The sequence below is a fragment of the Notothenia rossii genome (assembly GCF_949606895.1).
Source record: "Notothenia rossii genome assembly, chromosome: 10".
NCBI lineage: Eukaryota > Metazoa > Chordata > Actinopteri > Perciformes > Nototheniidae > Notothenia > Notothenia rossii.
The window spans coordinates 13,736,743-13,795,728 of record NC_136908.1 but is presented as its reverse complement, the minus strand read 5'-3'; the positions used below and the strand labels follow the sequence as shown (position 1 = coordinate 13,795,728).

Genomic DNA, 58,986 nt, shown 5'->3' with positions numbered 1-58,986 from the left:
TGTCACAAACTGGATGAATGTGAAGTATTTTGTTAAAGGAGGATGAAAGTGTAATTAAGGAGCACTATTGGAGTGACTTTGATGGTTATTGGACTCAGGATGAATTAATTTGGATTCCCGCTGTACGAAGAAATTAAAGGACGGCGCAAGTGGAAACAATTCACAAAGGGATTAAACTGTTTAAAACACATGCTTAAAGTAAGCCAGATTTTGCTGATGTTTATGTGGATTCAAAAATCGTAAATCTACAAAATGGAGGAGACTGATCTGATCGGAGCAACTGTGACAAATAATCCAACTGAAACTGGCATGGACAATGACTATGTTTTAAAAATGCGCTTATCCAGAAAAAGCCTGGTTTGGACACTTTACGGACAGAAGAAACATTTCTATTAAAGAAAGAATTATACATTTCTGTCTTTTATGCCTTTAATAGCTACTAACTTGAATTTTTATTCTAATTAATTAATCAATATTTTTTTTATATTTTATTGTAATGTAAGTAAGTAAGTAAGTGTAAGTGACAATCATGTATTGCGTTACAATTATATGTAAAAATGAAAGAATACAAAAAAAAAAAGTCTAAATACGAGATTTGGCCTCAAATCATCTGAGGACTGGTACCCCCCTACGACATTTGGCACCCCCCCCCCCCAGACAGATAAGAAGTTAATTATCTATTTGTCACCTTTCTTGAAAAATCCCCTTTGACTGGTCTTAACATCATACAAACAGGGCACATTAAACATTAAACACACACACACACACACACACACACACACACACACACACACACACACACACACACACACACACACACACACACACACACACACACACACACACACACACACACATACGTAAAATTGGTTGCTGTAAAAAACTATTGACAATAACTGTGTTAACAGGTTTACTTTTTATGGACACTACAAAACGTACTGACATTGGCTTAATTATGTAAAATTTAAGAAAGAATGATATTGACATTTAGATCAACAATACAAAGAATCCGTTTTTATTATAATAAGTGGCAATCTGAATATACAACCTGTACAGCAAACAACACTCTCCTTGATTCGTAATAGGCAACAGTGTAGATCAAAGTACTTTGCCTTTATCATTTACTTTTATTAAAATAAAAATGAATTGAAATGATTAAAATCGTATAGGATCCACCACTCAGGAATCTGAAGTTTATTATTGCAATAAGCATTCTGTAATAACTATTTAACTGGTTGAATATCCAATTGCAGCGTCACGTCTGAAAGATAAAGGTTATCATCACATCATAACATCATCAATGGCTCTATGCATGGGCGTAATTTCCACTGGGGACAGGGGGGACATGTCCCCCCGACTTTTCAAAATCCAGTTTGTGTCCCCCCCACTTTTCAAATGTGTTTATTTTTATTTTTTTAACGCAAGTAAAAGTGGTCATGGCATCTGTGTGTGTGTGTGGCAGGAGCGCATTTTGTGTGAGAGAGAGAGACAGAGAGAGACAGAGAGAGTTACGGGGGTTGTTGTTAGCATCTGGTGCTAGCTCGGAGCTAACGGAGATTAGAAGCTGTTTCAACAATAAGGAGAGGGAGAGTCCTCTCCTGTCGGACTGAGAGGCTGAGGTAACATCAGCTCAGGGAGGTAAAGGACTCGCTGAGTGATTATATTGTAAACTTTAGTCTAAGTTATCTCAGTGGGTCTCAAACGGTTTGGTCAAACAAATATGTCCATCTATTTAATATAGTTGTTCAAAATAAGTAAAAAAATTATTCCAATGTCAGTAAAGAATTAAAAACACAGTTTGAAAGGGGAGTGATTAGTCAAATATGCATAAATAAAAAGAAAGAATGCAGACTAGGTAAGATAAAGATAGGAGAGAGGAGTATATCAATGATGTGTTATTGGTTGTGAGAATATTTTAATGGTTTTTGGAGTATTGAAATATATACAGGTCTGTTTCATATGAGTGTTGAGAGCTGTATCCATATATCTCTTAATTTGTGCACCAGATTGATGTATTTAACTTCAATTTAAAGAAAAAAATGTTACCGGGGGTGCATGCCCCCAGCCCCCCCTATAGGATGTGAGGTCATCACAAATAAAACAGGTTCATGGATAGATAAGTTTGCACACTCATTATATACACTACACATTTTTCTTGGATTAGTTAACACCATAGTCCCTAATATATATGTGTAGAAAGACAGGAAATGGAATTAAATCGAGAACAATGTTTCATTGCGGAGGACACCCTGTTTTGTGTCCCCCCCACTTCTCAAACCAAAGTTACACCCTTGGCTCTATGGCAAGTATTTGTGTTGACTTGTGTCTGCATCTGTTGAGTGTGTCCTAAAAATGGAGTTGTTTCACATTTAAATGTCAGCCTTCTCGCTAGTTTTGATCAACCAATTAAATGTACCCATGGTAACCGATGTTAGTGGCTTTTATGTTATTTACATAGAGGACCCTGTAGTTTGTTTCTCTTTAGTAATGAGTACATCTTAAAGTCCCTGAAGGATCACCACTAGAGATCCAACCTGCAACTGGCCAGAGTCTTGGTGGAGCCTGAAGCTGGTTCTGTAAGACATACTGTAATAGCTATAGCTAGAACTAGGAAGTAATAAAGTTATTCAGGCTGTTCGTTGGAAGGATTTATCTGTTGCTCTTGGCTTGGGCCAGCAGCAGTTCATTATGGACAGTCTGGAATTGTATACTATTATATTCTTTCACTGACCACTTACTCTTCAGGTCTCCCTTGAAAGAGAGATATATGATCTCAATGGGACCAATCTGGTTAAATAAAGGTTTGAAATTAAATGAAATTACTTCTTTTTTAGCCATATCTCCGGTTTTCAGTGACCCATGTCACTAAAAACCTTTGGGCCACCCTTTTCTTCAGTACCTTCTCTTTCTTATACATTTTTTTCTCACACTGAATCATTCCCCCATGCATACACCCTCTCAGCCAGCTGTCTCCTGTTCTTCAACAACTGTTCAACCTGAGCCTGTACCTCGAGACCGGTGCTATGGAAGACGTCCTGTGTGGTTCCTGTCCCTAAAAAGACAAATCCTTCTGGGCTCAATGACTATCGGCCAGTAGCTCTCACATCTCATGTAATGAAGGTGCTGGAGATACTGGTCTTGGCCCATCGTAGACCGCAGGTGAGATAATTTCTAGACCCTCTGCAATTTGCCTACCAGCCTCAACTGGGGGTGGAAGATGCTATCATTTACCTGCTGCAGCATGCTCACTCATACCTGGATGGATCGGGTTGCACTGTGAGAATCACCTTTTTTTTATTTCTTTTGCGCATTCAACACGATCCAGCCATGGCTACTGAGTGACAAGCTGCAGGCTATGAGGGTAAACTTGTCCACCATCTCCTGAATTGCCAACTACCTCACGGACAGACCACAGTACGTCCGGCTGGGCAGTGTGCTGTCTGATGTGGTGGTTGCAGGAGCCCAACAGGGGACTGTACTGTCTCCTTTCCTGTTCACCTTATATACCTCAGACTTTCAATACAACTCTGAGTCTTGCCATCTGCAGACATTTTCGGATAACTCTCTTTATAAGGGATGGACGGGAGGAGGAGTTCAGAGCGCTGGTGGGTGATTTTGTGGAGTGGACTGGAAGAAATCATCTGCTTCTGAATGTGGCCAAGACCAGGGAGATGGTCATTGATTTCAGGAGGAAGAGGACGTCTCCACAGCCCCTGTACATTCTGGGAGAGGATGTGGCTGTTGTGTAGGACTACAAATACCTGGGAGTGAACTTAGACAACGGTCTGAACTGGAGGATCAACACTGACGCTGTTTACAAGAAGGGGATGAGCAGACTCTATTTCCTGAGGAAGCTGAGATCCTTCAACGTGTGCAGCAAGAAGCTGGAGATCTTCTAACAGTCTGTTGTGGCCAGTGCCCTCTTCTTTGCTGCGGTCTGCTGGGGGGGCAGAGCCGGTGACACCAGCAGAATCAATAAACTGATCAGGAAAGCTGGGTCTATCATCGTCATCAAGCTGGACACTTTTGAAGCTGTGTTGGAGAGGAGGACACTGAACAGGCTGTTGTCCATAATGGATAACCCCACCCATCCTCTCCACCTGCAGCTGGACGGACAGCGGAGCTCCTTGTCCAACAGACTGCTGCAGTTCCGCACAAGGACCGATACAGGAAAACATTCCTGCCGACTGCAATAACACTGTACAACAAATCACCTCTGGCTGGCAGAGAACTCTCTGCTCCATAGTTTTTCTCTTCACTGTACATTTATATATTCAGTCTAATATTTAATATTCCATCTGTCACATGTAAATATAATACCTTGCTTTATATCTTGTTATTGTTAATTTGTCAATTCATCATGTATATTTTCTACTTTCTGGTTTATTTCTTGTCTTTTAATTTATTGTACAATGCCATGTCTTTGTGTGCTGCTGCAACACAAAATGTTTCTCTTACACCCAAACAAAAGCAGACAAACAGAAATTCTGAGAATCTGTCATAATCCCTGACCTCAGTTGTTATAGAATTATACTTGTCAGGACCTCGACACAAACTGATGAACCCAAATGCACGACCCAGAGACAAAGCCTTGAATATATAAAAAAAAGTATATTTATTTTCTCAGTTCAGGTAATCCCTCTTAACAGAGTAGGTAGTGGAAATAACAAAAGGCACTCACAAGGAGGAAAAAAACTAACGTAACAAAAAGACGACTTAACCCTTCTCTTGCGTTAGGTCATAACCCCTTCCCATGCTATTTTCGGTCAAAATTGACCGGTGTGTTTTGCACAGTGATATCTCTGGAACCCCTTATCCAATTTTGATGGTTGACATCTCATTTGAACAGTCAAAGCAAGTAGAATCAAGGGATGACAGACAGAAAGACACCAGGGGTGAATGTCATTATTTTTGGCAGTAAGTTCAAAGATAGTGCTTATTTTACATTGTATATTATAAAAATGCTTGCCCTGTAGGCTGTGTTTACTGGAGATGGAAATGCTTTAGTTAGTGTTGTAGCTGAGATTCTTCCTGCTCCAATGATTTACAGTATGGGATGTATTGATTTGATACAAGCAAGCCAGTGTTTCATGTCATGGTCCGGACCCACCGGTGGGCCCATCAAGTTCAGCATTCGTGTGTGTGTGTGTGTGTGTGTGTGTGTGTGTGTGTGTGTGTGTGTGTGTGTGTGTGTGTGTGTGTGTGTGTGTGTGTGTGTGTTCACGTGTGTTCACGCATATAGTTGGCAATGCAAAATTGTGGAATGTCACCTCAGGCTCCTGTCCCTCAGGGGCTTCCATCTCAGGGCCCTCTCCCTCAGGTGCCTCTTCCTGGTCTGTTGTAGGCTCATAGTCTGGATCGCTGTTGTCTTCCATTTCTGAGACATCTTCCTCTATCTCCTCTTCATCTGGTTCAAAAAATGTGTCCAGAGCCCCTCGTACAGAAAATCGCCTATTCGGTCGCCTGCTCATTGTGTCAATGAGTCAAATGTGAGCAAGGCACAAATATAACAGCTTGAGAGACAGTGGGGAGGCGCATTGAGCACGAGAAAGTGAGAGGTTTGTGTTTCTCGAGGGCCACAGAGTTTGCACCTGTGAGAAGGTATGATACATTGTATCATACAGCGCGAGAAAGGGAGAGGTTCCCGTAATGTGTGTGTGTGTGTGTGTGTGTGTGTGTGTGTGTGTGTGTATATATATATATAGATGTTTTCCATCTGCAGGATGAACATAATACACTCATACCGATTCATTTTCTATGGCGGTCAATTCTGACCGAAAACATCAAGGGTGTTTCACTGTTGAATAAATCACTAAAAATGCAATGCAAGTGGTGATCATCAAGTGTATATGTTCAGAGGCCTAGTGTGGAGGATAAGGATTGTATTGAGGCAATTGGAGGAAAAACACAATATTTATGATTAAAACAAAAGTCATTTGGTCAGTTTTGAACCGAAACGCAAGAGAAGGGTTAATAAAAACTTAAAGGTGGGGTAGGTAATGTTGGAGAAACCAGATCGAGTGCGCTAGAACTTGAAAATACACAGCCGGAAAAAATCTGCCACTTCCTTACAGAGCCCCTCCTCCAACACACACGAACGCATAGATGCACGAACGTGCACATGACCAATGAGGGCACGAGATAAGTTTGTGCAATGTGCACAGATGGAAGGCTGAGAGGCAGGTAGGCCATCCAGTTATTTTAGCCGGGCCGGCTAAAATGATTGGTCGTGTCAAAAGCACTTAAGATATTCATTGCTATCGGGATGTTAAGAGCATTCCATGGAATATAACAAAAAGTGTATCTCGAGCCGGTTTCTCAAACTTACCTACCCCACCTTTAAGCCAACAAAATAAACGAAATAACAAAACCTGACAGGAGTGAAAAAGCAATCCTTTCTGAGCTGAGGCTTGGCACGACCATTCGGGGAAACGAACAAGGCAAACTGACACAGGACAGGGGAGAGACAGGACTATTTCAACATGAGGTGAGTGGGAACAGGTGGAAACAATCAGGGGCGGGGCAGACACTGATAATGGCGGGAAAAACACACAGGGTGAGGAAAAAAACAGGGCCTGAAATGAAAGACAAGAGGTAAATACAAAATAAAACAGGAAACACAGTTGATGAGACACAACAATACTTTGATTGAAAAATATTGAAATACGGTATTGTCTTGAATCTTTGGAGAATAATAAAGTGTGTGTGTAGAGAGAAATATACACTTAAAAAGCACATGTATTATTTGTGTTTCTGCGAGTCACATTTGTTGCTAAATATTAAGATGTATAGTCATTTATTCCGTCTACTCCACAGATCTCATAATTTAATACAAATAAATAGATCCGATATTACAGGTAGAAAAACACTGTCTGTATCGAGCGCTGCCTCGATATGTGTCCCGCCACACCGCCACAGTGACAGCACTGAAAGAGAAGTGTGTGTTTCAGCATGTTGCATTGACACAGACAGTAGTGCATACCTATGCATATCCCCCGTTCTAGAGCACACCATTTATAAACAAAAAAAAAAAGAAACATGGGTCACCACCCCTTTTCCGAGGCCCCACAAACCGAACACAGACACACACTCAAATGTACAAGTGCATCCCACACAGCTAGGGTGATTGCTGCAAAGGATTTTGCTTTAATCGACAGAAAAACCAGGGGACAACTTTTTGGTTGTAGTATTTTCTGTGACTCCCCCTCTTTCCCCAAAAGTGAGCAGCATCTCTCTCTCTCTTTTCCCCTCCACCCGCTTCTATCTTTACCTGGTGGGCAGTAGAGAGGGTGTATTTCCAGAAACAAGGTAAGGGATCAAATATCAGGGTGCTTTTTGTGTGTGCATCCCAGCAATACATTTTGATTGGACAGAGGCCGGCAGAATCAGATAAAACCTCATTACAGCCGAACAAACACTGAGGATTGGGAAGGGGAACAACAAACTGCAACATCAAAGCTATTCCTCTAATCAGTTCAACTAGTAGTGATGGTTCCACTAAAGCAGAGGTACATATGGTTGAGTAAAAGTTTGGTACAATAGTTATAAGGTATTTTCGGGCAACTATAAGTGTGCTTGTGGATTTCTCATTTATGAAGTAATATTTTCAATTTGGATGTTTGCTTCATATTTCTGTGGTTGTCCTAATGGGTATGGATATATGATTGGCTGGCATCAAGTGTGCTATCCAGGCAGAGCTTCAAAGGCATGATCAAGTTCAATCTGATTTCACATCCCTTTTTTTTTGTTGGATCATTTGTTTCGTTTTTGGATAATTTGTATGAAGATGCTGAGTGCCAATGCATTTTTTACCATGATGTCAGGAACATATTTTAATTCAAAGTGTGCTTTTTGAGCATTGTATAATCAGCCTTTGGGGTGGCAGGTCTTGTATGTTGACAAACAAATTATCCTTGTCTTCAGTGCAAAATCTCATAATTAGATTTGAAACATTGAAACGATGTGGGTGAACATTTGTGTGCAGTACATGATTTTTATACAATATCCTTAACTTCCATAATTTTCCTTCCTATGTTACAGTTGCTCTGCAGCGGGGCCGTTAGCTCAGCTCAAGATGTACAGCTTTATGGGAGGGGGCCTTTTCTGTGCCATAGTTGGTAATATCCTGTTGGTGGTCTCCACTGCAACGGACTACTGGATGCAGTACCGTCTCTCTGGAAACTATGCCCATCAGGGTCTGTGGAGGTACTGCATCTCCAACAAGTGCTACATGCAGACAGACAGCATAGGTAAGGACACGCAGGGTGTCAAACCCTGGTAAGATAACTATCAGGAATTTGTGTTGGGTTGCTCTGTTTCCACGCAGGTTTTGATATGGGTGTGTCTGGATAGTGATCTCTGAGCCTAAACCCCTTGCGAATCATTTTAATTTAAGTTCCTGTATGCACCAGATTAGGCTTGTTATATGCTTATACGTGTTTATTTTGTTGTGTAAGAAACACACTTCTGATTTCCATATACATGTTGAGTATGAAAAGAACAAGATTATTTCTCAGAATAATTAAAGCCAAACGGTTGAATAGCTTTATTAAGTTGCCCAATGATGAAGTGGTTAGAGCATGCCTGAGCTAAAAACCAAAATCATAATGGGAAGAATTTAAAGTTCCTTTCACAGAACAATACATGGAGGTAATTAAGCTAAGATTAAAGTGAAAAGAAAAGAAAAAAACAACTCAATAATTGTAGTTCTATTCAGAGGAAGTGAAAATGCGTGTCAGTAATTAAGGAAGAGACTGAGATTTTTCTGAAGGGGGTTTGAAAGAGACAGGTGCTAAATGTCATTGATGAAATGTAACAAATTAAATGTACTTAAGTATAGTAATGATTATTTTGACCTTGTTTTGCTTTACTAAAGTATTTCCATTTTATACTACATATAATTCTACTCCACTCGGCTAATTTGAACATGTAATGTATATAATTATATCCTTATAAGACGTAAAGCGGTACTGTACCGATATATTAAAAAGTATCTAAAATTAGCTCATTTTTGACAAACTTAAAAAATAATATGACTATGTAGTTGTTATTGATCAAAGCGGGATAAAATACTATTCTATGATACAAAAAATACTGTGAAAAGAGTCATTCTGCATATTGAGTACCTTAACTTTAGATACTTGAAGTAGAGTATGCTGATAATGCTTCTGTACTTATACTTAAGTAGCATAATCAATTCATGACTTTTACTTGTAATGGGGTATTTTAAGACCATCGTATTTTACTTTTACCTAAGTAAAGGGTCTGAGTACTTCTTCGAACTCTGCTTTAATGCAACGTTACAGACAGAGGGTAAATACAGTTCTTTCCAGACAGACAATATTTCGATAATAATCTTTGTTTTTTTTCACATTAAAGCATATAAACACTTTCTAGTAGATGACCAAATTGAATGTATGAACCTAAATAAAAGCATGTCTCCTTAAAAGGTATTTACATGTTTGTAAAGCTATTTATAATGATGCTCTGCTGATTTCTACCTGTTTCTTTCCAGCTTACTGGAATGCGACCCGGGCCTTCATGATCCTTTCAGGGATGTCGTGCTTTGCCGGCATCATAGCTGGCATCATGTCTTTTGCTCACTTTTCCTCTTTTGAAAGGTTCAACCGCTCCTTTGCTGCAGGAATCATGTTTTTCGTCTCCAGTGAGTCTGGTTTCTTCTAAATGAACACACAAACCATAAATGAAACATCAATCCTTACTGAAATGTACATCCCTCTCCCCACAGCTTTCTTTGTTCTGCTTGGTATGGCCATTTACACTGGAGTGACAATCAACTTCCTCGGGAGACGCTTTGGGGATTGGCGCTTCTCCTGGTCCTACATCCTGGGCTGGGTGGCCATGCTCATGAACTTCTTTGCAGGTGAGAAAGGACAAGGCTTTGTCCAGAGATAAAGGCCAGTATTGAAGAAAATGACCTTTTTGTAATGTATATTGACACTATATTTAGTCTGATTGACATAGTATGAGTCAAATCTCAAAATATATTTGTACATAGTTCTAATGAGATTTCAAGCAGAAAAATCATCAGTGTAATCACACAAAAACTGACCTACATTGACTCAAATGTATTCAGAACCAGATTCATTTATTAGACCTACTGAATGTGAGGTTTTGATCATAAATACTCTAAAATGTAAATCACTGTCACACTCCTAGGCTCATGTCACGTTGGTAGTTTTATATGTTTAGGTTATATCACGTTCTATGTCTAGGTTTGGGTGTTTTGCTGTTTTCCCTGTCATGTTTTCCTCCTGTTTATTGTCTGGTCCTTTTCCCTGGGTTTTTTCTCCTGTCGTTAGTTTCCCTGGTTTGTCTAATTGTCTGATTATGTTCACCTGTGGCCCCTGTGTTTCCTCCTCCCTCCTCACCTGTGTCTTGTTGTGTGATTAGTCTTTTGTGTATTTAAGTTCTGGGTTTTCTGTCCATCTTTGTCGGTTTGTCTTTTGCCTTGACTAGTTCTGCGGTGAGTGTTCTGTTTTGTCTTTGCTTATATCATAGCCTTGAAATAAAGGAGTTTTTTCAGTTTATATCTGCATTTGGGTCCTGCTTCCTTCACAATCCGTAACAGAACGAACCGACCAAAAAATGGACCCAGCGGATTTTCGTGAGTTTGAGATGGATCTGTTTGATCTAGACTTTTCTCTACAATGTTCTCATGCCAAGTGGAAAGGAACTTCTTCCAGAAAGGACAAAGAGGCTATTCTCGAGAGAGCACGAATGGAAGTGGCCGAAATGCCTTGGTTGTGGAGTTCGTTGCCGGAGTGGTTACAGGTTACAAGTTGTCCTGAGGACTGGTCCGATGCTTCTAACCCTTTTCTTGGATCCGACTACGGTCCTGTTGGAGGTCCACGGAGTTTCCAAAGAGCCTCTAGGAGACGCAGGGCCAGGATTCCAGCCCGTGCTCCAACAGCCATGATCCCGGTGTGGGATTCCCGGCCTGCTAGCCCCAGGCATGATAGCTCCCTGTCTCCCAATTCCCAACCTGGCACCATACACCTCGGTGGGATCCGTCTGAAGTCAACCCATGCTTCTGCCCCAGTTCCTGCTCCTGTTCAGGAGTCGTATGATGGAACTCGTCTGGCTTATGGAGGTCCACGGAGTATTCAGGCGGCTGCGAAGAGAAGGAGTCGCAAGGCCAGGCTAGCAGCCCGAGCCCCAGCAGCCATGGTCCCTGCTCCAGAACCGGCCCACAAGGCCATGTATCCGTGCACCAGTACCGGCCCACGCATCCATGCTTCCATACTCCATTACCTGGCTTACACAGCCAGGGTCCAGGCTTCCGCTCCGCGCCCAGCGGCCATGGTTCCGGGCCCAGTGCCGGCCCCAGCAGCCATGGCCCCTGCTCCAGAACCGGACCTTACAGCCATGTTTCCGGCTCCAGAACCGGACCTTACAGCCATGGTCCCGGCTCCAGTGCCGGCCCCAGCAGTCATGTTTCCGGCTCCAGAACCGGACCTTACAGCCATGGTTCTGGCTTCAGTACCGGCCCCAATACCCATGGTTCCGACTCCAGTTTTGGCTCCATGACTGGCTTACCGGCCAACGCCAGCTCCCCGAGTCCTGTTGGCGTACCGACCAACGCCAGCTCTCCGAGTCCTGTCAGCATACCGGCCGACTCCAGCTCATCGCCTCCAGATGGCTGTTCAGCCGACGCCAGCTCCCCAAGTCCTGTTGACATCCCGGCCGACTCCAGCACTTCGTCTCCTGTCGGCGTACCGGCCGACGCCAGCTCCCCGAGTCCTGTCGGCGTACCGGCCGACGCCAGCTCCCCGAGTCCTGTCGGCGTACCGGCCGACTCCAGCACCTCGTCTCCTGTTGGCTCTCCAGCCGACTCCAGCCCCTCGTGTTCTGTTGGCGAACCAACCGTCACAAGTCACCTCTCGAGTTCCCTCTCAAGTCACCTCTCGAGTTTCTTATCGAGTCACCTCTCGAGTCTCCTCTCGAGTTCCCTCTCAAGTCCCCTCTCGAGTCCCCTCTCAAATCTCTTCTCAAGTCCCCTCTCGAGTCACCTCTCGAGTTCCCATTCAAGACACTTCTCAAGTCACCTCTCAAGTTCCCTCTCGAGTCACATCTCGAGTTCTCTCTCGAGTCACCTCTCGAGTTCCCTCTTGAGTCTCATCTCGAGTACCCTCTCGAGTCCCCTCTCGATTCCCCTCTCGAGTCTCTTCTCGAGTTCCCTCTCGAGTCACTTCTCGATTCTCCTCTCGAGTTCCCTATCGAGTTTCCTCTCAAGTCTCCGGGTCCTGCCAACCCTATGTCCTGTGCCGTTGGAGGCCCCTCCGACTACTCTCCTGCCGGGGGTCCTGCCAGCCCTATGTCCTGTGCCACTGGAGGTCCCGCCGACTACTCTCCTGCCGGGGGTCCTGCCAGCCCTATTTCCTGTGCCACTGGATGGCCCGCCGACTGATCTTCTACCGGGGATCCTGCCAGCCCTATGTCCCATGCCGTTGGGGGACCCGCCGACTGCTCTTCTGCCGGGGGTCCTGCCAGCCCTATGTCCTGTGCCGTTGGGGGACCTGCCGACTGCTCTTCTGCCGGGGGTCCTGCCAGCCCTATGTCCTGTGCCGTTGGGGGACCCGCCGACTGCTCTTCTGCCGGGGGTCCTGCCAGCCCTATGTCCTGTGCCGTTGGGGGACCCGCCGACTGCTCTTCTGCCGGGGGTCCTGCCAGCCCTATGTCCTGTGCCGTTGGAGACCCCGCCGACTACTCTTCTGCCGGGGGTCCTGCCGGCCCTGTGTCCTGTCCCGTTGGGGGTCCCGCCGACTACTCTTCTACCAGGGGGCCTGCCAATCCCATGTCCTGTTTCGTTGGAGGCCTCGACATCACCTGTATCGCCGGGGGTCCTGCCAAATCCTTGTCCTCTTCCGTGGAGAATCTTGCCACGACCTGTTCCACCGGCTCCGGTTCCTGTACGGTCAACACCGGCTCCTTCCCGATCCGAGAGCTGTGGTCTTCGCCCTTCCTCGAACTCTGCCTTGCCCCCGGGCCGTCCGCCCGAGTTCCCCTTTTTGAACTCTGCCTTGCCCCCGGGCCGTCCGCCCGAGTTCCCCTTTTTGAACTCTGCCTTGCCCCCGGGCCGTCCGCCCGAGACCCCTTTTTGAACTCTGCCTTGCCCCCGGGCCGTCCGCCCGAGAACCCATCCATGGTCTCTGCCTTGCCCCCGGGCCGTCCGCCCGAGACCCGTCCTCCGGACCCCCTCCATCCACCCTGCTGGACTTTGTTGTTTGAGACGTCTGTGATCCGTCCCTTGAGGGGGGGGTTCTGTCACACTCCTAGGCTCATGTCACGTTGGTAGTTTTGTATGTTTAGGTTATGTCACGTTCTATGTCTAGGTTTGGGTGTTTTGCCGTTTTCCCTGTCATGTTTTCCTCCTGTTTATTGTCTGGTCCTTTTCCCTGTGTTTTTTTCTCCTGTCGTTAGTTTTCCTGGTGTGTCTGATTATGTTCACCTGTGGCCCCTGTGTTTCCTCCTCCCTCCTCACCTGTGTCTTGTTGTGTGATTAGTCTTTTGTGTATTTAAGTTCTGGGTTTTCTGTCTGTCTTTGTCGGTTCGTCTTTTGCCTTGACTAGTTCTGCGCTGAGTGTTCTGTTTTGTCTTTGCTTATATCATAGCCTTGAAATAAAGGAGTTTTTTCAGTTTATATCTGCATTTGGGTCCTGCTTCCTTCACAATCCGTAATAATCACTTAAGACATTGCTCTTGTCTGTTGCAGGTATTTTCTACATATGTGCCTACAGGATGTCTGAGTGCAGGAGAGGGAACGGCCCTCGATAGAGGGCGACAGACAGTTTGTTAAAATGAGGACAATGCCACTTTGAGTCGAGGACTGACACCGCGCAGTGTTGACTGATCTACTGAAGAGATGACGTCTGATGCTGGAGGCCTTTCATGGTCTGCTTGATATGTTTTCTAAAGTTATATTCTTGTAATATGGATTTGTTTAGAAGTAGTCTGGAGGAACATAACATAATGTGTCAAATCATGATTGTAAATGAACAATGGTATTATTTAACTTCTCCTTTTTCTTAAATCTTTCTGTCATTTGGCAAATTCAATAAAGCTGATCCTCAAATATTGGTGAGATTTTTGTTGATGAACTGAAAGGCCACCAGAAGATGGCAGCACTGAACCACTCCACTTAAAGTAGCAGAGCACTTTGATTCAATGAGGGAATTGGGCCTTGCATTGCAGGTTGAATCAGGATTAAATATCAGATAAAAGTGCAGACTGTTGAGAAACATTGATCCTTTTATCTACAGTCATAACCTTCTCTTTATACTGGAGAAAATTCAGACAACTGAAGGAATGTTTCCCCTTGGTGAGTGCTTAATATGTGGGGAAGTAGACTATGTGGAAATATTAGTCTACACACAGTGGCGGCCGGCCCATAGGGACGCTAGGGGCGCCGCCCCCCCCTCTTCCCACATTGAAACAAATAAAAATATATTTAAAAAATATTATTTTATTTTTTATTTTTAATAAACAAGGTAAATATTATATAATTGGTATCAGTAAAATGTATAATCTACAATAAAATTTCGTTACGATGTCTAAAGTTACTGATAAGTCACATGTTTCCTGCCTGTATGGAAGCAAACAAGAGACAGAAGTATTTGAATTTGATCAGACACCGAATTTATAGCATTGAAAATAATGACTTAGAAAATTTGCTCCGAATCTACCTGTGAAATAAAAATGTAACAATTCTACGTAAAAAATGTGAATAGTCAAATTCAGATCCCAAAACTTCAAGTGTTGACTTCAAATTTGAATGCACAATTTCGGTGTTAAAAAATTCTACGTAAAAAATGTCGGTGTTTAAAATTCGATGTCCAAAAACATAGATCAGGGATGGGCAAATGGCGGCCCGCATGCCCCCACCTCGTCTTTTTGCGGCCCTCAGATTATTCTTTAAACAACGTAATTTTTTTAAAATGTACTTGTAGTACTGATACCGTCCACTAGAATCCTAGTTACGTCGCGAGCTGCGTACATGATTTAAAATACCGTTAAATAATCTGTGACGCATTTGTGTGTATTGTGTTTGTTTCCTGGGGAAACCCTCACAAGAAACACCAGCTGTTGTTATGCCTGCTGTGACATTAAGTTGCCTCTTGTAATTATGCCTTTACAAGCTTAAAAGTTGTTTTTATCATCTGAATTTGGCGAAACAAGTTTAATATTCTTAAAACAGAGACTTTGTTTATTTGAAAGCAGATGAAAACAAACTGTCAGGGACCCTGCCGTGTTATCTATGATTACTACGCTTTTCATTCATAATTTCAGCGGGAGGGAGTGGGAGTGGTGCTGAGGAACAGCAGAGTGCGGGCTGACAGGTGTCTGTGTTGACATTCCCCTTATTGTGGAATAAGGGGAATGCAGAGACTGGCTACAAGTGTTTTAGGTTCAAGTTAGACAACTAATGTCTGGGTTAGTGTTTATGACTTCATGTGTATGTAATCTTAATGGTTAATCTCAATACACACACATTTTCCGTGCTTTCCAATAGTTTAAGATAGTTTTATTCCACTATTTAATAACCTGTTCAATACAAACATGCCACTTGTAAAAATGAAATAACATTTCTGTGAACTGATATTTGTTTAGTGAGCTTATTAGAGGATGTTCCCATTTTTGGGGATGTTCCATTTAATTGTAAAATGTCAATGAAGATGTCAGACTTAGTATATTTGTTAATAATTACATATAACACATGGAATCTTTGTGTGTGTGAGTTCCAAGTGAATCTGCGGCCCCCTGGTGGCCAGTACATCAATGATGTGGCCCCACCACCATCAGAGTCGCCCATCCCTGTCATAGATATATATAAACACTAGATGACTCACCCGCGCTGCTGGCCAATGGAGACCGACGTTGCCACATGGCGGCCATCTTGCCACAGGCAGCTCGCTCATTCATAACATTATGTCTATGGTGCACTATTGAAATAACCATAGATTGCTCAATTTTCAACCAATTTTCAAACGGTTTGATTTGTTATAAACATCAAATATGTAGTTATGATACTGCATACTTATAATTATTAACTTGTTTTTTTCAATATGTCTCATTGTCTCCTGTATCATAGCCATGCTAATAAATGTGATATTCATGTAATTGTATTGTGCTCTCAGTATAACTGCGCCCCCTGCTGTCTACACAGCATATAGATATACTAGCAGTGATGAAGTGCACAGTAAGCATGTATAACGTGTGTGAGCCAGCACTGGTGAATGAAGCCTGTTAACGTCCAGCAAGTTGAGTCTTTCATGTAAAACATGGAAACATTACATTGGCGACGAGGAGTAAGCGAAAGGACACACGGAGGATAAACACGGACTTCGCTGAGTTTTCCGAAAAAGAAAAGGAAGAAAGACGGACAACTAGAGAGTGAGGCTGAGCTAACTACGCTAAGCTAAACGAAAACGTGGCAGTCGGCGCATCGCAGCAGCAATGGCCGTGAATACCGCTCTGTTTGACACAGAAACGGACCTTGGCTCTGTCTGACCTCGCTGGATGAAATGGATGAAAAGGTTTGAAAACTACACCATTGCTATGACTATAAATGGCGATGCTAGGCTAAAGGCATTAATGCTGCACTTAGTGGGAGAACGTGTGCATGATATCTACGACACACTAGCAGGAGAAGATTTCAATATGCAGACGCTAAGCAGAAGCTATCTACATACTTCTCACCCAAGAAAAACGTCCAATATCAAGTGTACATCTTCAGAAAAGCTAAGCAAGATCCAGGTGAACATTTGGACAGTTATATCACACAAGATGGGGATGTTAGCTAAGAACTGTGAGTTTACCAGCATGGATGCAGAGATTAAAATGCAAATCATACAAAGCTGTGCATCATCCAGACTGCTCAGAAAGGTACTGATACCTCATTCACACCAACGCAACTCCGGTTCAAGCTCCGTGCTAGAGCTTTTCAGGGTCAGAACCGGTTCTTCGGTTTAGCTCTGGCTCTTTTCACACCGCCCAGAGTCCGACTGGTGTTGCGTCATTGCGTCATCGTTTGCGTCATGACGTAACCGTTTGCGTGCCTGCTTCATAAAGCCAAAGCGCGCGGAAACCCCTCACAGCTCACACCGACAACAACAACAATGGCCGATTGTGCTCCAGCTTCCTCTGTACCTCTTCAGAAGACCAGATTCCCAGTAGGTAGCTGGTCTCTTCAGTGGACCACTGCTGCTTGTTAAGTTGCTCCATCGTTGTGTACAAACTGGATAAAACGCAGGCTTTTTGTTGTTGTTCAGGAGTTGATCCCGCCCCTGCCCCCGCCTCGACGTATGCGTGACGTATGTGGTGCTTTTGCTCTAGCCGGACCATTTTTTGGTGCTTGAAACAAACCGGATTCCGGAGCTAAGAGGCTGCTCCGCTGCGGTGTGAAAAGGAAAACCCGGTGCTTTTCAAGCTCCAGCTCCGAACCGGCCCTGAAACACCGTTGGTGTGAATGAGGTATGAGAGAACCAGATTTAAGCCTAGATGCACTTTTAGACCATGGGAGAACAATGGAGCTGTCCGAACTTCAAGCAAGTGGCATAGAAAAGGGCACAACTGCTATAGTCAACAGGCTGGATCAAAAGACCGCCGAGAAGCATCCAAGCAGCAGTAAATGGAAGGAGAAACGCTTTTCCAGCAACCGCTGCAGAAACTGTGGAGGTAAATATCCCCATGATGGTGAATGCCCTGCTAAAAGCAAACAATGTAGAGCCTGTGGTAAACTAAATCATTTTGCAAAGCAATGCTGCTCAAGATCTAAAGACAGTGACAAAAGACAGGCAGAAAGCAGAGCTAACACGCATGCTAAGAAGATTCATCATATAAGAGGGGTTGCACCAAATGAGAAAACAGAGCATAACTCATCCAGCAGTGACGATGCTTATGTCTTTACAGTTGAAGCTGACAATATTTCAGAGCTGCCACAGACTCATAACAAGCTAAATGAAAATAGCATGTTTGTTTTAATCGATTCAGGAGCTACAGCAAACTGTGTCAGTGAATCAAGCTTCAGAGACCTGGTGCCTCTTCCACAACTCAGCCCCACAACAACAAAGATTTATCCATTCCGCTCCAACGTCCCATTGCCTGTTCGGGATCATTCAGGTGCAATGTGGAGAAGGGACAGAAAAACACAATGTGCACATTCTTTGTGATTAAAGGAGATGGATTTAATATTCTAAGCTACCAGAAATCCAAAACACTGGGACTGATTAAAATTGTCACCGCAGTGTCATCCAGACCACAGCATCTCACAGTCGCAGATGAGCTGGTGGAAAGCAATCCCGAGCTGTTTAAGGGAATAGGCCAACTGAAAGACGTTCAGGTAAAGCTTCATATAAATCCTGACATCAAATCTACATGTCAACCACATCGACGAGTACCATTCCACATCCGCCAGAAGGTTGAGGATGAGCTTCACAAGCTAGAAGCAGAGGACATCATCGAGGGGGTGACTGGACCGACTCCATGGGTATCACCTATTGTTGCACCACCCAAGCCTAAAGACCCCGACAAAGTAAGAATTTGCGTTGACATGCATCACGCTAACATAGCCATAGAGAGGGAAAGACACATCACCCCCACAATGGATGACGTGATACATGAGTTAAACGGAGCAACTGTGTTCTCTAAACTTGACCTGAGAGCTGGATATCACCAGTTAGAGCTTCATCCAGACAGCAGATACATCACAACATTTTCCACTCACCTTGGACTAAGATGCTACAAAAGACTGAGTTTTGGCATATCCTCTGCTGCTTAGGTGTTCCAAAATGCCATATGCCAAACACTGCACGGTCTGAAAGGTGTGAAGAATTTCAGCGATGACATCTTTGTTCATGGTGCCACTCAAGCTGAGCATGAAAACCACCTCAGAGTCCTGTTCCAGAGACTGAAAGACAGTGGTCTCACACTTAATCGTGAGAAATGTGAATTCAACAAATCCAGGCTTGAGTTTTTCCGCTTCATCTTCTCAGCGCAAGGTGTTTCAGCTGATCCCAAAAAGGTTGTGGCAGTCCATCATGCCACAGATCCTGAAAATCAGAGTGAGGTCAGAAGTCTGCTGGGCATGGCCAATTATTGCTCCAGGTTCATCAAAGATTTCTCATCCATTTCCGAGCCGCTACGAAAGCTCACCAGAAAAATCACACCCTGGGTATGGGGCCCAGAACAGCAAGCTGCGCTAAAGACACTGAAAGACAGTCTAACCAGCGACACAGTCATGTCATACTTGTAGCCTGGCAGACAGACAGAACTTATACTGGATGCTAGCCCTGTGGGACTGGGTGCTATCCTCTGCCAGCATGATGAAAAAGGGTTGAGGCACATAATAGCATATGCCAATAGGTCTCTAAGTGATGTAGAGAGGAGATACTCCCAGACTGAAAAAGAAGGTCTGGCTATTGTGTGGAGCTGTGAACATTTCCACCTGTACATATATGGTCATCCTTTCAAACTAGTGACAGATCATAAAGCACTGGAAATCATATGGAACAATCCCATGTCAAAACCACCTGCGAGGATTGAAAGATGGGGACAATCCAGCTGACTACATGTCTCGACACCCTCTACCGTCAAAGACAAGTGACAGCACACGAGCAGCAAAAGTCGCAGAAGAGTATGTTAGCTTCATTGCAACTCATGGAACACCCAAAGCTATGACACTCACAGAAATCAAAGCAGAGACACTTAAAGACCCGATCCTTCAAGAGGTTATCTCTCATGTAACTCACAACACATGACACGCTGCCATATTAAAACAGTTTAGACGAGTAAGCAGCGAGCTGACAACGTCACATGCATCAGACATAGTACTACGGGGCACTAGAATAGTGATTCCCACAGCCCTACAAGATAGAGTCCTCCAGCTAGCTCATGAAGGACATCAGGGCATCGCTAAAACCAAAGCACTACTCAGAACAAAGTGTGGTTTCCTGATATTGATCAGAGAGCAGAAGCATCAGTACACAGCTGTTTTGCATGTCAGGCAAATACCCCAGCTGTACATACTGAGCCATTAAAAATGTCAAGTCTACCAGAAGCACCCTGGCACAGCATCAGCGCAGACTTTTATGGACCACTACCAACAGGTCATGATAGATGATTATACACGCTACCCAGTTGTTGAGAGTGTTAGATCAACTTCAGCTAACACAATCATTCCAGTCATGGACAAAGTTTTCTCTATATTTGGAATCCCCAGAGTGGTAAAAACTGATAATGGCCCCCCATTCAACAGCAGCCAATTCTCTCAGTTTGCAGACTACTTAGGATTTCATCATCGACGGATCACACCGCTTTGGCCTCAAGCTAACGCTACAGCTGAAAGATTCATGCGCACACTGGGCAAAGCAGTACGTGTGGCAGAAACACAGGGAATTCATTGGAAACAACATTTGAACATATTTCTACGTGAGTACAGATCTACACCTCACAGCACAACAGAGAGCTCACCTACTGAACTGTTATTCCAACGCAAAGTGTACACAAAGATCCCTTCATTCAATCACACTGCCAACAAGAGCTCAGACTCAGAAGTGAGAGCTAAGAACAAGAAGAAATCTCATGCAGACACTCATCGTCATGCTACACCTCAAACTTTCACTCCAGGTGACATTGTGCTTCATCGCCAGCCCAAGCATAACAAACTCACCACACCATACAACACTAAACCCTGTACTGTGATTAAAGTCAAATGCTCAATGGTTACAGCGGCAAGAGATGAACATCGCAGAGTCAGGAACTGTTCATTCTTCAAGAAGATCGCTGGAGAGCTAATTGACATCCCACCAGATCCAGTCAGTGATGACTCTACTGTCACAACAACACCCAGATATCCCACGAGACACGATAGGCGTCCTCCTGCCTATTTACAGGACTATACATAGTGTATGGACTGCTAAACATGTGAATGATACTCTGGGTATATACAAATGTGTATATTTCCAACTGTTGTTAACTTCAAGAGACTGTTGAGTCCTGGTTAAGACAAGAAGTAAGATTTATGTAGGAAACTGTTTTAATGCATTTTCAGTATGCATCATTTGGTGTGGAGGATGTGTTCAAAGCTAACATGTGAATACAAAAGTCTTAAAGATATTGTTACAGCAGAATTGCACTAGTTTCAGATAACTGTTATGTTAAATGCAATATAACAGCCAAATGTTTAAAGCTATTAAAAAGAAAAGGGCAATGTGATATTCATGTGAATGTATTGTGCTCTCAGTATAACTGCGCCCCCTGCTGTCTACACAGGATATAGATACATTAGCAGTGATGAAGTGCACAGTAAGCATGTATAAAGTGTGTGAGCCAGCACTGATGAATAAACCCTGTTAACGTCCAGCAAGTTGAGTCTTTCATGTACAACATGGAAACATTACATATACTATGTGGAAATATTAGTCTACACAACAGAGAACAATACATCAAAAGCTGTACAGTCCATTTTTCTGTCTCAGGATTCCCCCTGAAGGCATTTGATTTGCTTCCTGTTTCCTTATTTCTAACAAGGATTCCGCCAAACTACGTCTGTTCTTATACATTTTTCCTCTATGGTAACTAGCTTTGCTTGTGGCAGCCAGCATGATCTTCCACAACATGTTTGTTTTTCTCTCCAGGGTACACTAAAGTACAGTCCGCTCATGGAAAAGTGTTGTGTGTGCCTGCATGTGAGCACATACAGCACAACCTGGGGAGAGGATCCCCTTCCTGTACTGGGGAGGGGGCCAGGGTGGGGTCTCCAGCCTCTGATTGTTCCCCTGCCCCCGTCTTTAATAACGGCTTCCTCCTTTTTCTTGGTACTCGTCCATACTTCACCATCAGCTGGGAAGAGAGGAGCAGTAGCTGCCGGGGTAATGAATGCTTCGGCTACTTGGTGACGTAGAAACAATGAGAGAAATGTAAACAGTCACAGGACAGATCCCTTGATCCAAGTTTCCATACTTGGTCTCTGTGGCTGCTGCGGAGAGATAAGCTCTGTAATATTGTGAGCTTCTCTGCGGATTCTTTCATAACCCCGCTGTCAAGCTTTCACTCAGGCCAGGTCTTAATGGCCAGTGGGATTACTTGGCAACTTTTTGCGAGGCTATAATATGAGGTTTTATAGCACCAGATTTGTAGAAATTGAGGAAACAAGAATGGTGCTGATATTTCATTAATCTAAAGTTACTTAAAATAATGTCTTTATTTAACGCTCATGTAGTTTATATGAGTGCATTTTTTATTAGAAATATATTAAACAATATTAGTTTTTTTCAGGTCAAAGCCTTCATCAACTCAAATCACATTGCAAAATCATCTTCAAAAGCATTGGAAAGTATTTTAGGCCCTAACATTGTTATGATCTTTTTTGATCATAAGAAGGTAAGCAGGTTGCTCATAGACACTTTAACTTTCTGTATGTTTTACCTCAAGCAAAACAAAATACACTATTTGCATCACAATAGTGTAAAAGGGGGAAATATGAGATTATTTTTTTTAAGTATTGCCAAATTCCTCATTCTGCTTTACAGTTTAAAGCTATACTTTGTTGTGGTTGCATTTGAGAGGGACACTGCTAGATCTCTAGAATATATTTGTAAGACTGAAATTGAATATACAATTGCAACAACAGACATTTAATTCACATAATACAAACAGAAACTGGCCAGACCAAATATGTGCTTTCAGTTTAAGTTTAGTTTAACTTGACCAATGTATATAAATGTCATTCAAAAGTTCATAGTTGAGGTTTAAATGCAGGAATGCAAGGTGAAGGTCACCCTCCGAGGCGTCTGCTCATCCCTCTATTAGCCAAAGTGTCTCTTGAACTTCGGTGTGGGATGACACCTGGTAGTTTTCACTTACAGCCTTTTGATATATGTGACAATTGACTAAATGTGGTTAATTTTACAGACCTGCAATTAGTCTCCGAGGCAGATGTTGCCCCAGCTGTTTATGGTGTATACAGAGACTCAAACATGCTAACAAATGCTAAGAACAGCAAAACAAACTCAAAGGTGGATTGTGTAGTTGAAGAAATAGGGTGGTAACACAATTAGCTAAAAGGCAAACATAAATCATTTCTTATTGAATAAAACACAAGCACACAGGAAAGAGACACCGCAGTGGGCATGTCTGTGTGTTCGAGCAGTGTTATTGTTAATTTGGCAAAGTCATTCATACCAAGCAAAGCTGACAACATAAATTAATGGAAGCCATATCTAGATTGATGTACACATTTACGATCCACAGAATAAAAAGTTGTATAGTCTAAAACCAACTTTCACAATCAATATCCATTTTCAAAGATCATCATAAATCACTGACCATTGTTTATTTTTGCTATAAACAACTGAGGAAAAACAAACAAATGTTTATCTTTATATCATTTTATTTATCTTTCTGTTTTCTTTTTGGTTCTGCCACATCATTTGATTGAAAAACATAATACTTTTTAAATCTTCAAAGTTTGTATAAAAGAAAAAGGGACTCTTTCCACTTTCCCCAAATCTCACCATTTCACATGAATATGTGAACATGAAGGCTCTATGATTCTAGATCGTTGGCTTCTAGTTGTTAAAATATGATATGATTCAAAGCATATATTCCCCACATTATTTAAAATGGTTTCATCTGTAATATTTATGAAGGATTATGCTAACTCTTTGGCCTGGTCTCCGACTGACTGACGGTCAGAGTAATTGCCCTCAGTGACGGAAGAGTATGCTGACACAGCAGGATCTTATAAAAACTGTCCTCATCCCACCCGGCCTCGTCCCATGGAGCTTTCCCCCGATCCCCCCACACCCAGTCCCTCCCATTGTGACTCCCTGATCCCTAATGTTCCTGAAAATCACTCCTTCTTAACCATTTAACCGATTGTGAGCTTTATACTGCGTTTCCCCCCGATCATATCCCCCTGTTTAAATACTTCAATGAGACAATAGGCGTGACACCATGAGACTACGTTTGGGAAAGACTTTATTGTGCCGAACAGGTGAACACTAATGTGGTATTGCATTTAGTGCACACAATACAAGAGACAGGAAGATAATAAAACATTGCACAGGCAAACGAGGAATAAAAGTATATAATTTACACATCTGGTCATAAATAAAGTCTACACATCACTGAATATGGAGTGGTTCATTTTACATAAAATACACAACTTCTGAGTGGATGTCTGCTGCAGCTCCCGGTTTGTTTGTTTTGGAGGAGAGGTTGTGATGTTGGAGAAAACTGCTGCTGAATGTTAGTTAAGTCGCTATGGAATATATATTTGGGTTTTGCAGATCACCTTTTGTAATAAAGATAAAGTATTGGTCCCATCTGAAATTCAAATAATCTAAATGAATGTGGCACGTATTGTTCATGAACATTTACTTGAGAGTATACTTAAATATCAGAGGTTGTTTTCTTTTAACCCCTCTTCTACATAATCAAGTGTCATATATAGCATTTAGTTCCAAGGTAACATGAACCGTAAAGGCCGTTAATCCAACATACTATAAGCAAAATAAATGGACACTGACAAAATCATGTCTCGGATTCGAATACATCCTTGTTGTCATTTATTATAAATCTGTGGTCTATTGCGTGTTAACAAGCTGCTTGCCATCTTCCCGTGTCTTCACTTACTTACGAATGAAAACAAAGATCCAGGACGCTGCATGAGAAACTTGCATAGCTGCTTATCTCTCCCCCACATTGCACATTGCCTGTCCATCCAGGCAGTTCTCTTTGCTTTTATGCCTATCTGCTCATCACGCCTGAAGGAGAGGGATAAAGGGACCTTTAAGATCACAAGACGTGATGGTAAAGAAATGAAAAAGGCTTTTGAAGTTCCAGCTGAAGTGCACCGGGATGTTATCTAAGGTAATGGGTAATAATACACCATGATTTATTTTTCCCAAGTGAGGCTTTGCTCCAAAAAGATATGAAAAAGATCATAAAGGGCTGAGGCACACATTTGATAAGTTTGAACATGTTATGACATTAAGCCAAACAGCTCATTTGCAAACGTAATGTCTTATTAAGGTGTTTCTGCCCTTATTAAAAAAGGGGTTTTATTACATTTAAAACTACAGATTCTGCAGCGACTTTTAGCAGTGGCCCTCAGCAGCAGCAGCAGTATCCCCCCCCCCATCCTCCCCCTCCTCATTATGCAGTAGCAGAAAAGCAACAGAGTGAGTGATGAGTGTGTTCTATGAAAGTCACTACATACAGTACATCGGAAAACACGTAGTAAAATAAAACTTCACAATATAACAGCTACAAAAAAATAACTTGTTTGCTCAATTTGTAACAGTGTACACAGAATGGAGCAATTTAAGACTACTATACACAAACTTTCTTTCTTTGCAGTGGTCAAAACAACTCAGTTTTTAAGGCAATAAAATCTTTCTACCCACTTTACGCATCAATTTCATACTTTTAATGAGATTTGGGAGTCAAGAATGGCAGCATGGCTTTTTTTCTTTTTTACATTTCATTGTTAATTGTGACTCTTTGAACTACAAAATATTTATTTCACCTGCAGCAAAATTATACACATTTTACTTTGTGCATGAACACTGTATAAATATATGTAGAAGAAGGGTGAAGATTAAGCCTGATTCACTGGTGGTGTTGGGACTCATGTTAATGGCAGGTCATAGTCTGTGGCTCTGTATCTTCAGAAAATACAAAATCTGAGTTTTTGTAATATTATACTCCACATCAAATCTTCTGTTTTCAGTTTTAGATTTTACGTTTTTACTGGAATGTGTGAGAAAGTCTAACGCTTGCGTCTACAAACTCCATACAAGCGTCCTCTCTAAAAGCGGGGGAATCAGCCACGCTGTGCGTCTGTATAGCTGACAGCTTAATGTCAGTAAGGTCAACTATATTACATTATCATGTTACACACTTTGCTGGGTGTGTCTCTCTGAAGTCTGATAATCTGGCTCTCAGATTTCTTCTTTTCCAAACCGTCCCTCTGAAAATTGAGTCTGACTAGATCCTAGATTAAGAAAAGACTAAAGGGTTATGTTGACAAAGAAGAACAAAGAGGAATAAGATTAAGCTTCTTCTCCTGTCATCGCCAAACTTTGACATAAGCATGGTTTGATGTTACACTAAGGATTCTGGGAAGTGGGTCTTTGGATCATTGGTACCTGAGGTTGTAAGGTTATTTTTAAGAGCTTTAGCTTAGTTGAGTTTATCTTTGTTACTTTTTGTGCCAAAAACCTTGAGTTACAGGGAGAGGGGAGGGTTATTCTCTTTATAGGGTAAATATGGAGTAGACAAGGGGGTGTATTGACCCCCAGAGTGATGTAAGGTATAAAAAGAGAGGGTTTCAGGGGCTCTGGGGTTAATTTTGTGTCTGTCCCAGCCATTTTGACAGGTACGGGATGTGCTGAAGTTCTGAGACTCTTTGTCTGGTTCTCGTCTGGGGTAAAACACATCTATATGTTGGATTCAAAACAAAGTTCTCTGTGGGGTTTTAGCTTCTGCTGTGTCTCTAAATGTGTCGGCGACGATGTTGGTGATGATGTTTGTGCATGTCCTCCATCGTGATCCTTCCCCACACACCGATCACAAACGTTTCAATCTCACACTCATTGTCCCCACGGGCGATACGGAAGAAGCCGTTCTCTCCCCAGTTCTTTCCCCAGGAGTTGGCAGCAATCTGAAGAGGAAATTGTATGCAACTTAGTACAGATGATACAGATTCTGATTTGAGAATGCATGTACAGTATCTGGTTATAATCATGAACATAAGGCAAAAAGCAGAAACACCTTCATTAAATGTATTTCTTTAATCATTAAAAAAAGCACAATGTTTGAGCAAAGGGTTTTCGGTTTGTTTTACACACTGAAATTACTTACCCAGTATTTTTTTGATAACCCATCATAGTTTCTCTCCTCTCCCCACCTGGTTCAGGAAGCAGAGAAGAAGGTTACTCAACATGCATTGGAGTCAAACAACAGGAAAACAAAAATAGTCAAATGTCAAAACAGCGGAATCAGAGTTGGGAAGCTATTTTTGAATTATGGAAGAAAACGTGTCAAAGTAAACACTTCAAAGGAATGTGTCTCCCTAGAAGAACAGGCTTGACATTATTGATAAAGAAAGGCAGGAAGAGACATAAGTAGTGTTCAAGTGGGGGAAAAAGTCTTTCATCTTGTTAACAACATCCTGAAAACAGAGTATATATATCTGGACACCGCCTAGTTGCACTCCCACATCATTCCAATCCAATGAACATGGAATTCCCCTTTTCCTTCCTTTCTGTATGAAACGGGAAGGAGAGGGAAGCTCATGAGGAAGTGCACACCTTTATCCCAGCACAGAGAGCAGAAAACGACGAAGGACAAAAAACACACAAATATACATGTGCATATCTTAACTTAGAGGCCTATCTTTACCCTCCATCCTCTCCAGCAGCTTTGTTCTCAGGCACCTTGACCAATGCCCATAAATTCCCATCACGCCCTGCACTTTGGTCTTAGCCTTGCCACTGCCAACTTTTACTGTAGACGCCCGCCGCTTCTGCTCGTCATGATCAAAACAGTCTCTCAAAGCCAATTCCCATCCTGTTTTTGCACTCTAGGCCTTTCGTTTCCCAAGAGACTCCCAGTGCCCAATCGCTTGTTATTTTTTAGAAGGGAGAGGAATGCTGGGAAATAAGAGTGGCTCTGATCAGACTCTGCCAAACTCAGAAGCCTGCCATCACAACACTGGCAGATAGTGCCAACCCTCTATCAGCGACCATCTTTATTAGCACATGTCAGAAGTCACACAGAGCAGGAGCAGACACAATAAAAGACAGCTGGGTAAACAACAGAAGCCCAATACAATCAGAAAACCGTCGGGAGAAAGGATGGGATCGGTGTGTGTGAGAAAGGGAGCATTCACACCTGTATATGTGTGTGTGATCCCACATGCATGCCTGCCTTGCTGCATATTTGTTGGCATGGACCGAGGCAGACAGAGTCGGACCACTGCTGATCTCTTATCTGGCCTCCAATCGGCTCACTTGCTAACTCCGGGACAATGATGGGCATACCGCTGTGCCCACATGCCCCGCCCTTCACCAACGCCCCTCGACCCACCCCTGACCCCTTCTCCGAGGATTGATCCCCCGCTCTCTGTCCGATGCAGTGAGGATCAGCGGCCCAGACAATGCCCTTTCCACCACAGTGGACCTCAATGCTTTTTCCACAAACTTTCCCAGGCCCTGGGCTTAAAAGAACGCATCGCTATGGGATTTGGCCTATGAAAACACACTGATGCCTGTGGCTGGCAGGTTGGAGCCCAAACCACCATGACCCCTCACTCTCCGTTTCGCTCCATCCATCCCTAAACCCATGTCGCTGGTACATCCACATCCAGTGGCCCAGTCAGTGGTGAGGACCGCGTCAGTATGGAACCAACGAGCAGAAGTCATTCAGGAAAACTGTGAATACCCTGCATACCTCCAGAGTTTATGACAAACAGGCTGATAGATGTAATTACTGTCCACAGAGCGAAGTCTTACATACATGTGCATCTTTCAAGAAGACACTTAAAAACAAGTTAAGTACAGGTTGGAGGCTGATGGTTTTATCATACACATGCCTATACAGGCCATATGCAGCATGAAATGAAATGTCATCAAATATACACGCACATCAAAAGGGACATCAAAAGCTGCTTGTAAACGGGTCTTCACCAAAGGCCAATCAGATCAAAGTAGAGAGACTGCTTTTATCATAGCGCTGTGAAGTCATTCCTGGAGAAAATGATGTTGATGGAAAAGCTCAGATGCTGAGGTTCTACAGTAAAGTCAAATGCTTCCAAACATTCAATACATTCTTCCGCAACCATTACGAGGTAAATGCTAATTTTCCTAATTTGGAAAGTGAGAATAGTGAGCGAGCGGCAACCTATCATTGTCAAGACAGACACACTTTAACACCAGCTGGACGCGCAGAGAAAAGCCCTGTCAAATATTTAACATGTTTGAACGATGTGTCTGACTTTTTACAGGTCAAACACCTCCCACTGCCCTCCGAAAAACACACCTAAACAGCAGCAAACCACTACCTGTCCGTGTGCAGATAAATGATAATAAGAGTGTTTTGGCTTGGGCGAGGAGAGGAGAGAAGGAGGAGGAAGAGTGAGTGTGATGGCCAGCTGAGGAGTGATGAGGGAGACACCAAAGAGACGGGGCAGGAAAGCGAGGGGGAATAACAAGAGGCGGATGGGTGGGGGTAGGTAATCCAGGTGTGTCAGCCGTCTGCCCGTCTGCATATTTGTGGTTGCCGTAGTTTCTAGATAGAGGAGAAAGGGGGGAGGTGGAGGCGCTCGTCTGGGCCAGACAGAGGAGTGGAGCCAAGGTGTGTCTCCAAGAGCAACAGACGGGGAGGGAAGCTTATTGTCACGTAAATTCTCGGCAGTGTGCAACACGTGCAGGTGAAGATAAGATTTGGGCAGATTAAAACCCGATTCATCCTTAATAAACACTTTTTCTGATGAAACCGCATCTGTGGAACATGTAGCAACAAGGAAACAAGCAGACTTGGATCGAGAGGAAGGAAAGCTGATGTTTTTCTCCGCACCCCATTCACTACTTGTGTAACATTGCCCATGGTTTTCCTTTCAATAACTCCCACTGAATAAAACCTTTTATCATCAAAAGGCACAAAATATAAGCACAACCTCAAAGAAGTTTATATTGAGTCTTATCGTGTTTGTGCACGGAGCAAAATGTCCACTTACGGTTATGCCATGACTAATAGACTGTTGGTTCACAGAACAGTGGCAACAACACTTAAAACTGTTTGAACTGTTACTGTATGCTGGCAACTTACCCGGTGATTCTGATCGAGTGTGTGCCGTGTTTGCGGTATTGTGGAGGTTTGGTGAAGCTGACGTCAGTGTGTTTGTAGATCCCACTCTTATAGACAAAGAAATCCTCGTGGACCTCCATAATAGCTGCAAGAACAAACAACTATGGTGAATTAACAGAAGGATATAACACTCACAAGCACACACATAATATTTGTTTTCAGCTGATGAAAATCTCTTGTGACGGAGTGATACATATATTATTCAAACAGCAAATAATCTAAAAGTAAGGATTTAATTTAAACAAACAAATTCCAATGTCACCCCTGAATATGTGTGTGTGTGTGTGTGTGTGTGTGTGTGTGTGTGTGTGTGTGTGTGTGTGTGTGTGTGTGTGTGTGTGTGTGTGTGTGTGTGTGTGTGTGTGTGTGTGTGTGGAGTCGTGAGTAATTTTCTTTTCTTATTCCAGCTCACTGGAAAAACATTCTCGGGATGCTAAAGAAATTCACTTTATCGAGGGTTACCTGCCCCAAATCCAGTGTTCTCTGTCTGAAAACAGTGTGTAGACCTCCTCACTCACACACTGTGCGCACACACTGTGCGCGCACACACACACACACACTGTGCGCGCACACACACACACACACTGTGCGCGCACACACACTGTGCGCGCACACACACTGTGCGCGCGCACACACACACACACACACACACACACACACACACACACACACACACACACACACACACACACACACACACACACACACACACACACACACACACACACACACACACACACACACACACACACACACACACTCTGAGGCGGGCTAGTAAATGAAGGTAATTTTAACCACACTGACATGAAGGCCTCTCATCTCTGACCAGGTGAATGGGGGTCAAAGTGGAAACCTGGGACAAAACCATCAGGATGACAAGGTCAACCCTGACATCACCCAAGTCAGATACCGAACACGAGGCTTCATGGTGCACGTGTTTTTATTTGTGAGTCTCTTGAGAGTGTTGTGTTGTTTTTAACTTTAACATGTAACACACAGAGGAGCACATGTTCATGCTAAAACATTGGTTTCAAGTGTGCCTTACCTTGCACGGGGCCATTATCCATAATCTCCTTCATGATCTCCTTTTCCTAAGAGAGACGATAGAAGAAAATGTTGTAGGCAGAGAGAGAGAGAGAGAGAGAGAGAGAGAGAGAGAGAGAGAGAGAGAGAGAGAGAGAGAGAGAGAGAGCGAGAGAGAGCGAGAGAGAGAGAGAGCAGATCATTACATGTCAGTGAAATGGAGAGGAGGAAAACAAACCCCCTGGATGTTAAAAGTCAGATAACGAGATTGAGTCCAGCAGGGCCCCAGGCCTTAATGCCTGGCTTATTGACTTCACAGGCCATCGTGAGACAAAAACAACAGGCACTAAAGGTTTGGAGAGGCATTAGCCGTCATTTAACGGAGATGGATGCTGGCCGATAAAACCACAGGCCGGCTGCAGCTCAGTGGTCAACTTTGAATTTCAAACAAGATGCACGAAGCTGCATGCGGAGACGGCTTCTGGAAACAGTTTAGGATGTCAGATGATACTTTGTGCTAAAGACGGAGGGCAGAGGTGCTTTCTCCATGAAGGGGACTACTAGAAGATCTGATTTAGAATAGTCTTTCCTGAAGTGAGGGTCGCGATCCCAAGATGGGTCGTGACCCGTTCTTATTGGGTTACTAGTTGGCAGAATATAATGCATAACAGTGCTTTCAAATGTGATTTCTTCCTCATTACACTTGTCTGTTCATCCAATTAGATAATGTGTGCAGGGCTGTTTGTATTCATGCTTTATTTTTGTAAGTGTAAGTGCTATGAAGATACCAAATGTTGTCTTTTGGGGTCTCAAACTGAAAAAGGTATGATCCCTATCATCTAGCTTTTGAAATGCTAGATAAACATCCATTTCTCAAAACACTTTGTACACTTTTCCTTTAACATTAACCATTTAGAGCTCATAGTTATGTAGGTATTTAAGTCTCAAGCTTTAGGAGATATCATTTAAATGTATATGCAGCTTGTTTCTCCGTTTCTTTTTTGCTTCTTCGACCTCAATATGCCCTCTGGTCTGCAGAAAGAACCAAGTAACCTGATACAAGGAGGTTAACACAGAAATCTAATTCCAGCAATACAGATAATGATTATTAATAAGGATATCTAAAGTGCATTCTGTAAATAGTTTTTATCCACTCACCGGCCAGTAAATCCAGTATACTTTAAGCTGATGTAACTACATTTAGAATTGAATAAATGTTGTATTATATTTCATACAAACGAAACTCCTTGCCCTTCACTGATTCACTGAAGAGTGCTGTTGAGCATTTGATCATGTTCATTCCCATGTTCATTCTCAACGCAGTCAGGAATGCATGAGGAAATGTGCAGAAACACATACAGTAATAAACACATGTGAAAGATTACAGTCCAGTGTAGCAAGAGGACATCCCAAAGCTGCATGTTCACTGGAGATATTAAAAATATGTTGTGTTTCTCTGTATGTTTAACACGAGCGTGTGAGGGGAGTCAGTGTGACTGTATGCATCACATATGTACTGTTTAGTGTTTGTGCACTGCTCACATTGGATGAGAGCCTGTAGGGCGGTGTGGACTGGTAGATGTCGTTGTGGTAGTTGTGTGTGTTGGGGCAGCGCTGGGTGGCCTGCCTCTTCCCCCGGCCCACTGAGCGACTCTGCATCATGCAGCGGCCCACCTCCACGGGGGCTTCCAGTGGGGATTGATACGGATAACAGTCCTCAGTCACCACTCTGTGAGAGAAGAGGAGGGATGGAAAGATTGAGCCAAATCTCTAGAACTGTCTCATCAGAAATCCCCCAACAGATTGTATGATGCTTTTCGTTTTTGTTTCCTATTTATATAAAACCTTTACCCTCTACGCCGGAGGTACCACCAGGCTCCGTCGATGCGTCCCCCCGCACAGCCTCCCTGGTTGCGCGTGTCACAGGAAATGAGATTTTGTGGTGACAGCTGAGGAGTCATGTGACCCATGGACTGGATAGAGATTCTGTCTGATGCCACAGCTAGTGAAGAGGATGGACAATATTAAAACATGTCATGCAAAAAACTGACAAACTATTTAAAAACTGAAACGGATGATTCTAAGAATAATGGTTGTATCCTCCTGTAAGTATGTTTATGGTATGTAAAATGACAGTGCTTGGAACAAGACCTTAGTATTCAGGGATTTCTTTTTTAACCAATGTCCCATTTTTTGTCTTTCCTGCATCTTATAAACATTGCATTTTTCCTTCATTTAAGCTATTCTACCTGCAGTGGAGAAAGCCCAGGATGCAGCACAGTTTCCCTGGTCCAGCGGTTCGTGAATCTTTCCGGGCCACTTCTCTGTTGAGTTGAAGTAGCTTGGAAGACGCTCGGCCTCAGGATCCATGTTCATCTGACAGGAAGAAAAACAGAGTCAAGTAAATACAGCTTAATTACGGTTGCACTCTGACAGAACTGATTGATTGAGGAAACATTACTATTTAGAGTAAACCATTATTCATGAGTGTCAGCCTATTATGTAAAACAGGATTTAGAGTAAAACACAAGAAACAGCTGTTTAAAACTCAGATCAGAGCAGCAGCAGCAGTGGGACTGTGTTGCTATTATTGGCCCACCATAAAACAACTGCAATTGAAATACTTGTGGACTCTTTGTATAACAAATTTGGATTACAGACAGATTACGTAAACCTGCTAATCAACCCTCCAGTAGAAGGGATGTATTCACAAGCGATTAGGACCATTTGGCCCAGTGTCAATCTCTGACGCTGTAGATGAAACAGGAACCTCTGATCCCCGTCCTCTCCATGAAATCATGAGGCCGCATAGTTTCATCCAATGAGTCATTTGTACCAGCTGAACTCTTGGCATCAATCTCTATTTAAAATACCAATACCACTGTGAGATAAATCCTAATTAGGATGATAAGTCAGTGATGGAGTGCAAGTATCTTCCTGATAACGCATATTTACTCGAAGGTGCATCCCAGATGCCAAACATACTCGATCTATTAGTCTCCACTCGTGGTTGGATCCTGTCTTAATCTCAGAGTTATGGGTGATAACAGACACACACACTACTGTATAACTGTGCCGCCCTCTCTCTGCCTGGCTGCGCAGCATTCCTCTGATTACTAGGGAGGTATTCAAAGCACAAATGGGCACCTGATACATAACTAAGGAATGTGCTTCTGAACGGAGATTTGTAGTTGTGGAAGGTTAAAGTCCAAAATAACAGACACCTGACCGAAAGGCATGATGAAAGAGAGGAAAAGACTGCAAAACTATGTCTTAATTCCTTCATGCATTCACTATTTGTTACACCTGAGCCTACAGACAGACATGAGAGGAGAAAGCCACAGAGAGATTTATGAATGGGCTCTGATCTGGTTCCTTGCACAGGTAGGGACACGATGGCTGCGGAAGGAGGGGGGGGGGGGGGGGGGGACGTGATGTTTTTATGGTGGAAGTGTTGGGGAATGTTGGGAGAACTAGCCGGGGGAGTGAGGACGGATGGATGAAGGGGGTGGATGGAGGTGTAGACTAAAGAGAAGATTGGCTTTATTCTCAAGGCAGCCACCATCTCCTCCATCTTCTTCTCTGTGTGATGTTTTGGTTCCGTCTTATGTAATCTGTCTGGCTGAAAAGTAAACAAAGACTGAGAGGAATAGAGAGGCCTGAGATTCCAGCCAGAGACGCCATCACTTACCAACAAAGCACCGTAATTAGGCGAGAAACGTTTTGATCAGTGGCCCCTTGGTGTAAAATGTTGTAAAAGTGCATACCACAAAATCATAATATCATCATATCACCAACAGGAAGTACGCAGGTGAAAACTGGGAAAACTGTAACAATTCCCTAATTCTCTGCATTCTCACACGTCGCAACAACTTCCTGCTCTCCTCCTTTTGACCAACACTGAAAATATGCAACAACACATATCTAATATTTGATATAGTGGCAGATATTGTATAAGAGGAATTTAAAGGGGAACCCCCTGTTACAGAGGTTACACCCAGTAGCAACAAGTAACTTGATCATCTTCCGTGGAAAAAAGTTCACTCATGCCACCTTTTAAGAGCCAGGTCAGAGGTCAAAAGTCATCTCCAAAACACTGAGGATGGAAAGGTTTCCATGACTTGCTGAAGGGCACTTGAGCAGAGAATATGCATATCAAAACTTAGTTTTATTCCTGTGCCTTCACGACGTTGACCACCCACATGTTTCTATTTCTGTATTTATTTTCTTGGTATCAAGGAAGAAGACTGTCCTGTACCTGGATTTCGTTCATGTTCATAATAGTCCTGGAGGGTCTCTGCGTGCCCAGGCGGAACCGGATACCCTCGTCCAGAGTCATGCCGTAGAGCTGACTGTAGTTACCTGCCTTCCAGCTGAAAGTACAAAATATAATGAGGATGTGTTTGTAATAAATATAATAAGGTTAGGGTTAGAACACCAACCCTAATATGAGTATGTGTGTGTTTATGTGAGGCTGCGTTTGTTTTATTTACCCATAGTTCCCTCTGTTAACAGAATAGATGATGTCCTGGTCCATCAGACAGGCGTTCTGGTCACACTCCCAGCGTCCCGTGGTCCCACATGTACTACAGAGGAGAGACAGAAGGGCAAAGACATGAGTCCACTAAAAGGCATTAACCGCTGTAATTGCATTATAATAGTTGTATTTATTTATTTATGCTAAATCCAGTGAAGTCACAGCTAAAATAGAAAGTCTTTTCGGGACATACACAAATATGCAGGGGCTCAAAGGAATTCCTAAATAAGACAATTATTGGGAAAAGGACGTCAGTCACATTAAATGGAAATAGAAGGAATGAGGGAGTGAGAAAACAGAGGGAGAGGGCAAAGGAAACATTCAGCCTTTTAAGGCAGCGGGACACAAAATCCAAAGAAAGGAAAGAAGGAGCCAGGAAGAAGATGACAGAGGGGATAAGAGAACAGGATGTTAACGATGACGAGGAATCTTTCTTTAGGGATGCTCCAAAATAACTTGCACTATGTACTTTTTGATGAGTCACTGTGTGTGTGTTTAAGTGTCTGTGTGCGCTTTGGAAAAGTATCAAATTCCTTTACCAATACAAAAACCCATTTACAGACTTCTAAAAGTGAAAGTCCTGTTTGACCCTTTCAGAAGGACATACAATTGGGATATTGTAATACATCTATAAGAATGCATCATAAGCTTGTATGTTTCAAACTAAAATATGAACAGGTGAAATAATTGAAGCGTAGTAAACAGTTTGACATTTCTCTCTCAAATGCAGAGGAGCATAAATGGAAACACTTCAGTTAAGTACATGTACTTCAAAATTGTGCTTGACAAAATTTATCCAGACACACAGCTTGCTGCCACAGATGAGTCACGATGCCTTCAGTTCACCTTCCGCTCATACTTCAAAGTTAATGATTGGCCGTTGCTAAACCATTCAAACAGTCTGATTCATTGTTTAAAACCGTAATCATGGATTTTCCATTCTGACAGGACATTCAACCTGTATATTTCATCCTTTACTAAATCAAAACAATAAAATTGTCCTGTCCTTTTAAAACTTTACATTCTCCTCTAAAGTATGTTACTTTATGTCATAAACTAAATCTGGAGACCTTCTGTAATGATGTTCCTTTCTTTTTTACAAGAGTAGTGTGACAACTTTCTGCCTGTACAGCAAATATGAAAACCACCAACAGCTCGTTAGCTTATCTTATTATAAAAACTTGAAACTGGGGGAAAGGAAAGCACCTTTAAAGATAACAAATAAATTAATCTCTTTGTTAGCTATAAGTAACCATAACTTGTGTGTTTAATAATCAGGATTTAGTTTGAGTCTTGATGCTAAGCTGACTGGCTGATGGCTGCCTATACATATTCATTTGAGAGCACTGCAGTATCAATCCTCTCATCTGACTCTGAACAAGGAAGCAAATAAGCATACTTCCCAAAATGTCAGATTATTATAAAATGAATCTCACAACGCCCTTTATCAGTATTTCTACTCTCTGTATCTCAACGTTGGCCGTTTAATATAAAGAAACGTTATTAAATGTCGGGACTGATTGGTTAATCTGCAGATTTTAAAGATGTTTTTTGGTAGTCTGACTGTAAATATTTTTGTTCTCAGGACCCTCTCTGTACCTGCTTAAGTTTCTAAGTCACCATAAATAACAGCTGCAAGGTCAGCCGCCGTTCGGGGGATATCATAATAAATGAGTTTGGTAGCGAGAGAGAAAGAATGAGGGGTGTTTCCCAAACAGGCGTGTATAGACTTCCAACCATAAAGTCTACTGTACATTAGACAGCATGTTTACAGAGAGGGGAACCTGCCTGGGAGGATCATCACACACACACACACACACACACACACACACACACACACACACACACACACACACACACACACACACACACACACACACACACACACACACACACACACACACACACACACACACACACACACACACACACACACACACACACACACACACACACACACACACACACACACACACACACACACACACACACACACACACACCAAATTCCCCTTCAGTCACACTGCAACCCGCAGGGTGTGTATCATCTCTCAAACTGGACTCCTCCCTGCTGGGTCTCTGAGAACCGATCAACAAAACAATTGTCAGCACTCACACACACTTTTGCACAGTTTAGAGCGAGCACTTTTGATGGTTTTGATTAGAGGAGAGAGACAGTGACATTTAACCTCTCTCTCCCTTCATCAGGAATACACACTGTACATGCAGCTCAGCGCCAGTGGGTAAAATACAACAATACATTCACACAGTAATAGCACAGGATACACACACTGGGACAGCCAGGCATAATGACAGACTCATGGACACAGGGGGACAGAGTGCGCCTGAGAAAAGAAATATGATGTCTCGGAGGACAGTGGGAGGCCATTTTTCACATTCTCTGTCTTTTAGAGAAAGAGACCACCAATCACTCCTGAGATCATGCATGTACACAGATTGGAGTTTGTTTTTGTTTGTTTGAGGCTCAGAAACCAAAGAATAAACGTATCGAGAACGCAACAAACTTACATTTACAGTCCTGCAGTTAAAATAAAATGCAAACTACTCCATTCAGGACCCTTCACACACCCTTTACACAGTCCTCCAGCTACTCCCATCGGGGAACAGCCCAAGACCAACTCTGAGGACTAACCAAAACTCCTAAGTTCCAACTGCAATATCCAATATCCACGAGGCCAAATATAATGGTATTACTTATAAAGCACACCTACTCTTATTTATTTAATAAATGATGTTGTGTTTTAATACATTTCTATGAAATCATTTCATGTGTGTTTATTTTATGATGATGTTTGTGAGCATCCAAGACACTTTTTTTTAACAATATTTCATAGACAATAAGGTTTCCTGAATCGGTACATTGCCTCGCCAAATCCTGTCAGATCAGGGGAATCAGAGCCATGTTTGTGTGCATTTAAAAATGATGTGTCTACCTCATCTGAGGAACTACGCAACCCCTTAAAAACAAGCTGGCATTGGCAGTTGTCCAAACCAAAGTGCACTCAGACTGTAGAGCTGCTGCCAAATCAGGAGATAGTTGCTCGTCCTGGGTTGTGTGTGAGCAGGAGGCGCCGCGTTTCAGATCACTTGGGACAGATAAAGAGTCTTCAGGATGAAAAAGTCTCAGCTTGGGATCCCATTAACACAGTGCCATGCATCACAGTGCATCTTCATTGCTTTAATACTTCATGCTCAGTCAGCTTGTCTCTCTGTGCTTTCTTGCACTGAATCTGCCAAGGAAGTACTTAAAACGAAAAGTTATAACATATTGTGCTACTGATTGTCAAAGAGCAGATTTGTATGGACTATATCTTTGATATGTGGCTTTCTAGTTTGCTTAAGCCAGTGGTTTGTCAAGACATGTAGGATATTAGATAACAACATGTGGGAGTTTGAACTCTGCTAATGAGAGACTTTGGAAGGGAAAGAGGGAGAGCGGCCTTTTGACTCCGAGAGGAAGCCCTGGCTGTCCTCCTCCCCGCAGCTCTGATCGAGCCGGGAGGACGCACATTTGGGAAATTAATAAATAGAGAGTGGGAGCAGGAAAAGGGAGTGTGTGTGTCCCTCTGCACCACAGCGGTGGTGCCATTTTTCAAGCATCCATGTGTGTTGCCTTTACAAACACATGTGAGAGCGTTTGTGTAAGACTCTTTTGTTAATGGTGAAAGGGGGAGTTAGCACATAAACGCTTTTTCCAGTCACCTGGGAAACTCAAGGTTATTTTTAGACCAACCTCCCCAAGTCTTTCCTCAAGTAGAAAAGCTTGTCACACCATTCATCAATTAACTGCCTTTTTCACATATCGACTCAACCATCAGACCCTTCAGGTTGAATCTAATTGAGCCGTCATGATAAAAGTCATATTTCAGGCCTTTTAGATTGACGCAGCGCAGCTTCTACAGTCAAACAGCTGCGAGGTTTTAAGCAGAGGACGTGCAGATCAGCGGGGTCAGCCTGGTTCGGGACTTGTCGTGACACACAGCCACAGGGTGTTCTTGTTATGTTAGGATAAATATAATAAGGATGTATACAACATTTGTGTACATGTGGACGCACGTACACAGGGTTTCTGAGGAACATCAAATAACACAGACGTGAGAAACCACAGTGGAGGACAGGTGAGGAATTTAACTTCCCTTCCTCCTGTCTTCACTAACTTGACCTCATCTGTCTCCTTCCTTTAGTCTCTCAAGATCTGCTTTCCCTCTCCTTGACTGCCGCCGATACCTCTCAGAAAAATAACAACAGACTCATGTTGCCCTCAGCGTGCAGAAGGCCAAGGAGATAAAAAAAGACACTGAGAGCTAATCTCAACTACTGTTTTTAGAAACTCTTATCATGTGAGGGTCATAACATTCAAAGCTGGACTGGAAACAATATGCAACCTTGTCAAGGAGATCTAAACAAAGGATGAAAACAAGAATACATGGCTTTGTTTTATTATCCAGCACAGATACACAGATGTGTATCTTTATTTTCCAGTTTCCTGTTTTTTTATTATGTATTCTCAGTTATACATACGGTTACAGACACAGACTGCTGAGCTGGTATTCATTTTTTAAGATCATAACAATGAGTGCTTTAGGATAATAATAACAAAGAGGCTTTACCAACATTAGCCATTTAATAAATAATCTAGTAAATTTGAAAACAAGACTAACTCCTCCCCCGAGGCCATACCCTATGTTTGCAATGTCAACTTAAGTGAAAAATAATTTGTGAATCCACATAAATGTTTGCATCGGCTTTCCTTGGCTGATGAAAAACAACTAATTAACAACTAAACCAACAAACCGGAAATAGAACCTACTCAACTGATGTAATACATATTGTTCTTGGTAGCACCTAAAACCCACCTAAAGTCACGTGTTTCCTTAACTTTAAGTGTGAATTTCTTTATTGTCTATCTCATAACTCTCATACTGCACTAGGTCATATCAAAACAGTCATTGTAACTTGTCAAGGCAGGAAAAGCACTAGCTGTAACAAATAACAAAAATGATGGCTATGTCCTTGTCAAGTGTCCGTACAGTAACAGTCTGACAGAGTAGAGCGCACAATACTAGCACCAGCTATGGTTAATGTAAACCAACCATCAGTAATGTATAATTTACACCTGTGCTTTTTCCTGCTGTCAAAACAACTCATAAAGAATGATCCCGTTGTAAACAAGGAGGGACAGTAGAGGAAACGGAGGTAGAAAGGGACAACGTGTGTGTGATATGAAGATCCTGTCATAAATATAGATAGAAAAGCTGAATGTTACGCCCACCAGTGGCTTTATTATTAGAAACACATGCTGTGTGCAAACCCACCCAATTTTTTACCCCAGATCCCAGAGGTTTTAGGAATATCAAGTACTCAACGTCAGTAAGAAATGTGGAGAAATGTGATGCCCAAGAGATCTACATTTGTTGTTATAGCACATCCATAAAAACATGGCATATTGGGCTTGAATATATCTTTCAGTTTAAGCATTTCATGGTTCATATGAAGTCTTATGACAAGTAGTGCAGAGAATATAGATGAAGTGAACATAGAGGAAGTTTCCAAGCTAAGAAATGGGGCATTAAATAGGTTAAAAGAGTGAGAAAAAGGAGTTTACATACCATAAATTGCAGTTCTCTCTGTATGTTTGCCCTGAAAAGAATGTGTTTCCATTTCTTTCGCAGGTGCCTGAGAGGAGACAAAGAGTCACAGTTTAATATTTATGATAATACACAACTGGGAGACAGAGGTGCAGGCACACCTAATATAATACAATATGATGCCTTCACTTGCAAGCACAATAAAAAGTGTTATCATAACTCCCTGTGTGTTCCTATGTGAGCGTACACACAGAATATTTGCAGTCTAAGCAGCTCTGAGCTCCAGTAATCTAGTGTAGGAATGTGGCATTAGCTTTTCTGCTGCCTTCCCAGGCTTCCTGGGCCCTCTTCACGCTTTAAACTGATTATTCTCCACCTCACCACCTCCAGTGGGAAAATCTCGTCTGGTACATTAATAATTAAACACCAACAAATGTTTTGTACATTTGTCAGCTATAATTCTGCAGTGACACAATATAAGCAGTGCTTTTGATTTATTTTGACCCATTACACTTAAACATTGCTTACTTGTGAAAACTATATTGACTTGTTGACAAACTCACAGGGAGGTTTTTCCTAAAGCATTTACAGTGGAAGATGCTGTCAGTGTGAGTTTTATGTGGAATTTAAGGCATGAGCTGGCTGAAGATTTACAATGTGTGCAGGTTTCCTTTCCTCTTGTGTGAGGCCCAGAGCTGATTGTGTGATTTATGAGTGAGGCCCTCTGTTACCCATCATCCCCCTCACAGCTGTCTCAGCACTGAGTTACTGCAGAGCGGTGTGACAAGTTACTCATTGGCATTGAAGGGTTTTATATCAGGGGGATTCTGTTGGACTAAAGTATGTGGTTTCATGTAATAAGTTAGCGTGACTCTTTTTTATGATGTGATGGGGACATTGTTTTATGTAAGCAAATATTATACTTAGAAACTAACTTTTACAACATAATGAGAAAAATCTAGCTACATTTCTTTTGAAGTACCATAGCTTTCCTCCAGACTGTGTGTGCGCGTGTGTGTGCACGCACGTGTGTGTGTGTGTGTGTGTGTGTGTGTGTGTGTGTGTGTGTGTGTGTGTGTGTGTGTGTGTGTGTGTGTGTGTGTGTGTGTGTGTGTGTGTGTGTGTGTGTGTGTGTGTGTGTGTGTGTGTGTGTGTGTGTGTGTGTGTGTGTGTGTGTTAAAAAAGCATTAATTTTTGTGTCCCAGATCATGATCCTGCTACTTTGTCGTCCGGGGAACACATACCTGCGGCGAACCCTCTGCCTCCGGTCCTCCGCTCACTGTCCCTCCTTCCCGCCACATAGCCCACATTCTTTCTCCTGACCTCCATTCATCCCTCCATCCACCCCCTCCTCCCCTCTGTCTGGCTTAATAAGAAGCCCACTGTTCCCTGCTCTGTTCTCAGGTAGGCCTCTGCTGTCGCTGGCACATTTTACACCTCTGCACTGAGAGGAGGCTATAGGGAATGTAGGGAATCCAACAGTAGTAAGAAAAGAGAATACTAAATTAGCTAAAATCTTAACCTTTTTACTAAGGGACTGTTAAAAAAAATGACCAGAAGAGGACATAGGAGCAGGAAGTGGAGAGGAGATTGTTATTTTAATCTTTGCTGAAAGAACGATAATCTTAGTTTTTTTTTTGAGAGCAGGGAAATGTTGTTTTAGGAATGTATCTGTTTACTTACATTTTATTTCAGCATCAAGTTGTATTATGTATTTATTTGAAAAAACAAGTTATACAGGCCTAACAAATATGGCCTGTCCAATCATGTTTGTACATTTCTTAATTTAAAGTTACAATCGAACAAATGGTGATAAGCAGATATTGAAGTTTATAATCGATACAGTGTCGCCCAGAGACACACTGTCTGTAAAACTGCAAATACAAGAGCTTTCATCAGCGGGTCATGGGCTCAATCACCATTGTGTTACCTATTCTTTAAAAGATAAAGACTTAAATCGAAATTATTACTTGAACCATGTTTCTTTCTTGTGATTTGAAAAAAGCAGGTATGTAATTTCATTTTTAGGTTTCATGCTGCTGAGTCTGTCAGTGGGTTTCTGTGTTGCTCTCTCTGAGCCTAACTATCAACGACAGGCCCACACACATCTGCAAACAACTCACTGATACAAACATTTGCACGCTGGCTTGTGCACCCTTACTCACCTATGAAAGGCGGCTCAATGCCCAGACAATGTCCCCAGAAGTCGGGGCAGCAGTCGGAGATGGTGCGGTTGCAGAACAGGTCGCAGTAGCAGATGGTGTCCAGGTAGGGAACGGTGCAGATGTCGTCTCTGCCGGGGCAGCAGCCCCCCCTCCTCTCGCAGTAGGAGCCATGAGGGTCCCTGATGCCCCCAACATGCAGCGGGTTGGCCAGATCCCTCTTGGTTCTTCTGGACAGGATTCTTTCTGCAGAGCTCTCTGCCACCACCAGGAGCAGCGCCGCCACCGAAAACAGGAAGAGCTTCATGATGAATCTGGGAGAAAGAGCAGACAGGAAATAGGATATAAAGATGTTTTGATAAAGGTAAAAGGTAAAAGAAAAATGTGCGTGAACGTTGGCCCGCTTTTCCTAACAAGAGACACTCCAAATGCTTCACAGGAAGAGAGGTGGAGGGTTCACACTGTGAGCAGCATAATTGGAGTATGACTGCTGCCAACACACTGTGAACCTCCCGCTTCGTAATTCACATGCACACTGATGCACATGAACTCGGTTTGAACACAAACACACACAGAAGATACATTTAAGCAGAGCTGGCAGCAAACCCACATGATTCCAGGAGTTCATCTGCTTATTTATTCTCATGTTCCCTCCAAGCTTCCAAGACAAACAGCAGCTAAATATGAAAATACACTCAGCAAGAAAGTGCTGGAAAACAGGCATGTGATGAGGTATTTAAACTAATTGAATGATATACAATAGGATTACTTCAGGTCTGCAGGTGAAAGGTTCTTTAGCAACCTTCTTGGACTGTCAGACCTTCATGTGGTTCCCTCATTTTCTTTATTTCCTCTCCTAGTGCTGGGATAAAGTCCGACTTGAACTGTCAGTACTTCAAGTGCAGCACTGTTACATGTTAATCCAGCTGCACTATAATCCTGTAATTATTATTATTTGTATTTTATCTAAGAGGGACTTGTCAGTGCAATTACAATGAGGGAGGGGGTTGTTGCTGTATGATATTAGCATGCTATCTTAGTACCGGAAATAAAGTAATGTCCTGTTGTCAAAGCTAATCTGTCACACTCAAGGAAATTGTCTGAGTGAACAGACACAGCCCACATCCAGTTGAGGGACAATAAAGTTTATCCAAATGTCATGCTGGCACAGCAACAAGGCAGGCAGAGGGAAACCATAAACATACAGTACATGTCTGTTTATTAATTCACAAAAGCTAATAGACTCACACTTGTGCCCTAGCTGGTGACTCAGACAATCTAAACATTGAGTGATTTAAGAAATGGAAAGTGTGAATTAAGTGCTTTCACTATTTGTGTCACCTGATCGTGATTTTTTATTTGAATTTGATGCAAATAGGTACATTTCCCTTCGGCCACCGTGTCAGTAATACAGGTATTCCACTGAATTTAACTGCCAAACTATTTAATTTCAAGTGTTGGTACACATACAGTGGGGCAAAAAGGTATTTAGTCAGCCACCAATTGTGCAAGTTCTCCCACTTAAAAAGACGAGAGAGGCCTGTAATTTTCATCCTAGGTATACCTCAACTATGAGACACAAAATGAGAAGAAAAACAAATCCAGAAAATCACATTGTCTGATTTTTAAAGAATTTATTTGCAAATGATGGTGGAAAATAAGTATTTGGTCAATAACAAAAGTTCATCTCAATACTTTGTTATATGCCCTTTGTTGGCAATGACAGAGGTCAAACGTTTTCTGTAAGTCTTCACAACGTTTTCACACACTGTTGCTGGTATTTTGGCCCATTCCTCCATGCAGATCTCCTCTAGAGCAGTGATGTTTTGGGGCTGTCGCTGGGCAACACAGACTTTCAACTCCCTCCAAAGATTTTCTATGGGGTTGAGATCTGGAGACTGGCTAGGCCACTCCAGGACCTTGAAATGCTTCTTACGAAGCCACTCCTTCGTTGTCCGGGCGGTGTGTTTGGGATCATTGTCATGCTGAAAGACCCAGCCACGTTTCATCTTCAATGCCCTTGCTGATGGAAGGAGGTTGTCACTCAAAATCTCACGATACATGGCCCCATTCATTCTTTCCTTTACACGGATCAGTCGTCCTGGTCCCTTTGCAGAAAAACAGCCCCAAAGCATGATGTTTCCACCCCCATGTTTCACAGTAGGTATGGTGTTCTTTGGATGCAACTCAGCATTCTTTCTCCTCCAAACACATCTAGTAGAGTTTTTAACAACAAGTTATATTTTGGTTTCATCTGACCATATGACATTCTCCCAATCCTCTTCTGGATCATCTAAATGCTCTCTAGCAAACTTCAGACGGGCCTGGACATGTACTGGCTTAAGCAGGGGGACACGTCTGGCACTGCAGGATTTGAGTCCCTGGCGGCGTAGTGTGTTACTGATGGTAGCCTTGGTTACTTTGGTCCCAGCTCTCTGCAGGTCATTGACTAGGTCCCCCTGTGTGGTTCTGGGATTTTTGCTCACCGTTCTTGTGATCATTTTGACCCCACGGGGTGAGATCTTGCGTGGAGCCCCAGATCGAGGGAGATTATCAGTGGTCTTGTATGTCTTCCATTTTCTAATAATTGCTCCCACAGTTGATTTCTTCACACCAAGCTGCTTACCTATTGCAGATTCAGTCTTCCCAGCCTGGTGCAGGTCTACAATTTTGTTTCTGGTGTCCTTTGACAGCTCTTTGGTCTTGGCCATATTGGAGTTTGGAGTGTGACTGTTTGAGGTTGTGGACAGGTGTCTTTTATACTGATAACGAGTTCAAACAGGTGCCATTAATACAGTTACAGGACAGAGGAGGCTCTTAAATAAGAAGTTACAGGTCTGTGAGGGCCAGAAATCTTGTTTGTTTGTAGGTGACCAAATACTTATTTTACCGAGGAATTTACCAATTAATTCATTAAAAATCCTACAATGTGATTTCCTGGATTCTTTCCCCCCATTCTGTCTCTCATAGTTGAAGTGTACCTATGATGAAAATTACAGGACTCTCATCTTTTTAAGTGGGAGAACTTGCACAATTGGTGGCTGACTAAATACTTTTTTGCCCCACTGTACGTGCAACACCTTCAATGACCGGGTGTGTGTGTACGTGTGTGTACGTGTGTGTACACGAGTAATCCACAACTCTCACTCTCAGGCCAGATAAAGGTCAAATAATCATCCATGTGTATGATTGTTTGTGTGGATGTGTGTGTGTGTGTGTGTGTGTGTGTGTGTGTGTATTGGTCTCAGGTTACTGAGTGTGTGAGTCGTGAGGTGCAGGACAAAGACGAAGGGTTGGCCTGCTGCTTACATAAATAGCATCATTAATTACACAATCGGATCTCACAGCACAATGGACACCCTCCACATATAGCAGAGCTCTGGAAAATATATTTGCTGTCCTGTTTTCTGCATGATTGGACCTTTAGTCACACACACCTCGCTCACACACTCACAAATGGGAATATGGCAGCATGGGATGGGCAGGTCCCCTCCTTTACACACGTGTTTTGTTGTGGCGGACTCTGAGCAGCAGTGCAATAAAACACCCACCAGTCTGCTGAACGAGCTGCTGCTGAGGCCTTTAGGTCAAACTGTCAAAAAAACACAAGTGCTCCTAATGATGGCTGCTAACCATACCTTAATCAACAACTTCTAATAACAGAGCAACCCAGTTCCTAATGTAGAGCAACTAAAATGTGCCTTAATTAATTTATAAGCAAATATAATTGTACAGTTCTCAGCTGAAGACACATTTGAGTTGAGTTGATAATCTCAGCTCCTTTCAGTCTAATGAAACCTACAGAACCTGCCATATGGTCCATCAGTGCTGCAGACAGCTGTAGCCGAGCTACTGATCCCACACTGCAGCCACGGGACAGATGAACCCTCAACAAGGGTGACACACACACACACACACACACACACACACACACACACACACACACACACACACACACACACACACACACACACACACACACACACACACACACACACACACACACACACACACACACACACACACACACACACACACACACACACACACACACACACACACACACACACACACACACACACACACACACACACACACACACACACACACACACACACACACACACACACACACACACACACAAATTAGAACTGCCCTTTCACAGTCTCAGGACCATGTTCACAACCTAAACCTTGCAGGAACTTGAGCAACACAGAGCGGAAACTATGACAATATTCAGATACATTTATTAAAAAGGATCAGTTAACCCAACATTTCCCGAAAAAATTATCTCCCTCACCTCTTGTGGTATCTTGCAATGTTTTTATTTTCCCCGTTTCTTATCAATTCAAAGAAGCTGACAGGGTTGTGCTAAATGTTCTACACCATCTCTTCCCAGTGTCCAGATAGGTCTTGAATATGCCTAATTGCACAAAATAATATAAGAACCAACCTTTGAAAATGTTTGGGGGGGGGGGGGCGGGGGGGATTGTCTTTATGGCAGCTTTTAACAAGTTTGAATAATTTGAATGTACTTTTCAATGCTGTGAGCTCAATTCAAAATGTGTCCTCCTCCCCATTTATTTGGGGTGGAGGCAGAAATATTAGGAGACACATTTAAGTGAACAACTAAAAACCTGTATGGCTGTGAGAGGTCAGTGAGAAACACTTTTTTTTTTTATTCTAGTGAAGAAAACCTTTAATGATCCCTGCTTACACTTTGTAACTTTGTATCCCACTGTTTCACTTTCCTTCACACGGCTGAACTTTGAAACACAAAGTGCCCCACCCAACAGATAAGTCTATCTGCAGGGATATCTGCATTAAAAGCCCTTTCAGCTCCAGTGTCACACAGTCCTTGGCCATTATCTTTGCAGCTCTATTTTTAAAACAGCCACCAGGTCAAGGAGAACAGAGAGCATTTATAACAGCGTGCAGGTGTCTAAAGAAGCCGGCACCACAACAGGTGAGTGTGAGGATAACTGCAATCTGTGTTATCAGTTTTATTGTGAATTACACAACAGGATCCGCCACACACAGTGGACTCAATAACCTCTTGGGAAGAAAAACCTTGCAAGTCTCCCGCTCATATTCTAAACCTATTAATAACTTCAATATTGTGTCCTACATCCTACACCCAGAAGGTAAACATATCGCCACAATAAAGACTAAATTGTGTGCCTTTCTTTAAATAAAGCAGGCAGGGATTAGCTCTAATCTCAGAAAAATGTAAATCAAAAGAGCTTAAGTTTCCATAAATCAAAAGCTATTTAAAGTAACATGAGATCAGCATAAACTAAGCACTGTGACGATGAGCCTGCACCTGTCTGAAGTCTGTGGAATGGGAAGAAAGATAAAAGTGTTGTTACCTTTAGTGGAGGGAGAAATCCTGGTTTTGTAATCCGATAAAATAAAAAAGTGTTGCTCAGGAAGTCATCCACTGGAAGAGAGGTAAAAAGTCAGTCTCTCTTGTGCCCGTTTCTCACTCTCTCTGGATCTGCTCTGTCAGACCCCGTCTTCTCTATATACAGGCAGTAATAGAGGCTAACCACTCCCCCCCGACCCCCCTTCACTCAGGCCTGTCCCCTGCTTCAGTGCCTCCTCCTCAAAGCGGTTCTCTCTCTCCCTCTCTTTCTCTCTCACACTTCTTTCCCTTTGCTATCTCTCCATGCCTTTCCCTCCTTATCACACTGGAACCTGTAATCTGAAAGTAAAAAGGTTCACACTCATCTTTCTCCACTCTTCTTTCCACTGTCACTTTCACCAACAGCAGCGGTTTCCCCTTCACTATGAGTGGCTTTACCCAGCAGGGTCAAATCTACAAGTAGTCCCTCTGTGGTAGACTCAGTGTGGGCGCTGCTGACCTCCTGTTCCCCATCTAGTGGTCATGGGTTGCATATTTTCACCTAAGGCTGCCAAGAAATTGTGGCATGGGCTCTGGAAAGGCCTCCCAGCTTCTAGGAACGTACAAACCAGCCTCAGGAGGTGAGGTTTTGGCAGGTGTTTTAGGACCTCTGAAAGGTCCTAAAACACCTTTCAGAGGTCCTCTGAAAGTACGAAATGTTGCAGATGTTTTCTTTCTGCCTGATCCATGTGGCTTGAATCTGTTTACATCACTAACCTCTATTTCGTAACATTTACTACTTTCCAACCACAAATCATTAGGGAGGGTTTTTCTTTTCTTTTTTGTTAAATGTATTTATCACATTAAGTCAGCGAACTTTAAGGCTTTTTTATTTATTTAGCATTCATGAATTTTGAAATCCAGTCTGCTGAACGAATGCAGCTCTTATATCTGATGCCAATTTAAGACATTATAAACAAACAGCAATGTGCACCATTATTGCTTTAATTGTGTATGACTTGTTTTGGTCTTTTTCTGCAAATGAGTGCTTAACCGGTCATTAGGAGACTGACATGGTGGTCCGTAAAGACACAGCTGTGCCTTAGACCCCCCTTTGGGTTGATCAATAAGCTCGAGGCTGAATCAATAATTGTGAGGCAGTGTAGGTTGGGTGAGCAGGGCTCCCCAAAAAACCTTTTAGGACAAAAGAGAACATTTCCTACACAAAGGTTTTTAAAATGTCAGCAAATGTAACATTCTTAGCATAATAAGCACTTGTAGAACATTTACAGAAAATGGGCAGTGTCCTCTTCTCACAGGTCAGCCGTTCCCTAATGGTCAGAATCACACAAAAAAGTGACCCAATGGTTTCCCACGAAATCCTGAATAACTTGGATTGACTGACTATAACACAAACTATATCAGATGGGAAACCTTTAGAGTAAAGAAATACTTACTCCATATTAGATGCAGCGTTTTTGAAATATGAAGAATAGCCCGGTAATACAATTTCTATTTAGCCTTCGTCTTCTGTATTGACCAATCTTATTAAAAAAAATTAATCGCTAGCAAGGCTCATGGTATTGGCCAATACAGAGTACTGATCTTATACTAGTATGTTCGCCTCCTTGTGTGGAAGTAAATAGGATGTTTATTTTATGTCGGGATTGATTTAAACATTGGTTTTCTAACTTTGTAAGAATATAATGCAAAAAAGCTCAAACAAAGATGTAAATCTATTGAATTAATGGTGTCTGATATCAGATTGGCCCATTGTAACAATACCTGATTCAGCTATTTGAGTCAGTAGGCCTATAGAGTGGCGAAGTCACGCCCATCTACTTCTTCTGGTCCATGGGACCTTATTTCGGAAAAATTATGTATTGAAGTCAATGGAGAAAGAAAACGTATCTTTCGATCCCATTTAAATTGTGCCACGAATTACACATATGATGTTTTTCCATCGTAAAACTGTTGAAATATAAGACTATGCAAAATACGCAACTAGAAAGACTACAAATCCCAGAGTCGCGTAAGTGATGTCATAACTGATGTCACAATTGTTTTCCTCCGCTAAATATAAGAGATAGCTAAGATAAGATAACTTTAACAAGATGCCTGTGTGCTTAGTACCAGGTTATCATACCAGCAATGGGTCTTGCTCGTTCTTTCGCTACCCGTCTGATGAAAGGACCAGGAGTGGCTGGATCAAGTTAGCTACCTAGCTAGTACTGTAGCTAGCACGTTAGTTAGCATTACAGTCTTAGCCTTGTCATTTTTATTAGCCTTAACATGAAGTGAATGACTGAAATCCAATATTAGTATCCGTGCATCTCTAAAAATCTGATGGACATGTGGTTGGGAAGTTGATTTGTATCTTTGCCGAAAACCTAGATTTGAGCATGCAATCTTTTGTCCATCCTAAATTAATAATATGGTTTCTGTCGGTAAGGTGAGCAAATATGAGACCGCTCTCTGTAACTTTTCATACTGAACTATAATTATGGCTTAACACCTCTTACTCAATCTCATACCTCCTGAGAAAGGTGCTCTAAACTACGCTTACTGGCTTTTACTGTCACGTCTCGTCATTTGTACACGTCGTTTACCGTCCAGTGAAGATTGATTCAGTCGTACTAACGTTTTAAGAATGCTATTATGCATGACTGATGTATAAAAGTTTGGCAGTGATGCTTCATTAACGGTAAATGCACAAGAGGTTGATTGTAGCCATCTGTAAGGGTTGGGTGAATGTGTGTGTATGTGTGTGCAAGGACCCTCAGATATGACCCCTGATTCAGAAAAGGAAGTCACCTGACAAGGGAGTGTTTGTGATTCATTTCCATTTCATCAGAGAGATGAGGAGAGTGAATCACCTCGGATGGCCGATAGAAAATGTTTCACAACTTCTGTAGGCGTTGTGTTGTAAGACTCATGTATGGTGGTACATTCAATATGTACACAGCCATAGGCCCGACCCGCCCTGTGGTGACTCAGGCCTTCACAAGCCCTCCAGATGTTTGAAAGTGACACTTCATTGTTCACGCATCCGACGAAAAAAGGGAACCAGATATCAGATTAGCAATGCTTCTGTTTGTGAGGTCATTTCCCCGAAAATAGACTCAACAGCGGAGGCCGAGGAGGACATATGGTACCAATAGAGCCTACAAACGCATCCTAGGGAGAAGCAACACACTCACACAAAAAGGCAGTTGTGTCCACTCACAGATGCTTTTGTGTCAATGAACTTTGAATGTGTTAAATAAGGAAACAACAAGAAGAATAAGTAGTAGTAGTATTCGTTTATTAGTCCCTGAGGGGAAAATGGGTTGCACCACATCACAAAGGCATTTAAAAAGATTAGTCCAGCATTGAGATTGGCTTTGACAGTCACACTGCGTGGGTCAGACACACACATCCTGAGGAACAATCCCTCTCTTTCTCCCGATGATTGCATCACAATGATGCTGCGCAGCAAGGCCGGGAGTCCCAGCTGCAGCCTGTCAGTGTGGAGGTCTCCTCTGCTGACCCTGTGGAGGAGTGGACACATGTCCATCTCAAGCCCTCTGGAGCATTTTCTGTTCCAGGAACATGCTGGATGAGTGCGGCTGATGGTAAACAAGGACAAAGGGCTGGAGGCACACGCGGCCATCAACAACCTTTCTAGATGTTTCTTACGCAGTTAGCAGCAGGTGAATAAAAACACCCGAACAGAGAGTGTTGATGAGAAGCACAGACATTTGGGAGACTGTCAGAATTGTACTGTTTGTTCTCAACAGTTTTGTTTTGAGAGCAGTTGATGTACTTTTTGTCTTCGAAGTTACATGCCTCAAACTAAATAATGCGTACAGAAACAACTTCACGGGCTCGAATATGAGATTCATTATTACTAGTTCCTTTCTCTCCATTAAGCTGTTGTTGAGGTCGGTTTCAGGCTCAAATTACTCCTCACGGTGAGTTAAACAGGACTCTATCCTGTGAGGGGATCTTCCTCTGCTTTGTTCTAAATATCTCAAAGACAAAACACCTGTCCAACAGTCAGTGTAGCAAAGACAAGGGAAAGGGAAGTCCCTGTTTTCAACATGACTGCATGGATGCCGAAATCTTCATGATGCAGAAGTAAGAAGATTTGAAACTGAACTAAGAGGGTGTTTAATTCCTAGAAATGACTGAGTCGAAGGAATACTTCACCCACAAAATGATCAATGGTGATACTCACCCTGTGATCCAGTTTGAATGTGAAAGAAAGCAATGCCTTTATGGTGAAAGAGGAATCAAAAGTGCTTTTAATAGTAAGGGTTTGGCTAAATACGAGTGTATTGAAAACTGTTTTTTTTATACCCAAATAGAATGATGATGAGTGGTAGATAATGACGTCTACATGCCACTAATGTGTTTGTTTGTTTGTTTGCGTATAAAGCAGAGGGCTGCTGTGTTCTGGCATGTATAGACAACAAACACACACTTTGGTTAAGGTTAGGGGACGATTGTGGTTTTGGTAAATAGTTTTAAAGTCAACATGTCATGTCTTGTGCTCTTTTTTTATTCAACCAAGAACATGATCTTTCCATGAAGTTAACCAATACCTTCAGTTGTTAGTAGTGGATATTGTTTATGATCAGGAAAGCATATTTAATGTCACTAAACATTTTGCGGGCATGTTCAGGGTGAACATTTTGAAACTTGGTAGATACATTTATCGGCCTTTTATTTTCTGATTATGTAAATATAAAAATGTAATCCAGGCAAATTCCTTAAATCTGCTGTGTCAATGGTAAGTTATTTATAAATGCAATATTCACCAGTAATTATTATTAGCTATATTATACAATTCTGCATATTTACCCAGACAATCGTTTAAATCAACATCAACACACATTCACCATCATGTGATGAAGAAATGGATTGCTCAGCGTGTAAGGCAGGATGTGAGTGGCAGTAAAGGTCACACCAACGTCTCAGATTCATATTGATTTTGAAACCACTGACTTGCAGATTGATTATTGCTGATTGAGAGGTGACAGATTTTGAATCATTCAGCGATAGGAAAAACTGAATTGCTAAAAATCTTTCACTGAATATCCAGTACTTGCGAGTCAGAGTTATGTCAAGATTTAAGAATAGATATATTTTGATGCCAACTAGCATCACTAGATATTTCAAGTTTTGGTACAGGTCTAAGATTATACATCTAATGTGTTTTTCATATACCGATGTATTTTAAGATTTAAATATTTATTGAAATTCATGTTATCACGTTGTTACAAAAGGTGGATTACACCCAACATCATGGATAGATTCCCTGAAAGCCCCTTACATGAAAGCACTCAGAAAAAGTTGAGTAAATTATTAATTGTGTCCCTTCAAGCACCGTCTTCTTTATCATAAGTCATGTGCATTCATCAAAAAGATCGTCATCGATATGTTATGACTTAAAACAACACGCACAGCCAGTGCCAAAGATAAAACAAAGTCTCTCCCTTGAGGTACCTCTTTGTATAATGAAGTAAAGACCTCCAACATGTTGTGGCCACATGAAGCAGTGACTGTGTGTGGCATGCAGAGGCTTGTTGCTTCGTTCTTTAGTATTCTGTAGCTGCAGATACACATCGCTGCTGTGTGAGAGGTGTTTCCATGGAAGATATCAGGTTGAAAAGACAATCGATTTGCATTTAGGGAATTATTTGACTTCCAAAGGGAGTAATGAGACATTGAAGAGCAAAAGGAAACACTCCTACCATTACACACCCTTTCCCTTAGTTGCCTATGATATAATTTATTCACTTTAAACAAAAAGACTGGAGGAGGCATCAGGTGGTGCTTAAGACACCAGGCCCATTCACCCGTCCCTCCATCCCACCAGGGACTGAGCCGGCTGTGGTGGTCTCAACACTCTCGCTCAATACCTGTCAACCTGCACTCACTCACCCATCCATTCAATAATCCAACCATTAATCGATCCATCCATCCACTGGAGTTACTACCTCTCCTAATGGAGCATAATACATCCATCATGCCGTGTTGATTGACCTCTTTAAAAGTCATACTCACATCAGTAATCACAAATTAGAGGGGAAGCCTGTGAGCTAGTTCAGGCAGTCAACTCGAGCACTTATGCTGCATTCATACATAACGCCCCCTTGCCACTCTGCAACCAACCAAACAGAGTCTCCTTAATATGCTGCTCTATTTAACCTGCCAGATATCTCTCTATGCTTTGCTTGCTGCTGCTTTGCTGCAGCTACTTCCACGTCGCTGCTGCTTGCCTGCCCAGCTTCCACCCCACCACCACCACCCCAGCTAACATTTGATGGAAAAATCCATGAGTTTCAATACAATCTCGAGGATCTGTGGATCTGCTTGCAAAGGTAAATCTAGAGCTGCAACGCCAAGTCGGCTAATTGATGAGTCAATTGACCAAAAGATATTTGCCGACTACTTTGAAAATGGATGAGTCTGTTCAGTATTTTTCATGTTTAAAAATGCCATTTTATAAATATACACTATTTTAGAAATACTGTCAAGTGTTAGACTGTATGACTCATTGCAGCGTGACTCGTATGCTTGATTTTTTGGAACATATATTTTCCAAAACAATAAGCGGAGGTAGGTTTTGCCCTATTGTTTTATTTGGAGCAGACCGGAGATCAGAGGCCTGTTGATGTCTATCTCAAGCAAGTTGTTTGCCATTTAATCTGGCCACAGTGGTTTCTGTTCAAACACAATGGGACAATTGAGGGTGTCAGTGGCTACAGGAAGTGTGTGTGAGTGCAATACACAAACAAACAAACAAACACAAGCGTGTGTGAGCATCTGGTGGCAAATTCCAGGTAAGAAAGTTAAAACAATGCAGGAGAGATTTACACTTTTCTTTCCAATCAAAAGCAGGGGGCAACTAAAAAAAATAAGTCTGAATCTATAAAAGTCTATCAGGGAATGACCCTACTTTCTAAATATGTTGGTCTCAATAGTAGTTTAAGGTGTTCTTCAATTCAGTATGATGTTAATTTTGTGAATTGTGGACCCATTTAGTGGAAAGTTGACAATAAAGAATGATAGTGACAATAGTATAGTGATAGTGATAATGATGATTAAGGCGGGGCTAGCTTGTGTCCAGTCTGGATGCGCTGTGTTTTTTGTCTTACAACTCAAACCCTTTCACGATAACTTTCAGTTTGGTAAGTTACTATAACATTTATATCTCCTAAAAATGTCTTCTTCAGCATTTAGTTGCTCCATCCTCTGTGTCCTTTCTGGTTTTAAAAATCAAAATGTCAACTGTTAGAAACCAAAATGATAAACTCAAGGCTTTACCTTATTACACAAACTAATGGGCGACATAACAGTGACTACGCCCACTTTGATCTATGGGGTGCATATGTTTCTGAATAGCCCTGCGTTAGGTCCAGCGCTGCAGGGGGGGCTGTGTGAGCTCGCCCCTTGTTGTTTACCAGTCAGTGTCACAGGAGCAAGCTTGTCTCCCTCAGAGGCCAAAACAGGCTGGCAAAGACTTGAGATTACATTCTTGGACGCCTGCGGAAAATCCAGCATCATTTTCCATATCAGGCAGCCGTACACGGACCGTTACCACGGAGACCAGGGTGGAAATGGGCTAAACAGAAGTGTCGGGAGTGGGACGAGGAGAGTGTTTGGGTTGTCTCCCAAATGTCAAGAGTGTGAGACAGTCATAGACTCGGAGACCAAATGATATAAATGGAAAGTGTTGTTAAAATGAAATGCACTTAATGTAAGATGCGTCACATGTTTTTTAAATGTAAACTGTCTCATGTTTACAAACTAGAGCACTTTATTGTCTCTTTCTGCTTCTCTTCATCAGGGGCGAATCATAAGACCTTTACTCCGCAGATTTTTCTATCCAAAGGGAATTAAACATTTAAATATATATGTGCCCTTATGGATCATAAGACACAAGAACCTCACTTAACCTATATACAGTGGGTGTGAAGATCTGTTTTGAAATAGCTCTGACATAGTAATTAAACAGTGGTTCCTTCAGTAAGTTGCTCATTTATTCAAAAGCATATATATTTTTGTGATACAATATGTTGCCAAAGGTGTGTCGACAGCTTTGTAAAGCATACAAATGTATTCCTCAATATGTGAATAAAGGGAGTCCAACAAGGGGGTAACAGTATCCATACATACGCTAAGTGATTTGCAGATGTAACTGTAGTTATGCTGCTCTTTATTCAGAAATATTGGATAGCTACTCACTATTCATTTTTTGTAGTGAACAGAAACTAGCAATTGTATTGCTCACTAGTATAGAGCAGAAACCATGGTGCTCATAAACAAAGCATATCATCTTGTGGTGACTGTTAAAGGCACACATGCAGTGTTCTCTGGGCTTGTTATGGCATGATGTAAGTAGGCTAAAACATCAACCATATTTATGTTAAAGAGAAGCTGTTGTTGAATTTATAGATATTGGTTGGCCTTGTTACAAAACACCAAGCAAACAACATTGATCTCTGTCATAATGAGGTGTATGCAAATAAACATTCCAAACTTCAGCAAATGACAACAAAACCTTGAGAAAAAAATATGTGTTTGTATATTGGTATATTAACAACTATAAGTCCGAAGCCATGCATCAGCCACTAGATGTAATGGTCCTGACCTCTGATCCTTGAAGAGCTGAAACCTCTTTGTCCGTTTAACCACAACAATAATCCTGTTAGACCTTCAACACTGATCCCCTAAGACCATCACTCTCAGACAACAACCTGTTATCCATCAATACCTTTTACGCTGAGTTGCTGGCAGCATTAGGTTAAGAGACACAGTATGGCAGCGAGACGCTGAGCAGACAGTCTCACAGATATTATCAAACACAAAACCTCACAGAGGGTCTTATCTACCTTTTCCTACCTATTCCCCTTTCCCCATGTTTCTCTTCCTCGGCGTGTCCTTACACAACTCTGCTAGGATTCCCAGCATATCTTAGAAACATCACAACGCAAAAACAACAATTAGAGAGCGTACTGGGAGGAAGACATAACAAGGTCTGTTTTCTGATGTTCCCAGTTCTCATTTCATGTGCCTCCTGTATTTGCAAACATACACCAGACTATAGCAGTTTTAACGTACTGAAACAAGTCTGATTACAGGGTTAGCACAGAAAAGGTTGGTGTATCTTGATGACAAACTGATGTCACTGTAATCAATAGAAATAAGAACACACGTCTTTGTGTGCACACTATGGCCATAACTCTGTAAAATGTAACGAGGCGTGGATATCGCTGCATATTTTTGTGGGTCGCAAAACAAAGGAGTTTGAGAAAAGCAGCACTATTTCTCAAATATATTTCTCTAATAATGATAACTTACTTTTCAAGTGCTTAAGCACATTAACCTGCCCATCACTGGTGGCCTATATCTGCTATATATACGTATAACAGACATTTCTCACATTAAAAAACAATAAAGATAAACACAGTTAAACAAACAATGCAAGACAAATGATCATAAAAGTATAAAAACAGAAGGAACAAAAAAGGAAAGAAAAAAGGGAAACGGTTATTATTCTAACATGTTCGCCACACACGCCCAGATATTCTCTCGTCTTGTGAAAGCAAATATTTTGATTAGGCTACGGCTTGTCATCACTAAGTGGACCAACACACAAACACAGTTACGCCTACCTGTTGAATTTCCAGAGGTTAAATGTGTTTGAGTCTGGAAAATGCATTTCATTTTCACCTCATCCAATCTAAGAACACCACAATATGCCATACAACCAGAGGCAGAGTGCAGAGTGACTGAGAATAACCAAGCTCCCTTTGAGACTCACAGCGTGCACCGCCTGACCCTGAGCAGAATAAAGAGTTCAGTAACAAAGTTCACTCTCACCATGACATCATTTGGAAAAGTTTCTGATTCATTAGTAAAATACTACAGCAGTGTTTCCCAGTGTTCTCAAAGTCTGGGCACAACTTTTTCCCTTGGTGAGTCTCTGTAAATAGCAGTAGCATGTCGTATCTATGAACCCCAGGCGCGTCGCCTGGCCTGGGCCCCGGACAATTCTCCCTCAATAATATAATACATGAACCGTGCTTTACCTGAACCTCATCATGACACTAGAGAGGACGGCAGGATTGTAATTTCACGTGTACTGTTCAGTGAATGCAACAGAGGCAAGACACCAGACCAAAGAGTTGCATGGAAATAAATGTGTCTTATTGGCTGACAGTATCCTGTGACAATGTTTAAACTGTCAGTCGGACTCTGAGTTTTTGAAGATCGACATAAGAAAAATGTTTCTTAAAAAAGACGACAATTCTCAAGTGGTGGCTCACACAACAACCCCAGAGCCACCACTTGAGCCAGGTATACAAGGTATGTAAATGTCAGTAAACTTCCGAGCTATGCGAACATGTAAGCAAAGCATAAATTA

At 42.3% G+C, this 58,986-nt stretch overlaps 2 protein-coding genes across 2 annotated transcripts; one reads left to right on the top strand and one right to left on the bottom strand.

Moving 5' to 3' along the window:
- Positions 1-8,074: 8,074 nt before the first annotated feature.
- On the top strand, positions 8,075-13,871 carry LOC307022867 (lens fiber membrane intrinsic protein-like; the record flags this gene model as incomplete). The annotated part of the gene is made up of 4 exons (XM_079655769.1): positions 8,075-8,249; positions 9,515-9,664; positions 9,749-9,883; positions 13,736-13,871. 4 exons carry the CDS (start codon positions 8,075-8,077, stop codon positions 13,795-13,797), a joined length of 522 nt encoding a protein of 173 aa, XP_079511895.1. The 3' UTR covers positions 13,798-13,871.
- Positions 13,872-23,983: 10,112 nt separating this feature from the next.
- Positions 23,984-48,751, bottom strand: tinagl1 (tubulointerstitial nephritis antigen-like 1). Its single transcript, XM_079655895.1, has 12 exons — positions 48,595-48,751; positions 43,229-43,539; positions 41,085-41,151; positions 35,412-35,504; positions 35,177-35,291; positions 33,168-33,294; positions 32,770-32,920; positions 32,461-32,647; positions 30,941-30,986; positions 29,857-29,980; positions 26,890-26,935; positions 23,984-26,689 (listed from the first exon to the last, which is right to left on the bottom strand). Exons 2-12 carry the CDS (start codon positions 43,530-43,532, stop codon positions 26,522-26,524), a joined length of 1,428 nt encoding a protein of 475 aa, XP_079512021.1. The 5' UTR covers positions 43,533-43,539; positions 48,595-48,751; the 3' UTR covers positions 23,984-26,521.
- Positions 48,752-58,986: the final 10,235 nt, after the last annotated feature.

Coding starts and splice junctions, on each gene's coding strand:
- tinagl1 (XM_079655895.1), bottom strand. CDS start 43,532: ATGAAGCTCTTCCTGTTTTCGGTGGCGGCGCTGCTCCTGGTGGTGGCA. Junction 32,921..33,167: donor CTGGGCTTTCTCCACTGCAG/GTAGAATAGCTT, acceptor CCTCTTCACTAG/CTGTGGCATCAGACAGAATC. Junction 26,690..26,889: donor GGTTATCAAAAAAATACTGG/GTAAGTAATTTC, acceptor TTTCCTCTTCAG/ATTGCTGCCAACTCCTGGGG.